The 71,684-nt window shown below is 39.1% G+C and overlaps 5 protein-coding genes across 6 annotated transcripts; 3 read left to right on the top strand and 2 right to left on the bottom strand.

Annotated features, from left to right (window-relative positions):
- Positions 1-1,885: 1,885 nt before the first annotated feature.
- On the bottom strand, positions 1,886-3,807 carry LOC130547367 (uncharacterized). Its single transcript, XM_057323275.1, has 3 exons — positions 3,425-3,807; positions 3,244-3,346; positions 1,886-2,651 (listed from the first exon to the last, which is right to left on the bottom strand). The coding sequence occupies exons 1-3, from the start codon at positions 3,583-3,585 to the stop codon at positions 2,124-2,126; spliced, it is 792 nt and encodes a 263-aa protein (XP_057179258.1). The 5' UTR covers positions 3,586-3,807; the 3' UTR covers positions 1,886-2,123.
- Positions 3,808-15,298: 11,491 nt separating this feature from the next.
- On the top strand, positions 15,299-23,775 carry cfap52 (cilia and flagella associated protein 52). 2 transcript variants are annotated; one of them, XM_057323273.1, is made up of 15 exons: positions 15,299-15,535; positions 17,160-17,285; positions 18,002-18,201; positions 18,350-18,486; positions 18,708-18,836; positions 19,020-19,119; positions 19,230-19,346; positions 19,562-19,662; positions 19,769-19,939; positions 20,068-20,216; positions 20,614-20,759; positions 22,256-22,407; positions 22,585-22,687; positions 22,863-22,974; positions 23,237-23,775. In XM_057323273.1, exons 2-15 carry the CDS (start codon positions 17,222-17,224, stop codon positions 23,410-23,412), a joined length of 1,857 nt encoding a protein of 618 aa, XP_057179256.1. In that variant the 5' UTR covers positions 15,299-15,535; positions 17,160-17,221; the 3' UTR covers positions 23,413-23,775. The 2 variants fall into 2 exon arrangements, with proteins under 2 accessions (XP_057179256.1, XP_057179257.1); XM_057323274.1 differs by having other exon boundaries at positions 17,212-17,285.
- A 45-nt stretch (positions 23,776-23,820) lies between these two features.
- LOC130547364 (threonine synthase-like 1) lies at positions 23,821-26,895 on the bottom strand. The gene is given in 3 exon segments (XM_057323272.1): positions 23,821-24,796; positions 24,799-26,380; positions 26,710-26,895. Coding segments are annotated over 2 exon segments (2,205 nt in total). The 5' UTR covers positions 26,356-26,380; positions 26,710-26,895; the 3' UTR covers positions 23,821-24,148.
- A 42-nt stretch (positions 26,896-26,937) lies between these two features.
- Positions 26,938-30,608, top strand: enkur (enkurin, TRPC channel interacting protein). The gene is made up of 6 exons (XM_057323276.1): positions 26,938-27,061; positions 27,236-27,320; positions 27,833-27,978; positions 28,160-28,389; positions 29,997-30,143; positions 30,260-30,608. Exons 2-6 carry the CDS (start codon positions 27,241-27,243, stop codon positions 30,431-30,433), a joined length of 777 nt encoding a protein of 258 aa, XP_057179259.1. The 5' UTR covers positions 26,938-27,061; positions 27,236-27,240; the 3' UTR covers positions 30,434-30,608.
- An 804-nt stretch (positions 30,609-31,412) lies between these two features.
- On the top strand, positions 31,413-39,118 carry prtfdc1a (phosphoribosyl transferase domain containing 1a). Its single transcript, XM_057323277.1, has 9 exons — positions 31,413-31,460; positions 31,561-31,667; positions 32,213-32,396; positions 33,124-33,189; positions 34,264-34,281; positions 35,053-35,135; positions 35,305-35,351; positions 35,448-35,524; positions 38,488-39,118. The coding sequence occupies exons 1-9, from the start codon at positions 31,413-31,415 to the stop codon at positions 38,533-38,535; spliced, it is 678 nt and encodes a 225-aa protein (XP_057179260.1). The 3' UTR covers positions 38,536-39,118.
- Positions 39,119-71,684: the final 32,566 nt, after the last annotated feature.

Raw genomic sequence — 71,684 nt, forward strand, 5'->3', positions numbered from 1 at the left:
TATGACATTTAATAAACATATTTTTAATGTTACAGTTTTTGCCTAAAAGTAAAACAAAATGAGATGCATTTAAATTGATGTGTTTGTTTATTGGGGTCTTCAAATGTTTTGAATTAGAAATTGCTCTTGGCCAGTCAGCAGCAAAGACGCAACACTCAGGTGACGAGCTTCATGCGTCGCCCTTTAGTTTTGGTTAAAACATTTTAAACTTATGTGGAAAAGGTTAAAAAGTACGGTGGCGTATTGCTGCCACTTACATTTTGTTTTTCCACTCAATTATGTCGTTTTAACGAGATAATATGTGACCCTGGACAACAAAACCAGTCTTATGGGTCAATTTTTCAAAATTGAGATTTTTACATCACTTGAAAGCTGAATAATTAAGCTTTCTATTGATGTATGGGTTGTTAGGATAGGACAATATCAGGTGGAGATACGACAGTTTAAAACTCTGGAATCTGAGGGTGCAAAAAAATCAAAATATTGAGAAAATTGCCTTCGAAGTTGTTAATCGGAGGCACTGTAGCAGGCCATCCACTCACAAAAATAAAGTTTTTATATATTTATGGTAGGAAATTTGCTAAATATCTTCATGGAACATGATCTTTACTTAAATTCCTAATGATTTTTGGCATAAAAGAAAAATAGATAATTTTGACCCACACAATGTATTTTTGGCTTTTACTAAAAATGTTTCTGTGCTACTTAAGACTGGTTTTGTGATCCAGGGTCACATATGTTATAAATTGTTATAAAGGGATAATATGACCTCTCATAATAATTGCACATTAACCTATTACGTGAAAGCGACATGTTTTCTAGATGGACCTAGGTAAAATGTCATGTTTTCGAACCACGGTCCGCTGTACGGTACACTCTAAAAAATCCGTAAAAATAGGGCACAATATAGGCACACTGTATTAATATGAAGGAATTTTCTGTATTCACTTTTACAGTTGTTTAACCTGTATTGTATATTTTGCACTGCATTAAATTGCATTTTAGCATTAACGGAAATGTCCATGAAATAAAGGAAAATGTACTGGTAATTTTCTACTTTAGCCGTTTTTTACGGGATTTCTTTTTTACAGTGTAGCTAAAATCAAGACAGTGATTTCTCTTCTGAGTTGCACTTACGAATCAAGAATATTTAATACATGTTTGACTGACAACAAATCCAGCCTGAATACATTTCAGATGTAGTTTATATCCACGAAGCTTCCCATAACGGTCTAGTTCATCAACAAGGAATAATGCCACTAATGGGTCCGCTCAGCTACAGTGATGACCGGACCATATTCGTTGCCACGGCGTACCAAATAACGTTCCAGCGATTTAACTTTGTGATTCCCATATTCGTCGGGATGATGTAACATTGGACATTGCTAGGACGTGATGATTTCCTCCTGAAGACGTATATGGAACGGACCATCAACCAACAACCAAACAGACTATTAAAATAGTTTTTATAATTGTATTTAAACACATCGTCCCTGGCATGGAGGATTAAATTAATTTGTGATTTAACCTGTGCATTAAAGATTCAATTTTATGCATAATTTAAATAATTTTCTAGTTAAATGTATTATACAAAATATGACGATTATTAAAACGTAGCACAGCACTGTACATCAACATCATACTTCATTCAGATACTGAGGTGAATGACATAAATAACCAAAGACTTCAACACAATGTAGATGATTCAAAGCAGATATTTATTGACGGAAATGAATAAATATTATCTTTAAGCTTAATATTATATTCTTGTCTTACCATAAGTTTAGCAGGATGTCTGTTTTTTAGATACAACTATCAATATCTTCTTCAGTCACACTCGCAAACATCAGGGTCCGTTCATTTAAACGCCAAATCCAGTGGAGGCTGGTGCTAAAAATATTTGGGGGGGCGCAAACAACAACTGTCAGTAATGCAGGACTATAAATAGCCATTAATCAGGTGATGTATCATTATTACAGTCAATGTTAATACATGCAAATAAATGTACTATGAATCAGTGAATTTGAATTGAATGTGGGTTTATTATCAGTAATGAAGTAATCAAGGTAATCATTAAAAAAAAACACAACACACTATAGTTACCTAATCATTGGCCATTAACACTATTTGAAAATAAATTTTGCTCTCCTTTCTTTCTGACTTGCAAATTTCTCAATGACCTTCTGGTTAAAGTCAATGATCTCAGTCACCATTCTCTTCTCCATTGACAGCATGGCCAATGCATTTAGTCTCTCCTGGGTCATGCTATTTCTCAGAAAAGTCTTAACTCTTTTCAAAGTTGAGAAACACCTCTCAGCCTCTGCTGTGGTCATGGGTGTGGTGATGAGGATCTTTAGGAGAGTGACAGTCTCTGAAAAGACTTCTTCAAGATTGTTCTCCTTAAACAGCTGCAGTAGGTCCACAGCACCACAACAGGTTCTGAACTCTTCCTTGCAGTAGATGAGACTAAGCTCTGTCTTTAGCTTACTCCCATTGAGCACTGGATAGGCCTTCAAAGTCCTACTCAGTGCATCTTCAGGAAACGCCACTGTGTACTGTTCAAACCTGTCTGCTTGCAGCAGGGTGGCACTAACGAGGTGGCTTGTGAAGCAGAACCGTTCCATGGTGTGTTGGAGTATGGTGTCACAGACCTACAGAGTGAAGGACAAAAACAAAAATGATGTAGTGATGACAAAATGTCAATTTCAACTGCAACATGATCAGTTGTAAGTCATAGAGAGACGGAGACCAGTTTCAGTGTTTGAATCCCTGATTTATCCAAACTTCATACATATGGACTAGACAAACATGCCAAGTTTCATGAACTTCTGATGCTTAGGGCGCTAATAGCATTTTTTTATTATCAGCCATTTTCATATCAATCAGATAAAAAGGGCACACCACTAGAGGAAACCTAAGAATAACAAATCTATTTAGATCACTATTTAAAGACTATGAAAATGGTTAAATAGATTGACTTGTAGTAAAATATGCATTGCAAATAAATGTAGTATAGTTTCATAAAGTTTAATAAAGCCCAATATCAAAGGATCTACTCTTTGCTACAATATTTAAGCAAAAAAATTATAAACTCAAAGACATGAGAACACATTTAGTACCCAAAGAGGGTAAATGAAACCATGCCGTTTAACTTGTTGTTAATATTTACTTTCTTTTTGATAGCTTCCTTTGATAGCTTTTCTATGAAAAACTGCAGAGTAACAAGGACTACAATAAACTTACCTCTGTTGCAATCCGTTCATGGACGTCTGGACTAAGCAACCGCCGCCTCTTTGGTTGAGAAGCTCCTTCACTGCTTTGGTTAACCAGAGAATGGAGAGAATTTCTGCAAAGGATTAAGAAAATGTATGACTAATAACAATAATAATGATAACAAATTCAAAAGAAGGAATACAGCTGCTACCTGATCTTCTGTATGTCCTGCTGGAACTGCTGGATGCTCCCCTTAATGTGGACTGAATCTATGTCCTTCTTCTGGAGTTTGGCATAGAGGATGTCCACGTGTGGCATGATGTTGTGGAAAAGTTGCAGAAAAAAATTAAAATCCTGATCCTCCAGCAGCATGGCAAAGCCTCCTGCCTCTCTGGTGGTAACAGGGTCAAAGTCACCTGAGTCTCGAATAGTTTCAAAACAGCGAATGAGGCCCTCTCTGTGCTCAAACACTGTATTGATGGCACGGCTGTGGAAGTTCCATCTAACACTGCTTGATGTTGGTAGTCTATGGGCAACTACTTTATCAAGAACATCTGTGCGCTTGGGTGATCTTGAAAAAAAGCTGGCAAATCCTCCAAGGTTAAGAAAAAAAATTCTAACTTTGGGTATGTGAGAAGTGGCCTTTTGCATTATTAGATTGAGCTGATGAGCATAGCAGTGGATGTAATGGGCATTTGGGTACACATCTTGAATCTTCCTTTGAACACCTGCAGTGGCACCTCTCATCACGCTGGCTCCATCATACGCTTGGGAGATGAGTTTACTCTTCTGATCCTCTGGAAGGATGACAGTAAGATGCTCTTTTAGTGCTGTAGCGATGGAATCAGCTGTAGTTGAATGCAGATGAATAAAAGCAAAAAACCTCTCCTGTACGTTGCTTTTGCCATCAATGTAGCGCAGCACAAGCACAAGTTGGCACTGTGTGGCAATATCGGTGGTCTCGTCGGCCTGGATTGATAGAAAATCGCTGTTTTGTGCTTCTTGGATTATGTGTTCCCTCATAACAGACAACATACAGTCCAACAGCTCGTTCTGCACGGTTTTCGAAGTTCCCTTAAACACAGAGGCATTCTCGAGGTGCTCTTTCAAAACTCCATCAAGAGAAGCAACAAAGTCGACCAAGCCACGGAATATCCCGGGGTTATCTGAGCTCTCGCTCTCATTGTGGCCACGCAAAGCCAGCTCAAATGCGCCACAAAATTTTACACAGTCTATTATTCTAGACAGGATGTGTCGATTTTTTGTGACCTCTTCATTGTGCCTTCTAATGCCAATCCTGTAGCCTTCATCTAGCTGTTCAGCAATGCTAAGCTTCCCAAAAAACTGGAGCCTCATAGCGTTGTCAAGATGGCTGCGGCTACTTTCATGTCGCTTGCACTTATCAGAGAGATGTTTTAAATCGCAAACCCCTGTTGTTGTCCACAACGTTTCGGTGCCAAGACTTTGAAACAGCAAACAGGGAAAACAATAAAAGGCATGACTTACATCGCATCCAGCTAGCCAACTCCGTTTTCCATAAGAAGTGCCGGAAAAGCACCGAGTGTAAGATCGACCGCGATCACTTGACTGCTGCTGAATTTGCAAGTTGGGTCGATCTGGTCCAAGCTCCTTGATCCGTTTTTTTTCTTCATCTGAACGCCTTTGGAACGGGTATTCTTGTAAAGATAAAACCGAATTTTCTTTCATCTCGAGATAATTTCGCTTGCTTCCACGTTAATCAGTACCTGTCAGTCAAATGACAATCTGCTGGGCGGTAATGAGAGGCGTTAAGAACGGTCCAATCACATGAGGCCAAAAATATAAAAACAATATTGATTCGCTTACAACAAAAGTGGGAGGGTTTGGGGCGCAGAGTGCTGCGCCCCAAGGACGATTTGAAACAAGCCAATTAGAGCTCAGCCTCAAATCACATGCTTTTCAAAAATGTTCGTGCCTACATACACACTCGTTTGTCCGGCGCCCCGCACACGTATGAACAAAATACAATTTTGATTTTTTGATTTTTTAATAAATGATAATATGACTAACGGTGGAATAGTACGACTAAATTATTTTATTACGTTATTAATTTGCGATATACTGTATATTAAACTTATTGTTGGCATATTAAAGTAGCTTTCTTCTCTGGATAACTTTAAGGGGGCGGCGCCCCAGCTCCCCCTATTGACTGGCCGCCACTGGCCAAATCTATCGAAAATCATTCAAATATATGTTTACTCTCACATCTGTGAGGTATAAAGAAAAGAATATTAATAAACCACTAAAGTAATACCATGCAGTGAGGTAAAACGAAATAACCGTTAATGTTTTAATGATGCCAGAGTGTGGCTCTTTGCAGAACAGAGAACGCGCGTGCTGGCCAAACGCGCGCATCAAATAAATGGAAACAGTTTCAATTGTTTTATCTTATTAAACTCTAGTTTAATAGCTCAGTTAATAGCATCCGTTCAGTTAAAATAACCATCTCGTCAAAAAACTGAATTCATTTACAGAATTCATGCAATTCCGTTTGAAATATCTATTAATGAAAACCTAAGTGAGAAAAATATGTTGTTTAAAATAATACAATATCTAGTTAAATGGGAAAAATATGCCGTTTACACAAGAAAATTATTTCGTTTTAACGACATATTATCTCGTTAAAATGACATATTATCTCGTTCAAAGGACATATCTCGTTTTAATGACATATCATCTCGTTTTAACGACATATCATCTCGTTTTAACGACATAATTGAGTGGAAAAAATAAAATTTATGTGGCAGCAATAGCTACCATAAAAAAGCACCAAGTTACTCTTTTGCTGTGAACGTAATGGAATAACAGCTGACATGCAAAGTAAATAATTATACGTCCTATAATTAATATTTACTGTTTTAATAACACAAAGATACTACTGCTTCAACAAATAATAATAAGTGGTTATTATTATTACATCATTAATGATTATGAATGTGCAATGATAATAATAATAATAATAATAATAATAATGACATCTTGACAATCAACTTCTATTCACATACTTTCAAAGAAACAGAAAAATAATCATGATTAAACAATAATAACAATTTGGATTTAATCAAGTCCTTGGACTGATCGTCCTTGTGTTCATAGGAGGCTTAGTCACACACAGCCACTTGTTATTTTTTTGCTACCCCAAATATTAGATGTCTGTATTCCCTTATTTACTGTCCCAACTTATGTTGAATAAACATTTGACTTATTAGTCTCGTTATTTCTTTAGTATTTATTTACATTATTAAAAATGGCAACATCATTTATCAAATTTATCAAACACATTAATTTACTATGTAAAAAATAATGGATGGTGTCTAATTTTACACTGTTGACAGTCCAAAAAGGCTACAAAGGAATTTAAGAGAGTAAAATCAGTCAGTGGAAGTTTTCATGAAGGAGTGTTTACCCAACACTATATGTTAAATGATGATGGGCTGTCATGTGATGCAGATTTTTCTTGTAAACATGAGATAATTTACAGTGATAACTGTGATCATAAGGTTTATGTAGGCCTAAATGTTAATAAACATATGTAAGTAATAATAAATAATGATATATGATAATAATAATAATAATGGCATAACACATAATAATAAATACACAGTAAGCATATGTACATGTAGTTCTTGTTGTGATCCAGCCTGTGTTCCATGTTCATTGTTAGTTGGATTCTTAGCTTCCTGTTTCATTTTGTAGTCCTAGTCTTTTTGATTATTGGCCTCATGTTGGTTGTCTTCCAGGTGTTTCTTGTCTTCTCGTTTATCCCAGTGTATTTAAGTCCTTGTGTTTTAATTGTCTGTGTCAGTCCTTGAGATGTATGATGTTATTTCATGTTCCCTTTTAACTTGTTTTGTTCCTTTATTCATTTTTAGGTTTCATAGGTCTCCTGCCCCTTTAAAGCCACATCTCACAATAAATTATGAAATTAATAATGAAATGTTTTCACAAATGAAGTTTAGTCTAAAGAGAGTGTTTTTCACCATTTTAGGCCATTTGTTGAGTGGCGATGGCCTGTCCTAACCTGTAAACTGATTTCCTTTAACCTGAAGGACTCAATGAATGTTTTTTGGGCAAATACTGATCTGTGAAATGTTTCACAAATCTAAATAGTCATTTTAAACTCAAAAAGACTTAAGTAAGAGGCCATTATTAAGTTGTGTAGGTGTCCTGTCCCTTTAAAGCCATAGATCACCATTAATATGCAGTTTAAATACACATAAGGCCATGCTCGCTGACATCGTGCCTGATGAATGATTGATGCTGGTTCGCGCCGCGGACGAATCGTTCATTTGAACCGGTTCTTTCTTTTTAGTGAACCGGTGGAACCAGTTCAGCTGAATCGTTCCCGTTTAGCGTCTCCCGTAAACACTTAATATTATCCACAAATTAATTCAGTTATTCACTTTCTGGCGTGCATGACAGTCCCGCGGACTTGAACCAATATACCAGAGTTATTTAGTTACACCAACAGCACACACTGAACTGAACTGCTGTGTGAAAAGAGAACTTATGAGCACGCGCAGCTCTCGTTCTAGAGTCGAGAGTCGGCAACAGTTTTCGGATCATTCGTTTTCGGATCACAAGAATATTGCTCTATCAATGTTTTGTTTTGAAGGAGAAAATAAAACATATATCGCTGGACTCGGACGAGACCGACTAGAAAATTATCGAGACCAATGACCAAGTCCGAGTTCAAATACCAACGAGTCCAAGACAAGTCCGAGACCATTAAAAAACGTCTCGAGTCCGGACTCGAGTACTACAGCACTACTGTCACGACCCTGTCCATAGAGTTAAAGAACTCGAAAAAAGGAAGGACAGAGTCCTGACACATAGATCACCATTAATATGCAGTTTAAATACACATAAGGCCATGCGAAATGGTCAAATCAATTTGTGAAAGTTTTCACAAATGAAGTTTAGTCTAAAGAGAGTGTTTTTCACCATTTTAGGCCATTTGTTGAGTGGCGATGGACTGTCATAACCTGTAAACTGATTTCCTTTAACCTGAAGGACTCAAGGAATGTTCTTTGTGCAAATACTGATCTGTGAAATGTTTCACAAATCTAAATAGTCATTTTAAACTCAAAAAGACTTAAGTAAGAGGCCATTATTAAGTTGTGTAGGTGTCCTGTCCCTTTAAAGCCATAGATCACTATTAGTACTTATATACTATAAGTCAATTTGTGAACATTTTTATGGTGACTTATAAGAGTTATGCAGCTTTTTTTATGAATAAGAACATGACAAAATTGCAATGCCATTTGTGAAACTAACCATATTAAGTAAAGCAACATTGAAACAATGAAAACACTGAAACAATTCACCAATCACAACGGAACCGTTACTTGTATGACTCACTTGTCTTGTTTAATTTATAGGTTTATTATGTATAATATCTTAATATATATAGATTATATAAAAAATACGAAATTTGTTTGTGAAAGTTTTCGTAAATTAGGCTGCGTAAACAAGTAAATTGGCATGAAATTTGGGTGCATGTATACTGAAAGTAGCTGTCATTGGTAAAGATTGTGTATTTGTCACCCTCCTTATCTAACAACTTAACACGATTTGACAGACAAAAACTTTGCTGTGAAAAAATTCACAAATCAAACTGGACAAGATGACGGTCTTTTTAGGTATTTAAGTCTTCAGCTTCGTGAGTTATACGCGTTTAAAAAAAAAAGTCGCAAAAATAAAACGCGGATATCGTGCCGGGGAAACCGCTTCACATGAATTCACAAATCACGATGTGCAAATTAAGATAACGTGTTCATGTATACAGCAGCGCGATGCGGATTCACAACTTAAAAACGTCCGAATGTCAAACCGCTAAACTATCTTTACTGCGGTATGCCCAGGTGGCTTGGAAGACGCGGCCAATGCGGTTTATCTATTTTGCAAAGTGAACTTGAGATAAGCAACAGACCTCACTCTTTGCGTTTTATGTCGAAGAAAGATTACGCGTTTGAATGGATTGTGGCTCATCATAAGATCTTCAAGCTAAATATAATCTGTTCACAGTACATACAATCTTGTATTTTACCCAGACTATCACAAACAGTGATACATACTCTTACCTACTTACAAAAAATACATCATATGTGACCCTGGATCACAAAACCAGTCTTAAGTAGCACGGGAACATTTTTAGTAAAAGACAAAAATACATTGTATGGGTCAAAATTATCGATTTTTCTTTTATGCCAAAAATCATTAGGATATTAAGTAAAGATCATGTTCCATGAAGATATTTTGTAAATTTCCTACCTTAAATATATAAAAACTTTATTTTTGTGAGTGGATGGTCTGCCACAGTGCCCCTGATTAACAACTTCAAAGGCAATTTTCTCAATATTTAGATTTTTTTGCGCTCTCAGATTCCTGAGTTTCCAGATATTGTCCTATTTTAACAACTCGTATATCTATAGAAAGCTTATTTATTCATCTTTCAGATTATGTAAAAATCTCAATTTCGAAAAATTGACCCATAAGACTGGTTTTGTTGTCCAGGGTCACATATTAAAGCTTCGCTTGTATGTTTAAGTCAGCAAACATGTATTTCACTGTTTTCATGAGCTGATATCACTGTGCCATTTCTGGTCTTGAAATGGTGCATGTTTTAATGTAAATGGATGATATGAAGGGCGCGGGACCTTCTTAGAATGTCTGTGGAGGACTTTCATTTCCTCTTTGAGAAAGTGACTCCACACAATAAGACATGACTTTTGCTACCATAATTCGACGAGTTTTGCCTCCATCACTTCTGTCCATTTCACACGCGAAGCGAAGCCATGGTTTGGTTTTCGCGCAGGCGCAGGCGCAGTGAGAGAAAATATAACGAATTTTAAAAAATCGGCTCGTAGCTCGGCTTCAACAGTGCGATACACTCACGAGCGGCGACCAATATTTCTGACATGTCAGATATTCGTCCGACCTTCCGATTGCCGCTCGAGGCTTGCCTTTTAAGGTAGGACGTAAATCAGATGAACGCTATTCGAATGCTGCAAGCACAATAACAGTGTGGCGATCTGTATATCCCTATGATATCGACGTTCTCATAATTTATTATTAATTAATAGTGTTAGTAATTTATAAAATGTTATAGGACAAAATAATTTGTACAAATATTATGATATTTAAAACAGATCACAACATGTCATCTGCGTCTGTGATACATGATTCAATATTACGTGCTTAAAACTGTCACGCCCCGCCCGTAACGAATTATTATGGTTGTTCAGAGCAAATAAGTGAGATGAATTGTTGTTTAAAATCATCAACATACATATTTGGCTTTGTATATTAAGTTTCAAGTTATTTGTATTTGTAATTATTATATGACAAAAACTTTAAACTTTAAAACGTTATGGACGTGACACAGCAGTGAGGAGTTGTGACATCCTAATTATAGCCATTATAAATTCACAAGGCAGTAATAGTAAGACAGAGTGAGTGTATTCATTTTTCAGACATGCCTTCATCTTTCTGCAAAATGCCTTTTTTAAACATATAAAGTACAAAAAAGGGAGCCTTTGATCCAGGGGCGTTGCACCCGTGGGCTTTTCCCGGTAAGAGGGTTCCCTATAGAGAGCGGTCTCTCGACATTGCGGAAGCTTCCGCATATGGGAACTCCTCCCTTCTCACCTCTCCTCTCCCTTCTCATCTCTCCTGAAGTCTTATTGGATAACGCCAGTGAAACTGGCCAATTGTCGCGCTCGCAACCGAATGTAATTACTGGCGACCAGACAGTATAAATACAGTGCACAGCGACAATACCTCAGAATCTTCTCTTTCACGCTGCCATCGTTGATATCATCAGAAGCTTCTTCATCCAATGGCCCCCTTCTGTTGTCTTTGCAGGATACGCACGAGCATTGCATCGCCTAGCGATGCAATGAGAGAGGGCCTAGCCCACGCTGAGGCGGCGTTCGGAGAGTCTGATTGCGCGCACTGTGCTAACCTGCCGGCGCGTGTCTTGAGGACTCGCAGGAACATTGCTCGAGGATTATTCGGGTCGAGGCCCACTGCTGCCAAAGGGCCGCTGGTGGGCCCACTCATGCCACGTGGTGGCGGCGACGACCCGGCTCAGGGCCGCCGTCCTCTGCCGTCGCCATCTTTCCCCGGTCATTTTCACTGAGGAGAGCCTTCGTCCCCCTCCCGCCGTTGCAGATGCCATTTCCTTCGGCCTCGACGAGGAAGACGACGACTCTATGTCCATCTCGGCACCGACTCGGAGAGCACCCCAGACCTCCAGGAGGAGGTCGTGAGGTTGCTGGAAAAGGCCGTTAAGGAGCTTGACCTTAGCTGGAGCGCCCCGGAGGAGCCAGCTAAAAGTAAGCTCGATTCCTGGTACTTTCAAGCGGCCCGCCGCCAGGCTGCACTGAAGAGGAGTGCTCCTTTTTTCCCTGATGTGCAGGAGCACGTGGTTAAGTCGTGGACGGCCCATCAATCGGTGCGAGTCCACGCTGCCACACAGGCTATGTTCGCCCACGTGGACGGGCCGGAGGCCCGCGGTTATACCCGCATGCCGCCCGTGGAGGAGACCCTCGCTGTACATCTGTGCCCCTCCTCCTCTTCGCTGAGCGCGGGACAAGGTCTACCGTCGAAGCCGTGCAGGTTTACCACCAACCTCGCCGACAAGGCGTACACCTCCGCCGGGGAGCCTCCGCGCTGCACTCGATGGCAGTTCTGCAGGTCTTTCAGGCGAAGATTCTGCAGGCGCTGGATGAGGGCGCCTTGGATGCGGACGCTGTGAAGGACCTGAGGGCGACGACGGACTTCGCGCTGATGGTGACGAAGCGCACCGCACAGGCTATCGGCAGGTCGATGGGCTTCATGGTCGTCCTTCACCACCATTTGTGGCTGACGCTGGCGGACCTCAAGGATGCTGACTGGAAGTCGCTGCTCAACGCTCCCATTACTCCCTCTGGTCTCTTCGGGGATGTCGTGGAGTCGGTGTCGGAACGCTTCGTGGAGGTGCAGAAGCGTGCAAAAGCCATGAGCCACGTGCTTCCTCGCCGTGCGTTGCAGCCGGCGCCGAGAGCGAGATCCTCGTCTGCTTCGCGCTCTTCCCACAGGCTTGGCATCCCTGGGGCTGCAGGTGAACGTGCCGAAGAGCAAGCTTCTGCCGAGTCGGTCCATAACATATCTAGGGGTATGTTTCGACTCAGTGGAGATGCGCGCCCGCCTCTCTCAGGAGCGCTTGGAGTCCATCTCCGCCGCACTGCACGCCTTCAGCCTGGACCTGTCCGTTCCGCTGAGGGTATTTCAGAGACTTCTGGGACTGATGGCGTCAGCATCACCAGTCTGCCACCTGGGTCTTTTGCACATGCATCCTCTGCAGCTGTGGCTAAAGACTCAAGTTCTGCGGAGAGCATGGTCCTCGGGTCGTGCGCGCGTGAGGATAACTCACAGATGCCTCAGCGCTTTGGAACCGTGGCGCGACTGGAGCATGTTCAGCCAGGGCTTTCCCTTGGGGCTTGTGACAACGCGCACGGTGGTAACGACGGATGCGTCTTCCTCGAGCTGGGGTGCAGTGTGCGAAGGCAGGCCGGCGTCGGGTCTGTGGTCGCCGTCTCTGAGCAGTTGGTACATAAATCGGCTGGAGCTGATGGCGGTGTTCTTAGCTCTGCAGACTTTTCGGCCTCAGCTGATGCAGCGTCATGTATTGATTCGCACCGACAACACGTCCGTGGTTTCGTACATCAATCGCCAAGGAGGGGTCCACTCCAGAGCCCTTTTCGAGCTGGCTGCGAGGCTGCTGCTGTGGGCAGACCAGCACCTGCTTTCCATCAGGGCAGCGCATATCCCCGGTCATTTGAACTGCGGAGCGGATATGCTCTCGAGGGGAGGTCTTTCCCAAGGGGAATGGAGACTTCACCCCGACTCAGTACGGATGATCTGGGATCGCTTCGGGAAGGCGGAGGTGGATCTGTTTGCGACGAGTGAGAACGCACACTGTCCGCTGTTCTTCTCGCTGCCGCGCTCCCCCAGGGAGACGGACGCTCTGACGACGCGCTGGCCGGACGCCCGGCTTTACGCTTTTCCTCCGGTGAAGATTCTGCCCCTTGTGCTGGGCAAGATCAGAGAGGAGAGAGTGTCTGTGATTCTCGTTGCTCCGTTTTGGCCGAATCAGCCTTGGTTCCTGGACCTGAGAGAGTTACTGGCGTCCTCTCCGTGGCGGTTTCCCCTCAGGGGCGACCTGTTATCTCAGGCGAATGGCTCGATTTGGCACCCCAACCCGGATTTGTGGAGCCTCCATGCCTGGCCGCTTCAGGGTTCTTAGAACCCCTCCCTCAGAGAGTGCTTGACACTATTGCGGAGTCTCGGGCGCCTTCCACTAGACGCTTATATGCTCTGAAATGGGATGTATTTAAGAAGTGGTGTATTGAGTGCGGTATAGACCCAGTGTCATGTCCCGTGTCTGATGTGTTACGCTTTCTACAATACAGGATGGATAATGGTGGCCTCCCATCCATGCTGAAGGTTTATGTGGCTGCTATCGCCTCATTTCGTTCCCCGGTTGACGGGCAATCGATCGGTAGGCATGCATTGGTGGTCAGATTTTTGAGAGGAGCTCGGAGGCTGTTTCCCTCGCGATCTCCTTCAGTACCTCTGTGGGATTTGTCTCTGGTGCTGAGGGCTCTCTCTCTGCCCCCGTTCGAGCCGTTGGAAGCTGTTTCTATGAGGGCGCTCTCTCTTAAAGCCGTTCTCCTTCTCGCTCTTGCTTCGGCAAAACGCATTGGGGATTTATGTGCGCTTTCTATCGGCACGGATTTCATTCGTTTTGGGGCCGGCAACTGCAGCGTTACTCTACGGCCGAAGGCGGGTTATGTGCCTAAGTTCCTGTCTACCCCGTTCAGAGAGCAGGTTATTTCGTTGCCCGCTTTGTCTTCCGAGTCGTCTGCCTCGTGTGATGCTGATGCTCAGAGGGCTGTGTGTCCGGTTAGGGCTTTGAGGGCTTACATTGATCGTACGGCCGGGTTTCGGCTGTCTGATCAGCTCTTCGTGTGCTACGGCGGAGGGACTAAAGGTCGGGCTGTCTCTAAACAGCGGCTCTCTCACTGGGTGGTGGACGCTATCAACCTGGCGTATGAGAGTCAAGGGCAGGCCTGCCCTTTCGGCGTCAGGGCTCACTCAACTAGGGCTGTTGCCTCTTCGTGGGCTTGGGCTAGACGCGTTTCTATTAAGGACATCTGTTGTGCGGCTGGCTGGTCTTCACAGAACACTTTCGCCTGATTCTACTGGCTGGATGTATCCTCATTAGCCTCGCATGTCCTCTCGGTGAGTACGGACAGCTTAATGTTACCTAGTTGCTGATCTCCTATATTGTGCAGTTGTTACCGTGTTACTGTTAACTCTGTGCTTGGTGTTACTGGACTTGCATTATATCTGCCCGGATTTCCGCGCTGACTTTTACTATTGTGGTGTCTGCCCTGTCTCAGTGCAGCCCGCTCATTTCTTTGGCTGAGATATGCAAATTTTGTAGAAGACCGTTCTTGCAGCTCATTGGTCTGTCTCAGCCAATCAGCTGCGGGCTCTTCAAGGCGACTTCGCGATTGGTTCATCTGTGTGCTTAACACTGGTGAGTGTATGCGGTCGGTTACAGCTGTCTTGCTACTCTCACGGCGGGATTGTATACAGTTCCCATATGCGGAAGCTTCCGCAATGTCGAGAGACCGCTCTCGATAGGGAACGTCTCCGGTTACTTTCGTAACCTCGGTTCCCTGAGAAGCGGGAACGAGACATTGCGCTAGCCGCCGTGTTTGTCGCGTGTCAGCCTTGGAGGCGTTCTTTCGCAGATTCTGAGGTATTGTCGCTGTGCACTGTATTTATACTGTCTGGTTGCCAGTAATTACATTCGGTTGAAAGTGCGACAATTGGCCAGTTTCACTGGCGTTATCCAATACGACTTCAGGAGAGGTGAGAAGGGAGGAGTTCCCATATGCGGAAGCTTCCGCAATGTCTCGTTCCCGCTTCTCAGGGAACCGAGGTTACGACAGTAACCGGAGACGTTCAACACCCGCACTTTTTCTGCAGTTTTGCACAAATGCCTTAAGTCACTCCTCCGTTTCTCTGGCCGCTCTGTGTATGCGCTCGCTGCGACTGCCTCCTCTACCCTCCCTCTCAAACAAGACACCGGCTTTGAGTGTGACCGGCTGATGATTGACTGTTCTGCCTTAAGTCCCGCCTCTCTTGGTGTGTTAGATTTATCGGTCAGCTCGTGCTGAGGAGGTGGGAATTTATGGTTATGGTTATTTACATCTCCCTTTTCCAGGTACTTTGAATGAGTGTTTATGCTTTCGAGGTTTTTAAATAAGCTTGATATGTGTTTGGGAAGATGTTCTGTTTATGTTTTGTTGACATGTCGAGTGTTTTCTGTATTATATTTCGTTTTTTAGACTAATGCTAATTGCTAATTGGGATATTGTTCAGCAGCTAGCTAAATTCGGTTATGTGGCATGCATTGTATAAAGTAACTGTGATGAAGAAGGCAGGGAACACGCCCTTTTCACAATGATGTCACTTAACTTCCGCCTTTTTGCAAAGCAGTGTATCATAACATCCGTCTTGCAACAAACAACAACAAGAAGAAGAACTTCCGTTTTGCCGTCGCACTGGAATTTAACAACAGTGAGAAAAAAAACTGACAGAACGCCTATTCAAGTACTTCTCCTAGCACCTTCGCTAACACAAAAAGAAAACAAAACACTTACCTTCATAATCAAACAGGTACTGTTCAACGAAGAATTTGTATCCTTTCTCTAGCTTTGATCTTGTCCTTAGCGAAAATTTGTCTGCAAGACGTTGTACATCATCTAGACGTATTTGTGGCAGATGTGCAAGCCACTTGGTAAACTCCATTCTGAGGCGCTAGCGGAAGTAACTTCTTCTTCTTCTTGAGTTTTACTGGCGGTTGGCAAATAAGCTTATAGGTGCATTACCGCCACCTTATGAACTGGAGTGCTAGCGGAAGTAATGATACACTGCTTCGCGGCAGAACGGAAGATGCGTGATGTCATGTGAAAAGGGCGTATTGACGAGGAGGAGGGACAAATTGTCATTGTTAAGCAGTGTATTTATAGGTTTATTGCCAGTGCAATTGATTTTGATATTTTGAGCATTGTTTGTTGATTAGCTGAATACTTTTGTGGATACTTATGTCATTGTTTGCATACCTGTTGGAGAACTATGAAAGAAAAGTGTATATTATTTTAATGTTTAAAAACAGTAAATTGTTACATTATTTATACCACCAGAGAAAAAGCTTTGTGTGGGCTTTTTTGTTTGTTTGTTTTTTATATCTCCCCTTTTCAAGGCGCAATTAAGCAAAATTTAGCAGTCACAGTCCTGTCAGACCCATATCACTATCAAGCTTACCACCGAGTGTGTTTTTATACTTTTCTAGTATCACTCATTTAAACGGGAAGCTTTTTATATCTTGTATGTTATACCTTTTGTACCCTTCTGTCATTGTATTCGTCGTTTTTATTGTTAACAAACAAACCACTTCCATCCCCCGCACTTTTGAAAAGCTTGCTACGCCCCTGCTTTGATCCCTCTTCAGTAAGCATGAAAAATGGTTGGTGGAAAATGTAATTTTGGCATTGTTGTACACCTGATATGGGTGGGAAATCAAGGATTAATTTTCTTAAATTTTTTATTGAAGTACATTAATACAATATAAAGCAGGCCTAAATGGACAAATTAAAAATGATTTTGTTCTTTTAGTAGAAACTTTATTTTTTCATGGTAAGGTTGACATTTTCATGGAATTGCTCATTTATCAAATGAGCCAGTACTTCTATAAGATGAATCAAATGAATCGATTCGCTGATATGAACTCTGATCAACGCTGCTAAGCAACGAAAGTAAACATGCGACTGTTGCCTGGTTACAAGTGTTTGGCTTTCGACAACCAGCAGCCCTTACGACACATTTGACTCAAAACAGAATTACCACAATGGCCGAAGAAGACACGCAAGAGGTCCCAAAGCTGGAGTTGGAGGCAGTTATTGGTTTCAACGGTAAGTTATGTGGACTTTATCGTATTTTATAGGTGTCTGCACGTTCAGTGTATGCACAGCGCCAATTTCCTTAGGGTCATACGGTCACTCACACCCCCAATGCATGAGCGCTTATCTTATATATAATGTGATATGATTTAAGCGTTTGAAAGCGTAAAACCAGCAAACGACTCTAAATTTCAAGGGTAATTTGCGACTACAAAAATGTAAAATAAGACCATAATCATATTCTTGTATTTTACCTGTCGCCTATGATCACGCGTGGACGTTGCTATAGTAACGTGCGTGCTTTCTCCGGAGGTCCATTTGTCGAGCGCATACGTCATCGAGGTTTATTATTTAAGGTTTTATTTTAGGAAAGCAATCGTTAGCCTACATTCCAAGGTAATAACGAAAATATAATGATTAGGCCTTAAGAGAAATAAATGTTATTTTTAACTGAAAAATGTTATGAAAAATGTTATGTTTTGACTGAAATGAGACAAACTGTATGACGTACGCGGTCCACAAATGCGACTTCCGGAGGACGCAGCCTTCGAATTGAGACTTAGATGGGCGCCCTCTCATGACCACCCATGTTAGTAACTAAATTGGTTAACTTGATTCATGAAGCATATCTGCACAAATGTAACCAGAGATTCAACGTAACCCAAATGTGTGCTCTACTCACAGTAGGCTACTGTCACCAAAACATGCATCATGTGTTGTTCACGCAGGACACGTGTTTTCTGGTCTCAAAGTTCACCCTGACAGAGAGCATCTTATTTACCCTCTGGGCTCCACTGTTATTATTAAAAGTCTAAAGAGTGGAAAGCAAGCTTTCTTCCATGGCCACACCAACAATGTCTCTTGCATCGCTGTGTCCAGAAGTGGACGCTATATTGCATCTGGACAGGTCACTTTTATGGGCTTTAAGGTGAGCTGGTGAAACACTGGTCCTATATTTACACTTGAACTTAATAACATTGTAGACGTGTTTAATTTTATACTGAAAGTCAGTGGTCCCTTTGCTCACACCATACTTAAAGCATTTGTGAAAGGAAAATGCTTCATTCTGTGCTCAGGCTGATGTTATTATCTGGGACTATGAGAAGCAAGAGATTTATGCCCGTCTGGTGCTCCACAAAGCTAAAGTTGAAGATCTCAGCTTTTCACCTAATGAAAAGTACCTGGTGTCTCTGGGTGGGCAGGATGATGCCAGGTAACAATGTTTCTCAGATCATTGATCCAGAGGTGATCGACTTGATCATATCCAAAAAATGCACAAAAATGTACAACTTGAGTGCATGCATAAAATGTAATATTAATGTACCATGTCAGTATTCACTGTTGCCGATATACCGTTTAATGGATGAAAATAATCTAAAGGAAAATATACATGGATCGTTCTTGTAATAGGGCATGTTTACTTTATGGTTGTAGTATTGTGGTGTGGAACATCGAGACTAAGGAGGCAATCTGTGGCAGTCCTGCTTCAGCACAAAGTGCTGGTCACTGTCTCACCATAGAGTACACCAACCTGAGTGATGAAGTCTTTATCTCAGCGGGAAAGTAAGTCTCATTATCTGGTCCTCCTTAGTTTCAATATACTTATATTGACCTCATCTCAAATGATCTTATTTCATACCCTTAGCTTTAATATATCTGGCTGGCATTGAGAAATCAGTTGTTTATGTGTATGTATTTTATTTGATGAAATACTGAATCTGTGTGCTGTCATTGTGTTTGTTAAAGTGGAACTCTGCGTGTATGGGAGCTTGATTTGGCCAACAGAAAGATCAGAGCCACTGAATGTCAAACAGGGCAGCTTAAGAGAATTGTCACATGTATTGAGGTGGGAGGCTTTGCTGGTTTTGGTCGTCTCATTCTTATCTACTAATGCAACATTTTCATTTTTTTATGGATGTAGAATGTCACTAAACATATGCTTTTCTTGCTTTGCAGATTGCAAAAGATGATAGTTATTTCTATTGTGGAACAACTAGTGGAGATATTCTGAAAGTAAACCTAAAGACTAGATTGCTGAACAGCTGTGGTCCTGTTAAACAAAAATTCAGCAAGGTGAATATTCAACTATACATTTTAGGATATTGCTATAATTTACCTCACAATACTGTATTGTTGTTGTCTTCATACCATGAATCAACATTTTATTTTTATTATTATTAACATATTTTTTAATAAAAAGGAGATCAAACTTTATAGTTTCTCTTGAGCATTTCGGAGTGACTCTTTGAGAAAGTATTTTCACAAAGCAGTTCGTCTTGTTATTTCAGGGAGTGAACACTCTTAAAGTCCTGAAGACCGATGATATTTTAGTTGGATCCGGAGATGGCATGTTAACTATGTGTTCAGGAGGGAATTTCAAAACTATAAGGTTAGTAAAAAAACTTATCCTTTCGTGTTTCTCCTCTTTTAAAATATATTCTGCTCTCTTGTCTCATTCCACTAGCACTAACTGAAGTACTTTTCATTTCTGACAGGAGTGTTCAGTTAGAAGGATCAGTGACGTCAGTAGCCCTGCGTGGAGAGGGACAACAGATTTTCATCGCAACAGAAACAGCACAGATCTACACTTTGGGCTACACTGATTTTAAACCAGAGCTTATTGCCACAAATCATAACAGTGCTGTGAAGGATGTGGCCTTTCCCTTGTGAGTAATAAATACATGAATTGAAAGTTTTGTGTTGTCCTCTGTTTAGCCACTAGAGGGAGACATGCCCTTGCATTAGCTAGACTTGGAAAATGTATTTACTATCATCTCTATCAAATTCTCAACAGTGGGACTTCAGAGCTTTTTGCCACATGTTCACAGAATGATATCCGGGTCTGGCATACTGAGTCCTCCAAGGAGCTTCTGCGGATTGTGGTGCCCAACGTGACTTGCAATGCTCTTGGCCTTATGAAGGATGGCAGGAGCATCTTCAGCGGTTAGTATCATACAGGGTGATGGGTTTATCAGCTTGTGCCGAAATGTTCTGATAGCAGTGGTTTCCTTGCTGTGTCGATAAGTTAAAGCTGCCATCCATAATTTTATTTGAGTTAAAAATAAACAAAAATAACTTATTGATCAAATTGAAGACAAATTTAAGACTCCTTACCTTAGACCAATTCAGAAAAGTAAGTTTATAATAATGTTTGGTAATTTCAGTGCTTATGTGGGATGTCAGCTTCATTCATTTTGTTTGAAGTTATTCACACCCAGACTTGCTAGTTGGTTCACTTTTTGTACACGGTTTAGTAACTGGTTCACGTGTTTTTTTTTTTTGCTTGCTTGTTTCTGTTGCAGATGAGAAACTATTCATTATTTGTTTTATTTTTTGTCAGCTTGGAATGATGGGAAGATCCGAGTCTTCTTTCCAGAGAGTGGGAAGCTGAGGTTGATCATTCATAATGCCCACAGTATGGGCGTGACTGCCATAGCAGCAACCAATGACTGCAGGAGGATTGTCAGTGGAGGAGGAGAAGGACAGGTACAGAGACCATCATTCATATCCCATCAATATCATTGCCTAGAAGTCTTTGCTTTGTTTATTTATTTATTTAACAACTATTTCTATTAAAGGAGTCCTATGACACTGCTAAAACGAATATTATCGTTTGTTTTAGATGTAATGCAATGTGTATACACGATTTAAGTATTTTACACATACCGTGCATGTTTGTATCTCCTCTTTGCCCCGCCTCTGAAACGCAAGGATTTTTTACAAAGCTCATCGCTCTGAAAAGCGAGGTTTGCTATGATTGGCCAGTTAACTAGTGCGTAGTGATTGGTCGAATACTGCAAGCGTGTGACGGAAATGTAACGCCTCTTACCATATTTGGAACATCAGGTTCCAAAGCAATTGTACTGACAGTACTGACTAGGGTTGTCACGGTACCATAAACATGTCTTATGATACTATACCAGCTGAAGTATCTCGACACCAAGTAGTATCACGATGCTGTGCAATGTTCATAATTCAAATCTATACAAAAAACACAGATTTAGATGAAACATTTTGTATTTACTATAGTAAACTGTATTGTACTTTGCAGTAGAATATTTTGTTTTATTAACTTTAGTAATTGGATAAATTGTAGCAAATACTGTAGTATACTTAAATATTTACTATGGTAAGACTCAAAAACACTAGTGTCTATGAGTTTTAGTAGTTTACTGTAGTAAATACTAAAGTACACTAGATCATTTTTCACGTGGGGGCTGATTCAAATGTGGGACAAATTTCATTGATACAGCAGTCTTTATAAAGGGAAAAATTAGGCTTACTTTAAATGCAGAACTGAGACGGCCAGTAGGTGGCGTCAATTTTCCACTGAGTTAATGAACCAACGCTAATTTGAATCATCTCGTCCCAGTCATTCAAAACACACGTTCATTTAGGAGATAAACACCACAAAAAGGCAGATGTAAGTGTTCAAATGAATATTAATGCGCATATGCAACATTACCTACAGTACTACGTTTCAAAAATAGAGAGGCATCGTTGGTATTTTGAAGCTTTAGCATCGCGATGCTACCGTAGCACCGGTACACCGTGCAACCCTAGTACTGACTTGCTTATACCACAAACTGATGTGGATTTGTGGGGGTGTGGTTACACGAGGTGTTTCAGGCAGGTCTGGGTGAACATTCGCTTTTAGATAGAATGCATCTTTTGTTCCGACACTTTAATTTTTGCAATTTTACGTGTCTAATACATGCATGGGCAATTTATAACATGCTAAAGACACATAAAAAAAGTGTTCGCGCCATATGACCCCTTTAAACAGGAAGTTTGTTGTGCAGTAAAGATGAGGATTGGCTAGCTCAATGATATTAATATACAGGTAGTACCGCTGTGAAAGGTCATAACTATAGTAGATATATATAGATATGTATCGATTCATTGAAATTCTTTATATGATTGGTTCAGCTGATATTAATGCAATACTGTCTTTGTGGAATATTTCCTTTTCTGTACTGAAGGTGAGACTTTGGGAGTTATTCCAGAACTCATACCGACTTATTGAGACCATGAAGGAGCACAAAGCTGCTGTCAACTGCATTAAGATAAAGAGTAATGATAAAGAGTGTGTGACGGCCAGCTCGGATGGAGCCTGCATCATCTGGGACCTGGTGTAAGTTAATGAGTATCAGATTATAGACTGGTGATATTTCTACAGATAGACACTGCTATTCCTCTCAACACAAGCTTGTGTTCAAGTTAAAACCAGCCACCTTCATATACCCTGCTGGTTTGCTGTGTAAACATACTTGGATTGATTTGTGTTGGGTACTTCTCATTTCTCATTCAGGAGGTTTGTAAGGAATCAAATGGTCTTGGCTAACACTATTTTCAGTGTTGTGTGCTACCACCCTGAAGAATACCAGATCATCACCAGTGGCACTGACAGGAAGGTACAGCACTGCTTATGTGACTGTTGGGTGTTTTGGGAGAAATAAATCTGGTATATTTGAAGGTAGAAGTAACAAATGATAAGAAAGAGATCAGATGCACAAAAATACATTTGTCATGTATTTATACCACCAACTAACATCTAGATCTTATATGCAAACTTTAACTGTTCAACAGATTGGCTACTGGGAGGTGTATGACGGTTCTGCGATCAGAGAACTTGACGGCTCCTTGTCTGGGGCTATAAATGGCATAGACATTTCTGAGGATGGAAAATACTTTGTGACTGGTATGTACCTCGTATTTCACATTCTGTCATATGATGGATCTAACAATACCAATGCAATAAAATAGAAGATTTTGTTCAATATAGTAATAAAACACTGTTTGATAGATGTCATTTAAATATTTGCAAAGTTAATAGTTTGAGTTGAAGTGTGAATCTAATGTTTTGTCGTTGTTGCTATTGTTTTGACTATTCATGTACTTAAGTGCAGATTAACGTGTTTGTGGCTAGAATGAGTTGACAATTAAACATATACGTCTTTTAGGTGGAGATGATAAACTACTGAAGCTCTGGCTCTACACCGATGGTGAAGTGACGCATGTTGGCATCGGACACAGCGGAAGCATCACAAATGTGAGGATCTGTCCCAAGAGCAATTATATCGTGAGCACCAGTGCCGATGGAGCTGTCCTGAGGTGGAGATACCCACAAACTGCATAAAACCCTGATTAAAATAATCTGACACAGTTCTCGATGTTTCTATCCAGATTATATTTCATACAGACACATACACTTGAATTGAATATCTCTGACAAAGAAGAATGTATTGGTTAGGAGTACTGAAGACCATTGATTTGAAAGGAATCCTATTAATAATCATATTAGATATTTACATTGCTGTTACATCTTATTTCCCAAAGATTTGCATGTGGAACGTAAGGCAATTTTGATAGTGTTATATTTACAGTAATTTGGCACTATACTGTAATATTCAGAACAAAATTATTGTATAATAAAGTATTTTACTGTCACAGAACCGAAAGGAACATGGGTACTTTACTTTTAAGTTTTTAAAAATGTTAGAAGAAGTATTTCGATGTTGTACCAATAAGAATGGGACTTAAAACAAGATGTTACAGTTTCAATCATTTATTTTTCAAAATACTGTGCAAGAACTGCATTCTTTTGTTTTGTAAAAAAAATTGAAAACACTTATACAACAATTCTGCACATGTTATTTACCCAATTTGGACTTTGCATTCCATGACACTTCCGTATCCACTGTGGGCAACAGAATATGCAGCATGGACTCTTGGGTATTAGAATATTTTTGAGTCTGCATTACAAAAATGGCAAATGGGACACTCAACAGTCTTGTTGACTTCACCAAATGCCACCATTTTGGGACAGGTCTTACCAATGTTTGGTGTTACTATCTTATGCATTGTGGGTCTTCTTAATGCACTTTCATAAAGGAGTCTTGTATCATCGCTTCTACTTCTTCTGACAGCACATTAAAGTCAGCTGGACATATTTTATATGGATCATCTCTGCTGTTTCTCAGACAATTCAACAGACCTTCATGCATGTGTTCTTGGCCTCCAATGGTACAGAGTTTATCCAGCTGCTCAGTAGGGTCCTTTGGGATATTTCGACACTGGAGGGCTTTTAACACAACTGGGGCAAATTTCCCAGGGTGTGCTGTTGAGCATATCACAAGCGGACAGGTTTTGTCATGTATGCGGCTGGCCACCACTTTGCCAACCGCTGTGTGTGTATCCATTACGTAACCTGTTCTCGTGTGCACCTCATGAATGGCTCTCAAACAGTCGTCTTCAGAGCACCAGCCTGCTTGAACGTCCATTTTTATCTCCTGCAGTAAAGCCTCTGACACTTTAAAAAACTGATCTCTCTCCAGCTTGAAGAACAGGTCTCTCACAAGATTGCCATCCCCACCGGATACATGATGGATAAATCTCTCAAGGTTGGAGGACTTTAGAATATCAATAGCAGGAGAGCTTGAAACAAACAACTTTCTGTCTCGAAGGTCATACTCCCCGTAATTGATAAAGTCAGATATGACACGGTTACCATTAGATGCACATACTGTATAACCTTCCGTATTGGGATTCCCATCTGTTTTGCATATAGGGCTGACATGGCATTGCCAAAATTTCCAGTGGGGATGCAAACATCAATAGGTTCACCAAACGTCAGCACTCCATTTTTAAGCAAGTCCATGTAGGCCGAGCAGTGATACACCACCTGCGGTAGCAATCGTGCCCAGTTGATTGAGTTTGCGGTACTGAGGACCGTAGCATATTCTACAGCTATGTGTCCCGTCAAGCTCGAGTCCCCAAACATACGCTTAATGGTCCTCTGACAGAAGTCAAAGTCAGATAAAACACTGATGGACCTGGCATTGCCCTGTTGAAATCCGGTCATCTGCACTTTTTGGATTTCACTCACACCATTCTCCGGGAAAAAAACAAGGACTCCTATCCTCTCCTGGTCGGTGTCTTTAAGATTACTGAATCCGTTTAGCACAGCGCTGCCGGTATCTCCAGATGTGGCCACCAGAATGAGGTAGTTGCACATGTGCGGAAGGCAGTGAGCAAAGAGTTGTGGCATTAACTGCAGCGCGAGGTCTTTAAAAGAGGCAGTGGGGCCGTGAAAAAGTTCAAGAACATATTGATTCTCTGTAAGGTGTTTCAGAGGTACCACTGATGGACTGGTGAAGTTTTGCCGGTAGGCACGATGCACCATTGTGCTCAGTTCTACAGGGGACAAATCCATAGGATGAATACAGTTTTCCAGTATAGCCACGCCTCTCATGGCATATGACATGTTGGCGATTCTCAACCATTCTGATTGATCTAATTTGGGAAATCCGTTCTTTGGCACGTAAAGCCCTCCGTCTGGCGCAAGACCTTCTACAACAACATCACTGAAGAATTTAGGATCATTTTCACTTGAAGTCTCACTCCTTGTTGAGATAAACGTCTCTGATTCAGAGTCCTCATATCTACTCAGAGTCCTGAGCACTTTTTTTGCCACGTCCTCCACCGAGTCTCCTGGTCCACAAAGTACTCGTGCATCAAGCCATTTCTCATAAAACTGTTTCCGGTACTGTAATATCTCTCGCATAGAAATGCCGGCAACCTGACCCACAATCCTATTCACCTTCATTCTGGAGAGTCTCTGCATGACATCCTCCGTTTCAACATCCAGATACACAACCAGTCCAGAGCGTTTCAGATCCTGCATGGCATCCGGATGCAGAGGATTCGAGCCAGTCAGTGAGATGACACTTCCTGTAGCAGTAAATCCACACACGGCTTTACCTTCTTCTTCAATAAAACGATCTCCACCCACCTCAGAGAGTTTGTCCGCTACACTCATTCCCCATGTCGTTTCCAGAACATCATCATCAATATCAATAACAGGCATTCTTAAACTGCGTCCCACAATCCGGCCCACACTGGTCTTTCCTGCTCCTGGAAGACCCATCAGAAGAATGTTCCTTTTGTGAGTTTTAGAGATTTTATTTGATAGCCATGCTTTACGTATGGTAAAGTATGAAGACCCAAGTGGAAAAAGTGACAGGCGAGCCCTCGGATTTCCTACGTTGACCAACAGCTGAGAGAAATGTGCAGGGTTCATCTTCGACAGTAAAGGATTACAAAATCTGCAAAGTAGAAGTATATTACAATTAAATGTAATAAATATATTATAATTATATCATATAGTAATACAGTAATAGAACTTCGACATGTATTCATTGTACATTTGTCATATGGTATGCAAATTAAATCCTAAATCAATTTATATCTGGACATAATGTTGCAGTTTATTTTGGCTTAACAACACACACACGTTGTTCATTATAACTGTACTGACAATGAACTACAAAACATTAAAAATAAATAAAATAGGGGAAAATAAAAATAAATAAATATAGAAACAGTATTGTATGTAGGCTATAGTATACATAGGCCTACATCTTGAGTATGTTACCTTGGATACGTTAATGCTTTGTATTCACATAACAGTTAACCTACAAAATATGTACATAGACGTTTCGCACATACACCTATTGCGCAATCTTTTGAGTTTAAAAGACATACATTAACTAAAGCAGAACGTTTTTTATCTACACGCTAAGATCGAGATTCCCAGCATGTACTGTGTAAACAAAGCGCGTCAACTCAGTACAGCAACAGCGAAGGGACAATTTCCGATTGCGTTTTTTTTAGCTGCTCTCTCCAACACTGCATTAAAACGATCAAATCTTCGTTTTTTTTTATTTACTTATTTATTGGAATAGACCGTGCGTTATAAAGCATCATTTGACGGAACTGAAAAAAAGGTACATTTAAAGGGAACGTGTTTAATGTTGCTAGACAGGCGGTTGCTATAGAGACGGTTGATAAACAACACGGATTCTTTCGGCCATCGCACAACTCATAAAACACAGTCTAAAAACGACCTGTAGTGTGTATTATCTCTCTGTTTTCTTTTATTGTTTTCTGTTCTGTACCAGTCATCATGAGTGACATTATCTGTCCACCGGAGAGCATCTATAACCTCATTCCCAGAGAGGAAGACAAAATCATCAAATCGCCCAGGTAGAGACGCATTTAACTTCTCTTGTCATCCACTATTTCACCTGTTTCAAGCTTTAAATGGTAGTTTATGGTTTGTGTGATGTTGTTAAGGGTAAGCTGACAGCTTCATGGTCTGATTTGGGTAAAAAAAAACACATAAAGTCAGATTCATTGTCAGGGAACAGACAAACAGTAGCGTACTGATAGAATAATGTATATATAATAAAACCAATGCAGTTGGCTATTAAGAATGATTTTTTTCACATAATGCTAATTTCGTTTATGAAAAGTGCCTTACATGCATGAACATATCAAAACAAAACAAAAACTGATATAAATATCTTATATGACTTTCATTGTCTATTGACTGTTGTCTATAATATCATCTATAAACACTAGCGCCCTTTATCAATTATTTTTCTGTATCTTTACTGACTGATTTTCTGACTTTTGAGTGCTTGAAACTTGTTAAACTGTTTCAATGTAATTTGTCTTTTTTTTCTGCCGACTGTGTATAATGTTCTTGTCTTCAGGTACATGTCAAAGTTCAGAGAGCAAGTGAAGCTGGAGAAAGACACGAACAAAGCCTCCAATAAAACAATGGGACCAGCACAAATGGATATTCCATCTCCAGAGAAATATCTACTTAAACGCTCCAAAGAACCTAAACTCCCTGAGAGTATATCTTGTTTTCCTTGTTTATTTATTAATAAATGAATTGTTATTTGAACTATAGATACATTTTTACATTATATTCTTATTTGTTGAAGTTTTCGTTGCTGAAATCATGCATGGTTATTTTAAATGTAGAGATGTAGAGTCCCATGACACTGAATATTTTTTGTTTGTTATTGTTACAGAGAAATCCTTTCAATATGAAGATGTGACATGTAGTAAACCACCAGTTCCTGCACGAACAGACAAGCCACTCATGGGTATCCACAGCAACAAGAACTTTATTCAAACCAACGCCATTGAGAACATCATGGCAGTCCCTAAGAAACCACGCCCCACTTATGCTGATACCAAGAAAGGAGACAAACAAATCCTGGAAAACTCAGGTCTTGTCCCAAAATACATAAAGAAGAAGGTGAGAGATGTGAAAAAACATGGTGTTCCCACCTGCTGTTATGGCGAACTGTTAATGTACTTTACATTTGTATAATCCTATACCCAAAATGTCAAATTTTACATTTGTTCTCAGAACGTAGATATGTATCTATACACACACTCAAAGCCACTTTATTAGGTACACCTTGCACGTGCCCAGTTGGACCTATTAATGTGGCCGTCACTCAGACAGTTTCTGCATATCTCAGGTTAATCTTGAGCACTTACAGAATAGTATCGCAACCTTAGTTACCAAAACGTAGTCTTTAGTTTGATCACATTTATAAAATACAGATACAGCTGTGTGATTATTTCCGAAAACATACGACGCGTGCGGGGTGATGGGGGGGCGGAACTAAAGCACGTGCACACCCATTGCCAACAAAACACAGACATATGACTCAGTTTCACTCATGTCCGGCATCTTTTAGCGCTGGGACCGCGCCATCTATTAGTTTCAAACTATCTCCAAATCCAGCGTTATATTCACCGTTTATATAACATCCATCACTTAAATGCTGTGAACAAAGAAACACACATCAACTTCTTCCACTATCGCAAGAGTAATGAGCTGCAGCTGCAGGCCCACAGCGCAGCCAATCTTGATGGTAAGCAGGTCTTCCTATCACTCTTCGGTTGACGTGTGGGCGGGCTATCGGGCTATTTCTTTCGCCTTGCCTTGGGCATGCTTTTCTGGGAGGACTAAGAAAAGTTGTTACGAAACTGATTTTCATGTTCGAAAAAACTTTCCGAAACCTATATGAACAGTATAGAGTGTGTATCGAGCACAGAAATACTATGTCAACCGTCCAACTCGTTTTTTGACAAGTTGACCATGTCCAGCATGAGAAGACAGCATGTTTAACATTGTAAAGAAGTCAGAATGCATGAAACAGCGTTAAATCACCCCTTTAACTATATTAATTCCTCTGTGGCGGTCTTCTCTGCATGCTACAGTTGCCCATCTGCTTTACAGTTTGATGTGTTATGCGTTCAGAAAACTGTCACCAACTCCTTTGAACAGGAGTACTTAAAGAGATAGTTATTGCAAAAATACAAATTATTTCATTCTTTTTTTACCCTCATGTCATTCTGTGGAACATGTTATCAGGCCTGTTGTGTCCATGCAATGGAAGTCAATTGGTGGTTTGGTGACCATCGTTCATCAAAATATTTTCTTTTGTGTTCTGCAAAAGAAAGTCATACAGGTTTGAAATGAGATGAGTGCGAATAAATTATGAAAAAAACAAATCCTTTTTAGATGAACTAAAGTAGCTGGTGAGTGTATACTGTATGTATGCATCTTATTTATTGATATTTTGGTGATGTATCATACAAAAATGAACATATATTGGAAGATATATCTGTTTTTAAAATGTTTTGTGACACCTGGGATACTGGAAGGTGTTTGGTATGTGGCATTCAAGCTCGCTTTTGGTGAGGACAATAAAGGATTCTAACATTTCACCTAATTTTGTGGCTTAGCACCAGTATTAGTTGTATTGTACTTTTGTGATATTTTCCCTCATCTGACTGTAACATAAACATACTGTAAATTATAATGCAGATAAATGTCTTTGTTGTCAGGATTATGGTCAAACTCCGGAGTATCTGCTACAGCGCAGAGACGAGGTGAGGAAGGCTCAGGAGGAATACAACAACTATGTGAAAGATCGTATGGGAGATGGAGCTATGAAACAGCTGTCTGACCCCGAACGCCACAAAATCCTTCAGGTAAACTGAAAAATCAAGTCTTGAAGAAACAGAAGGAACTTTGTGCTTGTGGATTATTTTCTGTAAGGAGGCGTAATTGCCAAATGAAAACTTGATACTTAATGACATGTTTACAGGCGCTGAAGAAGAACTGGGATGATCTTCTTCACCAGTATCAAGGCCTCTCTGTTGTCATAGACACGACCCCCAAAAAATACAAAAAAGAGCGCCTCGAGCTGGAAATGAAGCAGCTGGAGAGAGACATTGACCTGATTGAGCGACACAAAACCATCTACATTGCTAAATACTGAGCGTGATGTTGTTTTGGTTGAGAACTACTGTATGTCTGACTGGGAGTCAAAACATGTTAAACTGCCACTGCATTATTCTCATTTTGTCTAAAAAATGGCAATATATCAATCAAAAAGACTCAAGGAAAGCTTTAAAGCCTTACACAACATAATGTTTGGTTTGAATACAATAAAGATCATTCTAGATTAAACCATGAGTGGAAGTCTTTGTTGCAAAAATATATTCATTAGATACATTTAATTATATTCAATGTTATTGTGGTTGTACTATTAGCTGTTTTAAAATGATCTGCCCAAACAGTATAAACAGTTTTCAGTTCAATTAAAAAGAAATTTGATTCATTTTTAAAGTCATTCATGTTGAGTCATTATAATATTGTTTTCATTTATGCTTTATCTTTTTGTCAGTGGTTCTTTGTAAAGCAAACATTACTTCATTCTTAAAACTAAAGGTTCTTTGTCGGACTTTAGGCTGTGGTTCCATACAAACCCTTTAACATCATTCACAAAACCTTTCTTGTGCACAAAAGATTCTTTGTAGTGGGAAACATTTCTACAATTTAGCATTGGCATAGCATAGCACTTTCCTACAGGTCATTTGTTTAGAATATTTGTGTCCAAATTCAGAGGAGCACTATCATGTGCTTATTTATTTAATCTATATTGTGAGATAATTCTCTTGTGTCTGTTGTATGGTAATGACTTCAGTATGACTTCAATTATCTAATCAGCGTACATTACAAAACACAATCTATGAGAAAGGTTTTTAAATTGTTTCCTCGTTCCATGCTACATCTAGTTTGCTCATAGCTGTACACATTTCATTAACATTGATACTGAGAAATTTGTACATATTCCAAAGCTTCATGAAAATATTACAATATTTCAATAATAGAAGAAGAGTTGGAAACATGGGGGCGGAGGCACATACAGTTCCTCCTCTTGCTCAGAAATCACAATTTATTCCCTCTTCACACGTATGAGCACTGACATGGCAGATGAGCAGAGGAACAAACAAGCCGTTGAGGTAAATATATTTCACATTGATTCTATTCATTACAGTTTCAATTGGAATGACAAGACATGATGTTTTGCTTATGTTTATTTGATTCTTGGTAATAATGCAGATTAATGACGACTGGCCAGGTTACAGTGTAGAGTTGTTCAATTATCCTGAGCATTATCAAGGTGACCTGGAGTGTGTGTACATTCCTCATGGAGTCATCATGAACAGGTAGACACTCTTTAAATATTTATTTTCGATTAGGAGCAATAAAATAGACATAAATGAGAGAATTGTTGTACTGTAAAGTCAATGTTGAAATATTTGTCTTTTGATTGCTAACTGTTACACTGACAAATTATCCAAATTTTTTCAGATTTTTATCTGACAGCATTTTGCTTTACGATCCAGTAATTTAATCTGATATCTGATATAATTTTAATATATTTTCTGCATATATATTTTTCTGTGTATATTTATGTATATTTTAATATATGTACAGTTTCTGATATAAATATATGTTATATTTTCGACGTATATTATGTTTTCTTTTCTTTTATTATTTTTAGATTTTTTGTGATATTATTATCAATGATTTGCAAACAGCAGCTGACACTATTAAGTTATTTGTTTGAAAATGTGTTTAGCGTCATGACTTGTGATCAGGTTCTAGACAAATGCGAGCTGCCGCACTGCATATTCAGTTCATATGACCGTTAAACAACATTCACATGACCTTCTCACACAGTTTGTGACATTTTAACTTGATTTGTTAGGATTGAGTGTCTGGCCAGAGACATTCTTGAAGACATTGGACAGGATGACATGATGGTCCTGTGTGTTCTGAAGGGAGGATATAAATTCTGTTGTGATCTGGTGGAGTCCATCAAAGCTCAGAGCCGCAGCACTAACAGTAGTCTGACCACCAGAGTTGAGTTCATCCGCTTAAAGAGCTATCTGGTGAGATGAAACAGAAATCTTTCACATTGATCACACACTAAAACAATAAAACCCAGTCCATGTTTCTCAGTGCATACCTTAACACAAATATGTTTAATATTTTGAAAGATTGTAAATGTTCAAGTGTAGCTGTAAGCTGCAGGGGGCGCTCTAGTGCTGTAAAATAACTACCACAACACTTGTGTTTAAACTTTTAGTTTTTATGAACTTTTTGTGAACTATTTCGTTAATGTAAAGTAAATGTAAAAAAGCATCTTTTAAATCTAGTTAGTATAGACATGGCGCCATTGAATTACTTCTGAAAACAGGCTCTCTCCTTGAACATTAATGTGTCAATGATAAACGTTTATTGCTTTTAACAGTACAACGATTTATGAAGACACAAATGGCAGTCTCCTCAAACATTTACTGTTGAAGGGTAAAATTAAAAAATGCCATAACTAGCCATAAAGCTGGGCAAAGTAGATATTTTCAGTTGTCTCTCCTTTTTGCCTTAAATCTATTTTTATTACTAAACCTTCAAATCTCAAGCATTGAAGAACCACTTCACCCCTTCACAGAGAAATAGCTTGACCCCGAGCAGAGGACGTGACCCATTTATCTCAACAGACAAAGAGTAGCTTGTGTCTTACTGGTGTACAGTGCTCGATTGTGTCCATGTAAAATCATACAGTATGTGCTGACAGACCCATAGCAGAGGACTTTAAACACTTTGTGTGTTTTACAGAATGATCAATCTACTGAAGACATGCAAATTATTGGACCAGAGGACCTCTCTGTGCTGAAAGGAAAGGTATCAGAATGAACCAGTTTACCCTTGAGTCTCAAGAATATATTTTGTGTTGTTTGCTTGTTAATTCTGTTCACATGAGTTGGCATATAAACACATTTATCTTGGCAACAACCCACACAGCAGTGGCGACAAACACCCCTCACACAATTTCTTCAGATAGTCTAGACAACAATGTTATTTTCAGATTCTGTTTCACATTGATTCGGTGAAACATGTTTCATCTTCATCTGTGTGTCATTTGTATAAACTTCCACAGATTCTTAACACACACACATACTGTACGCATGTTTGAAGTGCTCATTCAGACCGATGTGTTATCATTACCCACTACAGAGTCCGATTAATTTATTATGTATCTCTAAGACAAGCGTGTTTCGTGAGAAAAGACAGATTGAATCCAATGAGAGAGAAACCGCATGTACTGTAGGGCCGTCGGTCATATGTCTGAGGTTTTTAACAACAAAACACATCATTGTATTCTGCTCAGAGATACTTTTTGACAAGAAGACCGGGACTTTTCTGTACTACCAGGACTTGTTTGTTGCTAGCTTTTCCATTCTTTTCGCGTTATTTTACAATTTATTGCAATTTGAATATTACAGTTTCATGCATTAGATTATATTAAGGATATGACTCTTGCCCTTTTTATGAGCTAAAGTAAAGATATGAATCCATTTCTATTCTATGTGATTTTTTGTAATTTTAACACTTCACACAATATCTGCTACTGTAAATACTTTAAACATATAACCACTGAAAACATCCAAAGAATTGTATAGCTCTTGAGAATTGAAATTGCAAATGTTTTCGTTTCGCAGAGGCTTTATTCTAAAAAGAAATGATTTCTCATATGTGTAAAATACTGCACTCAAATAATAACACTCGAAAGCTTTTCATAAAAGTTTCCTTTACAAAAGAGAACAGTTCAGTCTTTAGTAGATCATTAGGTGACTGTGCTTTGCCATGGAAACCAGATTCTCGCTAAACATCTCTGCTGTACTTGGATGTTGGTTGAATATCTTTTGCATTTTTTTTTATTCTGACACCTTCTCTCTTTTTCCACATGAATCGCAGAATGTCTTGATTGTGGAGGTAAGAAACAAGTGTTTTCATTTTGGGTGTGGAACGGAGAGGAATGCAGACTAATTAAAAAGTTGTTAAAGTTGTTTATCGTGTAATGTAAAACATGAACATTTGAAAGAATACAAACAACAGTTTTATCTGATTAGGCCTTGCTTAATATTACACTATGAAAACTATTTAAACTAAGAAACGGAAAAGAGAGATCTCAGTATTTTTGTTTTGTCTTGTTGGTTATGTAAAATTCTCATGGCACATGTTCAGGGGTAGTCTGGGATTTGTCTGGAAAACAAAAGAGGGGAAAGGTATTTTCCTTTCAGATCACAGATATTTTCCAGTCTGAAATCACCCTTGTTGATTACTCAATAACATGCGCATGTGTGCTGTTCTATTGAAGAGTGCTGTGAATTTATCATTTCCCCCCATCAACTCTTGCTTAACTCTTAAAGTCTTGCCCAATTTTTTTTGTGTGTACTTTGCAGGAATTTTGTGCAAAACATTCATTTTTGTTCATTTGTTTACATTCTTCTCCGAATAATTAGCTTTGTTTTACCCTAGTGAGCTGCCTGTTTAGAAAGCAAAATTATACGTGTGCCTTGCAGAAAATGTAGATTGCAAGTTGAGAGAATTAAAATAAAAACATTCAAGAGTAAATTTTCAAGTTTCCAACTTCATACTCAGTTTTAGTTGCTTTCTTTGTGAAGTGTAAACGATCAGTCACATACTGTATGTTTCATTGCAGTTTGGATGACATCCTTTAGTGAAATATTGATCTCCTCACAGGCAATAGTGGACACAGGAAAGACCATGAGAGCTCTTCTACAGCACGTGAACTCTTTCCAACCCAAACTGGTTAAAGTTGCAGGGTGAGAGCAGACTGAAGAAAACCCTGCTGACACTCTCATCACCACTACGGTCACATTCTCTCTGTGTGTTAAACCATGCTGTCTGTGTGGTGACAAACAAACATTTTGTAGATGTGAGTGATGTTTTAAATTTGAGTTGGTGTGATGGTATTGTGTTTCTGTGTCTCAGGCTTCTGGTGAAGCGGCTTCCTCAAAGCGCTGCAAGTCTCCCAGACTGTGAGTACTCGAGTTGAATGGGAATGTATCATCAGCAGAACATCTTTCGCTCAGGGTGGAGTGATTCTGAGTGTTGTCATGTGTTTCTCTTCACAGATGTTGGATTTGTCATTCCCAATCGCTTTGTGGTGGGTTACGCTCTGGACTACAATGAATACTTCAGAGACCTCAACGTAAGAGCTCAAATCACACCAGTTCTACTTTCATCAACTGTATTTATACTTTCATGACCTTTTAGAGATTGATAGGATCCAGAGTTCAGAAGATACTAGAATTTTGGACTTTAACACCACTAACAAAATTTGACCTCAGAGTTTGGCCTTACCATGTATTTTGAACATGGTATCATAGTAACACTATATATTTTTCAGAAACTTTTTATGCAAATACCATAGTACTCAAATACTCAGAGTCTGATTGTGTCAGCCCTCCACCTCCACATTTTTGTCAACGGGGGGGTTTGACGTGTCTGTCTCGCTTAACAGCACACTACATTAGCGGCTGACCGGGAAAAGTTCTGATCCACCAGATGGCCAGTCTGCCCCTGGTCGCGGCCGTAGGCCGTCGGTGGGATGGCCGTTCTGGACTATGACCTACTGGTTATTCCCCCCTGCCTGTACTGCTAAATTTCTCTGTGTGTGTAGACAAATACAGTAAATTAAAAAGACAGGCAGTCAATTTTTAACCAGAAAGCACCAACGTTTTCACACACAGCAAACAAATGGGCCTGTCATTCACAAGGACACAATATGAAAATAAACATGGCTAATTTTTTAATACAATGCCAGAGCAAACTAGCAATATTTGTTATTGATAAGCTTTAACTCGTCTGTTCACCTGTAACTACAGAACCCCAATAAATATAAGAACATATTTTAAGTTTCATGAGCTATATAACTGACCCTTCGCAAGCAGTTTGATTGACAGGCGATCTGCCCAATCATAACGCCGATATTATGTGCCCCTGTGATTGACCGCCATTTTGTCTGACAAACAAACCAGTCCGACAAGCTTGGCGTTACGCCAGTGGCGTAGTAGAGCTTTGGTGATTAACATGAAAATATAGCTTTTTAATTATTGTAATAGTAAACAGAGAGATATATACCCAGCTTTAATGGACGTTCACACTATAACGATAACTAACTTGTAACTTTTAAAAATCATTCTAAATGAAGGAGAATAGCGGAGTTCACATCACAACGATACCAATACAGACATGAGACACGATTGTCACGATTTACACGGGGAGAACCCAATTGCAGGCAGTGGGGATTAAGGGGTTAACAAAACAAGATTTATTAAATACAAAACACAAAACAAAGACCCACGATGGGGCAGAACAGAACAAACAGGATAAATAACAGGACGAAGACTAACTAACACTAAACTGGAATAAACAACACTTGACAACTAAACTGAACTAAACACTTACTAAGACGATGAAACAGCACGACAGGAACAGGCAATACTGGGAAACACTGGACGAGCAACAAGACGAACTGAATACTATGACCGAGCAACAAGACAATGAAACATGAGGGTATTATAAAGGCAAGACAAACGAGGGATAATTACACAGGGCAGGTGAGGAACATTAGACACGGCATGGAAGCAATACATGAAATGAGAGGGGCGGGGCCAATGACAAGACACGAGAAAACACATGGAGTGTCAAAAGATAAACACCCCATGGTTTTCTCACACAAAACCAAAGGCTTTGTCATGGCTCTGACCAAGGACCAAGGACCAAGAAAAACATGACTAATTGAGGCAGAGCCATGACACACGATATTGTTGGAATCATTAATGTACGAATTACAGACGGAAGCGTTCTGGAAATGGTGTTTTAAGGTGGAATATAATACTTATTGATATATTACTTACATTTTATTACATGTATGAGCAAGCTGGCAAGATATGCTTTGCGTCCCTGTGATGTGATGAGCGCACCTTCAGCCTTCAGAGAGCAGCATTTGCAGTGACATTTTAAAGGAAAGACGTTTTCAGCAATGAAGTCGTAAAGCAACAGCTGTACTGTGTTTGTTGTATTTACCCCAAACATATATAGATTAAGACACGGCTGGACTGTTATTCTTTTCTGTACAGAACTAATATTTAAAAGTTTACTTGGCCGACCAAAACTCTTTCCGAAGTTACTCTCTCTCTAAAACTGTCACTACTACAAATTCCAGAGTAAATATAAACACTTAATACATCACATTTAGGTTAGCTAGGTCTACATCCATTTGCGTGACAGTAGTAGCCTACTTCATCACGCGAGTTTAGAATTAACGTTACGTTATCGTCTGCTGGTGTGGATGCAAATATAGGTATAATTATTGTTACAGTAATCTCAAATCCTGAATGTATCCCGCGAATGCATATTGCAGACCATTCTGTCTGAAATCAGCGTGTCATTTTTCCAGAAATTCCTCACTATTTCCCCAAGGAGTGCACACATTTACACTGGGAGCTCCAGGCTGATACCGAAAGGTTGTTGGACATAGCAACAGGAACGAAGGGGGGGGGGGAGGTGGAGTTTTGCGAAGGGGCAATTTTAGACCAGTAAATTTATACTAAAAATTACACATTGCAGCTTTAAATGCAAAGACATTCAACAATAATCAAAACTCATTAGTGTATACTGTGCTACATCATTACATAACGGAAGAATCTTGAGTTCATTTGAATCTGCACCATGCACAAGCTTCACTGTAATATATTAAGCAAGGCTTGGTGAACATCCAAATATATCCATTTATCTTTCCTAGAAAACTCTAATCAGTATTTCATATCACGTGTGCAGCTCCTCCTAAAGCATTAAACATGCTAAAAAACATCACACTGGAGACAAGCAGAAGGAAACATATTTCAATGACACACACAATTATTTTAACCTAGTGTTAGGTCAAAAAGGGACAAACCCAACTGTTGGGTTATAAATGCACCTATTCTGGATTGTTTTAACCTAAAATGTTGGGTTGTTTTAGCCCATTATTGGGTCAAATATAAACCATTTTCTGTGTTATCATAACTGGATCGGCCTTTTTTGACCCAACACTGGTTGATTTTTACAGTGTACTTTTAATGTTTTATTTATCATTTGACTCACAAAAGTGACTCTTTCTCTTCACAGCACATCTGCGTCATCAGTGAGATGGGGAAACAGAAATATAAAGTGTGATAAACTCCTCTTTTTTGAGAGGAATTAGCATTTATATGACCGTTACGAATGTATACCTTATTCTAACACAAGAGGATGTGCTTGCATATGAGATGTGATTTCTGGAACAGATGCTGAATTATCTGTGATATATTATATAATGGCTTTTGTACGCAATGGATAGTCATTGCAGTAATGACATGTGACATGATGCAGAAAATAGAATTACTGTTCAGTTTTACACGCTCTACCACTTTCTGGGACCCAGCAATTCAGTTTTGTCATGCCACTGTTTTGTCCTTTTAACACACTAAAATCTAAAGCGAAAGTTCACAAAATAAAACATAAAAATGAAACATTTTCTCACACAAACATTGGTTAGTCACCATTAAATTTCACTGTATGAATTTTCTGACTTTCGTGTTGCTCTAAAGAAAGTCATGCAGATTTGGAACAATGTGAGAAAAATAAAAAGGCATCTAAATAAAGAACATCTGAACAGCCATGAATAAAGAGGATTTATCGGACATTTCTATTGAAATATTGAAATTTGGATCATGCTGTTATTCCAGCGTCTGGTCTGGGGGTTGACCTCTTTCTCAGTGTACAACCAGCAGACAAAAGACATGAGGGTTTGATTTACTTTACAACCTGCTGTGGTTATCTCACATCTCTGACAAGCCATGAACATGCTGGAAATTTACTGTGCTGACTGACAACTCAAAGCTGATGTTCTCTGACAAAAAAAAAATGCTGCTCATCTGCCTTGGATCTGATGTCTCTAACACAACTCAAAGACATTTAAACAAATATTCTCGTATACAATTAAAGCAAACAATAATCAATTAGTAAAACATATTCTCTTTGTGTCTGAGGGAGGTTATGATTCTGCATGGTTAATTTAAAGTGCCGAGTGAAGGTTTGTGCCGTACACAGGGCTTTTCATGACTGAGTCTGGGCGCCAGGCGGGTACAAATGCCAACACTCACCATCTGCCATCAGTTACATGCACCTCATGACTGGAGAATGCAGCGCTGCACTGCATACACAATTACACTTTATTTCATTAAATCAAATAACAATGCTTGACGATAAAGTGCATCATTATTTGTCTTGTGAACGTAGTTTAACCATCACAGACCAAGTTGTACAGTTGTTGAAAGCATTTAATTAAAGGCTATTATTCACTTAATATCAGTTAAAACTCAATGGCCCGGTTTCACAGACAAGGCTTTCAGACAATGCCTTAGTTAAACTAGCATATTTTGTTTGTTTTTATGGAAATACCATTGATAAAAACATTACTGTGCATCTTGAGACAAAACAATGGCAATGACATATTTTAAGATATGTCAGAGCAATTGAATTTCAGTTCAGACAGCTCAAACTTTCATTTTAGTCTGGAACTAGTCTTAAGCCTTGTCTGTGAAATCTGGCAAATATATCAGCTCCTCACACCATGTCTACACCGGACGCGACACACGGCTTGTTCAAATGGGAATGTCGTGTGGACAAAATTTTTAATTATAATGGGTTCTAATGCGTTCTTTTGTCGCGTCGCATCGCGCCGCACCACGTCCGCTGTAGACACGGTGTCACGCTGTGAAATGGATTAAACCAACAGGTTTCATCAGAAGCACGTTTTCTTGTTATTAACCCTTATGCCTCCATCCTTGGTATACAGTATATGATTTCCTTTTTTCAGCTGAACACAATCAGACTTAAATTACTGTATATTCTGGCTCTTCTTAGCTTTATAATGCCATTGAATATCCAGGGTCCAGGGTTTTGAAGCTCCAAAAAGCACATCCATCATAAAAGTAATCAGTATGACTTCAGTAGGTTACTAAAAGTCTTCTGAAGGGAATCGAGAAAATGACTAATATTTTGAGCGATTGTTATGTTGCACCTCTAACTAGACCCCTAAATTATGTTTGAATATGGCGCCATCTTGAATCTCATTGGTTGCCGTGTGTCTAGTATCTAGTTGTCTTGTGTGTTGTGCAAAACATGGTTAAAAATTGAGACATGCAAAATGATGGGATATCATTTCCTATGTCTATTATTCCTTTAACTTAGCCTATACCTTGTCTCACATAAAAGTTTACAAATCCAGTGATTTTACATTTTTGCCCTATTATTTTTCTTCAGTTTCCTGGCAGACTAATAGAAAAGCCCTCTACAGATGTGTCTTTTCTCCAAGATCAGATTATAATTTAGCTCGGGAATGTACTTTCTAAAAACACATTTAAGGGTATTGTTTGGGTATTGAGTTCAAAATGACATTAAATGGCTTGACATATGCAGTTTTGTGGTTAATATTATTATTTATTGGTTTCATTTATTTATTGGTTATATTTTTATTTATCGTTTATTTCTTGTTTCTGCATTGCTGGCATTCACTAAGGTGTTTTGGGTGGTTATGTGATTTCTAGTGGGTTGTGAATGAATGGTGGTTGCAAATCTGGCTCAGATCCCTCCTTCAATCTGCTTTTTGTCTTTTTTGACAAATACATTTCAGAGAAATAGTTGTTTTTGATGAGGGATTAAACAGTTCCCGATGACAGCTTAATGCTCGAGTCAGTAGGAGAACATGGAACCAGAGATGAAAGGAAACCACTTCAGGGAATGAACCACGTCAATGCTGTTACTATATGTGATAGTTACATTGACTGAAACAGTATGTGGCGATCGGTTTTTGTAGTCCTGAAAAAGGTTGAACGTGAAGATTAGCACAGCTACAAAAAAAATAATAGAAAGGAAAGGAAAGACAAATCAACAACGTTTAATGTATCGAGTTGCTGTTATATACAATACGTTCATATAGACCTCGGTGTTATGTGCTAAATACCCCTCATGTAAGTAAAGGGCTATGAAACAGAGGGCTCTTTTAGTTAGAGTATCCAATGTATAGGTAGGGATTACCCAGAAATAAAAACCATCTCTTGTCCTCTGGATAAAGAGGCATTTTGGGTGTATGTGACAGTGGTGACAAAGTCACTCTTTGTTGGTTTGGCTGTGACTCGCTCACTCTTATCAAACATCAGCACTTAGAAACGGTTAACTTCCCTGACAGATAAACTCTGCACACCTCTGTGGGAGTCTGGCACTCTCCCATCAGCCCAAAGCAAGAGAGCTACAAACAAAGACACAGGTGGGTTTCTCATGCTGACCGGGGCCTCTGAGGTACAACATCACCAGAGGAGGCTGGTAGAAAAAAGACATACAAAAGACACAATAAACACTGCACCTTTGAGTGTCTTTGTATGAAGACCGTTGGAAAAGAGGATACAATTTCATATCACAATGGATGCCAATGTCCTGATTGGATGCCAATGCCCTTTAATAGCTGTATTAAAATTATATCTCACTAAAGAATATTAATTATAACTAAATACAGACCATAATAACATTTTTTACACCTTCACACTCTCAATTGTTAATTTCCATATTTATGAGTTAGAAATGTTATGGGTGGATAGTTATTGTTTGTATTCACCTAATGGAAATTTTTCCCTATTGTGTTCCACATATGTAGAAACATGGGTTTAAAACAACACAGATAAACAGTGTTCGTTATTATTTTAAGGCTGTTTGCTGTACCCTGCCCTGCCTACGATGCAGGGTTAGGCTCCCTTCCAGAGGACAAGAAGATTTGCAGAATAGATGTTTAGGATGCAATCCAAATCCAATCCAATAATTGCAATCATTTAACATGCCTGTTGAAAAAAAACAGCATATGCTGGTTAGATATGCTTTGAAGCATGTTAGCTGGTTTGAGCTGGTCATGTACTGGTCCTGATCTGGTCCTGAGCTAGGAGCTAGTTGCTTGGGACCATTTTAGGACCAACACATGACCAGCTTAAACCAGCTCAAACCAGAACTTGCTTCAAAACATACCTAACCAGCATTTGCTGTTTTTTACTTAACAAAAACTCAAAAGAAAAAAATAAAGACCATACTGTGATCATCATTGGTAAGTCATTAAATTGTCAGTCGGGTCACGTGTCACAGTGTGGTATTTAAAGGATAAAAATACTTTACTAATATTCTAGTTCGTATTATAAGTTGTATTCTGTTGGATATCTAACCAAAGTAGTAATAAACCTCACATTGTCTTGGTTAATAGTACACCAGGCCTCGAAACAATAGAAAAAAGCTGCTCTTTGAGATTCAGGAGGCGTTCTTTCAGAAGAGTTGTTCTATTGTTTTCAATGCATTGTGCTGAAAAGAGGCAAACAAAACACTGCTAGCCGATGTCTTTGTCCTAAAGCTGAATGCACCCCTTCATGTTCTTTCAACCCAGAAAGATGCAGTTTGCAGTGCTGATTACTGTTATTAAATTGTATCATTTACTGCTTTTTGCTAGAAAAACTGTGTCAGATTTTGTAAAGGGACATGTGTTTACCATCTTAAATTTCAGAATGAAGAAAATAAATGGCAATAATATCAGGTTAATTCAACCACCAGAGAGCTCAAAAACCTTTGTTTTTAAGAAGTAGACGTGTTTAACTGTGATTATATCAAATGTTTCTGAGAACTCATTGTTTGGTAGAAATTCTTGGGAAAGCATCTGACGTTTTGTCAAACACACAGAAAAATACTCAGACATTTTAATTTTCCGCAGTTTAAATGTTTAAAACAATATCTCATCTTCTGTGAGATAGTGACTCCAGTTGGTCTCATTATAAAGCATCTGATGCAGTTGAATTACACAAATCATCACAATCCGCATTAATAAATATTGACTGGGAGTAATAGAGCAGAAAATACATACGCATGTATTTCTTATGTAAGAAGAAATCCGGTTGGTTGAAATCTTAAATAAATTTGAATATCGCATGTTATTGGTCAACAGACCGGCGGGTAGTCCGCAGGGCGGGATTTGAAGGCCAGTCAATGTAGAAATTCTGTTAAGATTGGGGAGTTCGATTCCTTTTAGGGAATCGATTCAAGGGTTCGCTTCAATTATGTACTTCAAACTAACCGAGTCACTGAGTCATTATTTGACCAGGACATCCCGCATTTTATGTTTTTTTCTTAGTACATTTGAGTTAGACACAGGCTAAAGTTTCGTTTAGGTTATTTCAGTTTATTTCATGTCATTCTTGCAAAAAAAAAAAAACCACTGACTCACAGTAACTAATGTAGTTTTATAAAGTGAAACGGGTTTCGTTGTAATTAGTAAGGGCAACGATTTTCAATGACAAGTTCTACAGTGTAATGATTCACAAATCAAGGAGAGTCGGTTCGAATAAGCGAATCAGTTCACAAGAACGATTCCTTCGCGAATCGGACCTCACTGTAGAGCTGTCGCGCCGCCAGCTGGAAGGAACCAAAATCAATCTGCTCGCGTTTAAATCGATGATACAAACGTGGGCTGCATTTTAAACGATCGTCATTCTTCGCGTCCATATCAGTTTGATGCTGGTACTCCTGTGTTTTTATATTTCAGTATGAAGATTCTCCTTACGTTTTGGAATACTGGAAATAATCTCGGGTCGATAGATAGAAAATCGATCGCAACGCATCTCGTATGTGGATATTAATCGCGTGTTTGGCACCGAAACGATGCATTTTGATTCATGGTCATCTCATACTAAACGGAACAGGTAGGTGTCTTATTGACCCCGTCGCTTTAAAATCTCAGCCAGTCTATTATTGTTAGTACACAGGAATGGGAATGAGAAGGTGTCGTTGCCATGCCATGTCAGAAAGGAAGGGAAAACAGTGGATAGTGATTATGAATATTACGTGAGATGCTGTTGGCAGAGGACATTCAGATTGAACTGACTCGGTCACATTGTTTGTCTGATGTTACGATAACAAACAAAATGATAATACACAACAACACATTCCTGTCACGATCAGACATTCAGCGCGTATTTTAAGCATCTCTACTCGTTTAGACCAAAGTCACTGAAATACACCGAAAGGAATACCCCAGATCGCTTCAGTGCAACACATGGAAATAACCAGAAATGAAATGCTTATGATAGGCAGACAAGCTTTTCATATTATAGTGAATCAGTCACAGCAGAATAGAGCAGATGGTCATACTGCGCTTCGTCACACCAATATAATAATACAGCATTCACAGTACTCTGAATATTATACATATGTTTACTAATGTGAGTGGGGTGATGTTTATTTTCCCCAAATCTTCAGTACATTACACAAATAAGTTATTTTCTACCATGCTTTGCTCTGGTCTGTAGTTAGCCTGCCCTCCTCTCTACATTATACTGTTTTATTGCCGTTTTAATTTGCTCTATTTTGCTAAGTCTAAATGTCATCTTTCTACTTTATTCTGTTGTGCTCCACTTTACTCGTTACCCTGCTGAACTCCTTAACAACTGCACTCTGCACTTTACCATCCTTAAAAGAAATGAACTATGTTTGGTTTTATTTGTTCAAATAGCAAGGTTACCACACATTTACCATGGTCTCACCACAATAGTTTAGCCGTGGTATTTGTTATAAGACTTTTAATACAAACGTTAATCAGTCTGCCACAAAAAATATAGTTACTACACTTTTACTATACTAAAACCATGAGTCATTTTCCTAAAGAATGCTTTGTTAGCTACTGTACTGAAAACACATCTCTTCCGTCAGCACCTGACCGATCAGATCTGACTTCTATCTCTTTTCTACTCTTTCTATCAAAAAATAAAATAAAAACCCTTAGCTTTGTATTGTGTGGTGGGCTATATGAGACCAGTTTTATTGCACTAATGCGTCTTGTTGTCCTTATGTGCTTCCATTGTTAACCTCATTTGTAAGTCGCTTTGGATAAAAGCTTAATGTAATGTACTGTACCCGTATGCCAGCTCCCCTCTGCTTTTATCTGCTGTACTCCACTGGTATCACCGGTGTAATAAAAAGTGTTTGCTAAATGAATATCTGTCCTCTACTGTATCTGTGTGGCTCTTCAATAACTTTTCTTTTGTCGCAGGACTGTGTTGTGGACGGGCATGAAGAGTTCAGACGATGTGGATTAGATCGTTTGGAATATAGGACTTTGATTTCTCTTGTCTCAATGTTGGCCTCCAGAGGACCTTTGCCTTTGTGCTCTGAAATGAAATAATGGCAACGCGTCGGGCTGCGTCAACGCACCACGATGAGAAGACAAATCCAGCCGTGTCGCCAGTTTGCAAGGTAAGTGAAAGTGCAATGAAAGTTAATCAGTTTAAGGGTTTTAATGCATTTCAAGCATTTGTTTTGTAAAACAATTTTATGAAGAAAATCAACATTTGTACAGTATTTGGACCGTGTGAATATTTGTCTCTATCATCAGAATTATCGGAATTCTTCTTTGTCTAATCTCAGTAATGTCTGAAGCATTAATGTAATGTCACTTTCTTGAATACTAGAACAACACTTGCAGTTGTGACTCTACTCTGATGTGCGTCATTACATCATCACTGAGAGCCTGACTGATGAATGCATGTCATATGAGTATAACGCATGGTTTTGGATTAACCTATCAGTTAGAGCGGATCCAGTCTGTGTTTATAATCTCTTTACCGAGTAAAATGGGTGTCATAACTGTATGGGATTAGAGAAACGTGGGGGGTAACAGACAGTAGTCTGATAACATGTGGACAGATCACTTAACATGTGTTCAAAGACCATCAGTCCTTAAAAAGTCAACATTCAAACACAGCAGTGAAAATGCTAAAAAATTATAATAATACTGCATTATTTGAAAAAACTGCATATTTTCATTACTTTGAAGGAACTTTCTTTTAAAGAGCTTTGTTATGTTGAAGTAACAATGTATTGTATGCTTATTTTTCTCTTTGATATAATGGATGTGATCTGAACTGTAAACATTTTACCGTAGACTTGAATAATGTATTCTGAAATCTTGATAGATGTTATAGTCTGGTTTGGTTTTGGGGTCTTGGTTGTCTCAGTCCAGTGTGCATCAGGTCATCCGCTTGCTGTCCACTTATGAGGTTAAACAATAACTGAAGTTCTCAGCAGGTGTCTGAAAATTCCCCCAGCAGACTCATGAAAATGCTTTTATCCACACTGTTAAATAATACACTCTGTTTGTGTACTCGTGGGCTCGAGTAAGCACCGTTACCCTTCCACCAGCGTGATTCACATTTACATTAATATTTCAATATAATAATAGATTATATTTTAAGTGATATTCAGATATGTGTTCTGTTCCAAAGCTTTTGAACTGCCTTGCTGACTACTGCTCATATGGACAACGATCTAACTGACACCAAGGATAAATACCATAAAATTATGAATTTTTGAATACACCAGTCGCGATGGTAATACACGTCAAGCTACAATTATTAATGGTTGTTTTTTAAATGTTGCATGCGTCTGATGTCGACACTGTGTTACAAAAACCTGAAATGCTGTTATTATATCAGTGCAAATATCAAACCAGATATTGTCGGATTTCCTTGTTTATGTGCGTTTGCAGTTCGTCGTGGTTATTGTTGGGGCCGTTTGTGTTCATGCCTGTTATTGCTTGTTTAATTCATTATCACCCTGGAGTCCTCCACTTCATGTCAAACATGAGTTAACCAGCTTTCAACTTCAATAACCCCCCCACACACACTCACACTAAGTGAGATTAGGTTACATATATTATGCAGGAGTGCCTCAATCATAAAGCTTTTTTTGATGTACTTCCTTGTAGGGAACTGGCAGGTGCGGGACTGTACCTGCATCTATCTCCCCTGACACTTATTAGACGTCTCCCAGGGTTTAATGGGCCTGGTGGTCTCAGGTGGACCCAACGTTCTGTTCCATCTAGCCCTCCATGTCTAATGAGGGTGATAGGAGGGCGTCTCTGTCTGTCTGTCTGTCTCTCTCTCTTTGTGTCTCCCTCCCTCGGTCGCCCAGCCCCCTGGATGCGCACCAGTGCCATGGAGGGTAATTAAAGCCCAGCTGCTCTTTGCTGTTACACCTCCCCTCACACACAGTGTGGTGTTCCCCCTGGAGGTCACCTTGTCTGACTTATCTGACTTCCACGTTTGTCTATACACTTCCTAATGGAAGTGTATTTTCTTTGATTTGTAAATTCTTTCTTTTATTCACCTTAAAAAAGGCAGCTATTAGTTAACCATTCATAGGTATCATTATTTTCCTAAGAAGTGTAAACGGTGTGGCTCTTTGGTGCTTTCAAAGCATTGCTCGCTTGTCTGAAATAAAATAGCAACATCGACCAATGAGTTTTGGCAATGGCAAAAAACCTGTTTGTGACTCTGTCTCCTGTGGAACACAAAAGAAGATATCTTGAGAAACGTTGTGGTGGTTTTGTGTCCATACAATGGTAACCAAACAACACGGAACCCCATTGACTTCCAATGTCTTTTGTGTTCTGAAGAATAAAGAATGCCATACAGGTTTAGAATGACATGGGGGGAATAAATTAATTTGAATTGACCTATGCCTTTAAAATACAACTCACTTTATCTGTGAATGGTTTGCTGAAATAAGTAAGGGTTTGCAGGGCTTTACAGTGGGACATATAGGTCGCACATGGTACGAAAAAATCGGTCTGTGCTAAGAATAAATGTAATAGTGTAGCACGTGTGCGATACAGTTTGCCAGGTGCATTAGACAGAGCTGCTTGTTTGTGTGTGAAGTGCGTTTATCGTTGTGCTTGTTCGTGTGTGAGGTTAACTAATGACGCACCACTATTTATTTTCATTTTTATTTAGTTTTTGCAATTAAAACTTGTTTTCCGGCTGCATCAAGTCCATTGATCTAGAGCCCTATGTTCTACGCGATGTGGGAAACATGTAAGGAATCATGAAAACGGAATTCTACTATTTAAATATGACCTCTGCTTATTCTGCCAGTCTATAAGTTAATGAGTTGCAAACTTTAACATGTTACAAGCGTGACACTCGTGGATTTGTCTGTAGCTTACTATACGAGGACATGAACACATGAACTTCATCCACAGAGTTGTTCCAAGTTTATTTTACGAGCATTTCACTGTTTGAGTGAAGCTACTGTCAAACACACTGAAACTCAAGCGTCTTTGCGACGACCCGCCAAAATAAAAGTCTGCTTAATTTGAACCAGATGATAAAATAATTAACTTGTGGCAAATTTATAACCTGTAGTAAACACTATAGTGTACTTTAATATTTACTATAGTAAAGCTCACATTTACTATGGTACACAAGAGTTTCACTGCAGTTTACTGTAGTAAATACTATAATATATTACAGTATTTTTATGGACAAATGTATTTACTACTGTATAGTAAAGCATTTAAAATACAGAACGTATTTAGTTTAAAATGAATTTGGTAAAAACAAAAAATCATATGTTCCTAATTTATCCATTTGTATAACGTTAATGTCCTTTTTCCGTTACCTGTCTATTTATGTGATGACCTGCATTTTTTTAAAAAGATGATAATAAACGTATACTTGTGCTACACAACTGTTTGGCCTGTGCTACAAAACTGTAAACCTTTGTAGCACCGGTGCAAAAAAAGTTAACGTACAGCCCTAATGCTTTTGCAGATCATGTTGATACACCCTTTATACAGTAAACAGCCCTTTTAAATCTGACCACTGTCCTATTGAATCAAACAGGTCAAACCATAAACCAGTGTTGACGTGGGACGTTTGTGTGTCCAACCCTCCATCCGCCGATGCTGTTTTCAGTGCATTGATTTCTGTTGTCTTTTCAGATAAACAGAGGGTGATAGTGAGTTAGCTGCTGGATTTCTGTATGTATGTGGATTCACCTCTGCACTGACTGCACTGACCGATATACTGTATACAGTCTTGAAAATTCACCCAGTAGCGAAAGTCAACCAAAATGTGAAATACTCTTCATCACTGAATCCTAAACCTCTTTGATTCAATCTGTGGCGTAACATAGTGATGACGGGCCCCGGTGCAGGCTTTTACGACGGGCATCCTGGGCTGCAAGGTTATGAAGCACATGCACACACAAAGCGCTCGTCTATAGAAGGGAACCATTATAAGTGAATGTGTGTGTCTTATCAACTTAATTAAAACAAACTAAAATCAATATCTTTTCAATTAATTGAAGTAGGTCTAAGACATGTATTCAAGAAATTTATTAAAAACAGAACGACGTATTGTTTCATCCTTACTCAGAGGCTGTTGTGACATGGTTTGTTCGTTTGTTACGCACTTCAATCAATTCCACACCGACGTTCTTGGTTTTCTTCCCATGTATTAAAACTATACAATTGGTTGATGCAACATTGATTCATATTAAGACAAATTTTATTGAAAATGAAATTCACTTTAAAGAAAGGCTTTCTACAAAACAAAACATAATATCATTGTCTGACCCACTCCATGTCTCCCGACATATTGCGCATTTTATGAGCCTATCTTAGTCGTGCTGTCCAATTTCCTTAAAATACTCCGTCATTTTTGGCCATAAAGATTAGTACAAGACATCATTGTAAACTGTAAATGGTCTACTTTTATTTGTGTACACAATAAAAATAAAAACCTTGTGCTTTTGTAAAATAAAAAAATAAACGGAGTGCGCTTAACTGTCTCTGTCTCTGCTAGAATATTTCTGAAGTATACTTTTCAAAGATGTACTGGCAGGGGTGTAGCCTACCTTAAAGAAAGAAACATCTCCGTCTGTGTTAAATAACAGGCGATTTATCGCTGGAATGTGTTTTTTTTTTTATCATGGCGAGTGCTCGTTGCTGCTGTTATTAGTTCTCTCTTCGCGCTCGTGCACAATGCGCAGTCTTCACACAGACGATCGAGCGCTTCGTTCTGGTAAAAGCACAAAACAAAACGCACACAAACGTGTTCTTGCTCTTGTTATACAATCGCGGATGAACACCTTTGGTTTTAATGAGAGAAAAAAAGTACGAGGGTGGATAAGAACCCTCAACCTTAGGCACACAAGAAATTATTGCAAATTTATCAATAATCTCAGCACTACATACTACAGTATATTGTGTACACTACAATATAGTGACTTCGTCGCCAGGGGCCTGCTTGCGATGTGGGCAGTACCCGCGTTCACTGCAGGCCGCACGGGCCCCAGTGCGGCTGCCTGCCTGCACTTTACTGCCTGTCCGTAAATAAGCTCAATGTGCCAGGCCCTGACCTGAATCCACTCTGGAGACAGACATTTCTCTCTGTAAGCCTGTCAGAGATTCAGGCTTCCTCTGGGAAACATCAGGAGCGTCTCATTTAAAGACTTCCCCTGTGTAAACAAAACAGCCACTTATCCCATTCTCAATTAGTATAATTCAGCCAAGCCTTTCAGACGCTCATGTGTCTCATCTGGATAGAAAAACTTTCAATCAAAAAGCGATTGTTGCCATTTAGATTATAATGTGTATTTAATAATTTGTTTAACATTTATGTATTTAGAATTCATAAATAAATGATGAAAAATGCTAAAAAATAATAATTCATTGTGTTTTCCACAGTGGTTTTCACTGAAGGATCACATTAAGCGTATTTAGTCATTGAGGTATATGACACATCTGTGTCGCTGCCACCTGCGCTGATGTACAGCGGATAAAACACGGCTGCAGCTCATTACCTGATGATGCAGAGATGTTAGCTGAGACCAAAAGTCCATAAGAATGAAGAGATGCTTGTTAGACATTCATTCACATCTAATCTAATCGCTTTAACAATGAGATTTCCTGTGCTTTTCCTATTATCAGCAAATACACACCTCATTCCTCTCTAACTCTTTCCATTTTCATGGAAAATTTCCATTTTTCAGTTTTTATCCGGCCTGCTGGTCGTGATAAAGTGAGTGTTTTGTATAACTTTAGCATGTGATGCGGACCACAGCCATAAAGCTATGTTTTAGTTGTTTGCCTGTCACACATATATTTTTGTTGTGTTTATCATTAGATTATTTCACCCATGTGTATACGAATCAGTGTTTTGTGATCGTATCGAGATCTGCATCTCGGAGATCATGGCAGGAAATCTCTTTCCAGTTAGGTTTTAGTATTGGCACTATGAAGCCTGTTTAATTAATGAATTCTGAATGAAATTCTGTCATCATTTACTCACCCTCTTGTTATTTCAAACCTGTATGACCTTCTTTCTTCCACAGAACACAAAAGAAGATATTTTGAAGAAAGTTGGTAACCGAACAGCACTGGCCCCCATTCACTTCTATTTTATGGACACAAAAGCAATGCAAGTGAATGGGTGCCAGTTAACATCATTCTTCACAAAAATATTCTTTTTTGTTCTCCGGAAGAACGAAAGTTGAGTAAATTAAGAATTTTCATTTTTGGGTGAACTATCACTGTAAGATTTGGTTTGGGACTGACAATTGGTGCTTGACAAAATAGTTAAGAACTTATTTGCCATGTGTGGTTTATCTTTGGCTAGTGTCAGCCTCCATAGTCCCATCACGTACTGCATGATGACTATTGCTCACACGTGGCAAGAGCTGCTTTAAATATCAGATTATATTGGCCCATTTTTGCGCAACTTCTGAGAATCAGGTGCACATGTCTGCCTGGAAATGAAGTCTTGTTGCAGCACAAAACCTTGTAAACAAGTCCTTTTTTTCAAATTTGGACTTGCCAGGTTCATGGTATGTCATAAAAAATGGTGTATATAGACCGTTTCATCAGACGCGCGCGCACCTGACCCCCAGTTAACTTCCGGTATGTTTTCCGGTATGTTTGACTATAACTATATATATTTAATTTAATTTATGTTAATATTAATTGATATGATTATTTTATTGTATAATAATTGTATTGAAGAAACGATTTGTTGAAGTTTGTTGTATGTTCATTTTTTCAATAAACAATTTGTTGAATGGGTCCTGTAGTTTTGACGCATTTAAGCAAACCGTATGGTACATCTAGCGGCTAAGTTGGGTATCACAGTCTAAATTCAAAATATTGGAAAGACAAGTTTAGCCAAGAAACAGTTCTTCTCGGTTTCTTTTGCATGTTATCAGAAAGAATCTGCAAGCATTCTATTGTTTGTGAATAACTGTGCACCGGAAACTGTGTACCGGAAGTCAAGGTGATGCGCAATTGCGCAAGCGCAAAAGTGATTCGCATGCGTTTCGCAATTTTTGCGCATGCGCAGTAACGTTTGTTTATGTTGTTAAGATGAAACCATCTATATTGTAGATTCAAATTTTGCTCCTATATACAAATTTAGCCCCTATAGGACACACACAAAAAAAACAAGACTGGAAAAAACTTACCTCAAGGGGTTTTTGGCTAAAATAAGATGCTATGTGTTTATGCTAGTAGTCGTTGGACCAACAACAAAATATGAAAATATGAAAAAACCTGAATTGCGACGTAGTGTTTGTAGACCGAGCTGCTCTCAAACACAGCATTAATATTCTTTCTTGATACATTAATAGCCTCATCTCATCGGCTGAGTTATTTTCAAGCTTAGAGACTCATGTGAATTTGTGTCACATTGAACACAAAGGAGTATGAATGGGTAACCCCATGTGTCATGTGTGTGTTTTCAGCTCTCTGTTGATTGTCCTGTTGATGTGAGCAGTGAGAGAGTTAGGACTTCACCACCAGTATTGATTTCATCTGATTGTCCCCTGGGCTGCTTAGAAAAGATCATTAATATGAGGTTGTGAATGCCAGATTGATCCATTTTGTGGTCTCTGTTGGGCTGAGATTCACACAATGCTTCATTTCTGTGACAACAACATGTAATAAACATAATAACCCACAACAAAACCCACCACTACAGTAAAGGTCTTTGTTAAGTGGCTTGCTGAGGTGTTGTGTGTAGTTTTTGGTATGATTTTTATTTTATTTTACTCTGATAGCATATTCACTGTTGCCAGGTCTGTGTAAATTTCACAATTTCTTTTTGCAGTTCAGCATAAATGTCACACAGCACCAAGCATAACCCAACACAGTTGTCGTCCTCTGGTGCATTGCTCTGGTTTATCGTGCTCAGGTTTGACCTATATCCCAAAGCCTCCATAAAAACCATCTCTACGGTATAGTGTGGATCTCTCCAAACAGCTTGTATTCAACCCTCTCCCAGCTTTTCATTTAGCTTCTGATTCTGATGTGGTTCTGGTTGCCAGTTCCCTTTGCCTGACTGACAGTTGGCATTTGGATGTTATTAAAAATGCATGTGTGGAACCAATCCGCTGACAGCTGGATTCCCTTGGTGATTGATGCATTTTTGTGCCAAGTCCTGCCGGATCACCTTGGCACTGTTTTGCTACAGCACTGCTTGAGATATCACGAATCTGATGCTTACAGTATCATAACACGTCTGTCATAACACAGATGGGTAGTTGACCCCTTGTACATAGCTTTTCACTTTGTGTTAGCTTTTTGAAATTGTAAATTACAATGGCGCTTGAATAATAAGAGACGAATGGAGGTATATACATACCACGAGACGCAAAGAATATCATTTCTGGGTCCAAGCCTCCATTTGGTTCATCTAACCATCTAAACATCTTAACATGTGACAAAGAATCAACGAAGCTCATAAACGGCTACGTTTTTTAACCATTCACCTTATTTGTTAATAGTGTTCCAAATAGTGTGCGGTATGCAGAACACATTTCAGCCAACTCTCATGTTTGGTTTCAGCTCTATTCTTATGTTTCTGCGCTGCGTGAGAAGACGATGAGTGTTTTCTTTAAAGCAGTGGGGTGTTTAGTGGTCCCGGGGATGTGATTTGTCTTGTGCAGTCCTGTATCACTCTTGCAGGGGTTAAGCCTGCTGCGGCACTGCTACCTGACTCAGCACTGCGAGAAGAGAAGCAGATGGACCGATTGAGTCGCAGAGCGAACGTGAGGAAGAGAGATTACTGAGCACTTTTTAACACCATAGGGGATACAAGCCTCCGTGTTGGTGTCATCACCTTCCTTTTATTTGGGGATTATCTGGACACTTCTCAGAGTGTTGTAGGAGTAGATTTTGGTGCTCGAATGCATTATTAATCCAGCGCTAATGCGCTGTGGAAAAGATGCGTTTGGCTGAAAGCGTGCCTGCTGGGCACACAGCGTCCTCATGCCCCCATCAACTCTGTGCCAGACGCAGGATCCGAGGGAGCGACCGGAGAGCCGGGCGATAACAGATCTCACGGGCACAACTGGATGCAGGGGTGCCGTCTGAGTCATGGCTCACTTAAGAGTCCTGGATTGCATGATCAGCCACAAATGGAGCCGGATATGTGACCTCTACTGTGCTTTTAACAGTCAGGTGTGTGCAGCCTTCAATGCAGTATGTGACTCTGGGTGCATGAGGCTTGTTTAAGCATGCATGCAATTTTAAAATGCACAGTATTTCCAGTAAAAAAGATGCACTTTTCAGCAGATATTCAGAATTCCTCGTTCTCATCCTGGCAGCACTTCTTATGGTTTGTCTCTTGGAAGTACTCATCTGAAACAAAGAGTTATGCAGTGTACTGTATATCTGCCGCATGGGTATGCAGCAAAAACAAACAAAACATAATCACGCAGTGGCGTCTAGTTTTACAGAGCACTGTGAATGTGGATGTTTTACAATCATGTTGTATTTAGTAACAATAAATGCTTCAGCTAACATGAACTAACAATGAGCGATACTTTTATAGCATCTATTAATCGTAGTCTATGATCATTCTAGCATTTATATTATATATATTACTAAACAATTTAGTTTACAGATCATGTGAGTGTGCAACACTCAATATCAATATTTTTGATAAGGTATCAAAAATACCTTTATGTAAGTTTAAAAATACCTTATGTAGCTTTAACTTTTTATGTAACTTTAGCATAAGATAATAAAGAGTTTTAATATCATGACTGACTGAATAGGATAGTTCACCCAAAAATGAAAATTCTGTCATCATTTACTCACTCTCAAGTTGTTCCAAATCTGTATACATTTCTTTGTTCTGTTGAACACAAAGAAAGATATTTGTAAGAATGTTAGCAATCTTCAGTTCTGTGACATCATCCGCTACCATAGTAGGATTTTTTTTAAATATTTTTTTGTTCTGTTGAACACAACGTGAGATATTTTGAAGAATTTAGGAACACAAACAGTTCTGGGACACCTTTGACTACCATTTCATTTTTCCTACTATGGCAGTCCATGATGTCACAGAATTGAAAATGGCTAACATTCTTCCAAATATCTTTCTCTGTGTTCATTTTTTTATAATTTATACAGGTATGAAATGACACGAGGGCGAGCGAATGATGACAGAATTTTCATTTTTGGGTGAACTTTAATGCAAACCAAACACAGACAGACAGTTTGTAGAATGTTACTCGTTGGAACAACTTGGCGGCAAGCAATGGGTGCCTTTTTCTAAGTATATTATGTTCTGAATCTATTGAACGTTTGTTAAACATTGCTTCTGTTGTTATACTATAACTGCTATAACAATGTCCTCCAACATCACAAAATAAATGTATAATTTTGTTTTAGATTTGTGTTAGTGCTGTTCCTCTCCAGTATACTGTATAACCTCAGCACACAGATAGTTGGTACATGCTTGTCATGTGTTTTGTGTGTGCGTTCATTTGCCTCTGGCTTCTTTTCAAAGTTCATTTGGCACGCAGCTCGTAGACAGAATAGTGAGAGACTGCAATCATTGTCCAGCTTCTGTCTTTCCGTGTGATCTGAGATGCGGGTCGTGCTGTGTCGGCTCTAGCTCCCCAGTGCCCGCCTGCTTTACCCCTTCAACTAATTTAATTTTAGCTCTGCTGAAAAAGTTTGCGAGCATGCAGAACTGACGGGCCTCTGTTAAAGACTGTGAAACCAGTCTTTGTGCTCTGTCTGTAGTGTAATATTCAGTATTCACACTCCAGCACCTGGTCAGAGTGTTAGAAAACCGACTGCCCCATGCTGGGTATATCCTTAACCCCTGCGGAAGGGCCAAATGCTGTTTGAAGAACGTCTTATTGTGTCCTGTTGTCTTAACTCGGTTCATTTTGGTTAAATGTGCATGTCTGCTAGTCTCATTGTCACGGCACTCTCCATCCAATCCTTCAAAAAGTGTGTTAATAATTCATAGTGGCCCAACAGTGAAGATCCCAATTATATTGGTGTTTGGGAGCATCTGTGGTGGCCCTGGGGACTCTAATTGGCCCACCTGCTCCGCTGAGGGTGAGGGGCACCGGCTCTCGCTCACATCACGCCCTCCAGAACACCGCCCTGACAATACACCGTAGAGAAGTGTATAGAATGTGTAAATGGCTGTATGAGAGAGAACAGGATCTGAAGGAAAGTAAAGAATTAGAGAGACACCAGATTGAGCTGTTTTACTTTTGGGCTGCAGTAATGATACCACCTGTGGACTTTACCTTCTGTGCCACTGTGTGAGTGATTCTGATTCCTTAATGATTTTATTAACATTTGATTTAGTAATTTAAACCAATTTTGTATGCCAACTTAATCCTAAACAAAAATATGAAAGTGTGCGTTCTACTCATTTACCATGTTTAAAGAGTACATTCCTCAATATTTTTAAGGGCTTATTTTGGTTTATGGAGTGTCCGACAACAAGTTTATGTACATACATGATGTAAAAATACTATTATTTCGTAATAATAAGCAGTTTTTATTACCTTACTTCTTGACTGACTCTCAAATGATTCGTTCCGCGATTCATCTGTGTAATCTCCGCCTTTCCGCCAGCGTAGTCTGATCTGATTGGTCAGATAGTGTAGTCTGCTGTGATTGGTCAGATGGTCTAGTCTGCTGTGATTGGTCAAATGGTCTAGTCTGCTGTGATTGGTCAAACGCGTTCAGCATGTGTCGCAAATGGACCGCCTATCATTACTGCTGTATTACGGTTTGCAGGTGGTTGGATATTAACAGTGTATAGAGAGAGATGGCGTCGATTTTACCTTACCAGTTCGAGCCCGAGTCTGACGAATCATTCTTTAATCCTTATACAGATGCCAGTAAGAAAAAGGACTGTTTTAGACACTTCTCTTGTAACAGTTAGTTATCACGGCATACAGTGTACGGTGTTCGTATCTTCAGATGTTATTATAACTATAGTACACCACGCAGTTCTTGAAATAAAGACTTTGCGAGTTAATATGGTTGAACACTTACATTAGCGCAACGAGTTTATAGCTAACGTTAGGTAAACAAACAGTAACAACCCCAAAAATAACGGTAACGTTAGCTAAACACAGACATGAGATAACGTCACACAAATTTAATTTTAAGTAAAGACAAAAATAAAGAGTCACACTTACAGGTTGTGATTCGGTGGAGCTTACAGGTCCAAATAAAGTTGGTATTGCAACATCTTTTAAGGAAAGACGTTTAATGTATCCTGCAGTAAAGGCGCCAAGATTGATGAAGCAATCTTCGGTAAAATGACGCGTGCAAAGTAAAACGTTCGGTTTATATTCCTTTGGTGTCGTTTGAAAAATAAATAGTAACCATTTTTTCCTCAGAAGTTCTTCCTTTGGTAGTGAAAATAAGACTGACTTAGTTTCACTACATAGAACACAGCTTCTCTTAGACATGATGCACACGTCACGAACGAGCTAGTACAGTGTTTGGGGAGGAGAGAGTTAAGTTTTCGCAGTCAGTAGGCGTGGATTTTTCTAGTGACGTAGGTACATTGTGGTTAAAGATTCGGACAGGTCATGGCTTGTTCGCGTGATTCAGAGTCGATTACCTTTTTTATAAGCTAATAACTTTGTTATTCGTTCACCTTCGGATTTACAACTTGGCAGATTGCTTACATTCAAACACGGCAAAATTAAACACTTCATGAAATGTATTTTTTATGATCTCGAGGAATGTACTCTTTAAAGGATTTTTTGAGTCATCTAAACCAACACTTTCTACAATAAATCATGATACCTAACAATCTGTCCTGGATAGGATTCCAGTAAGAAGCAATTTGTGTGTCCTCGCTAGACACAACGCAACTATGAGATGTGACAAAATCGGTCATAAATTACAGCCAATCAGACGGCGGAGACAGTCAAGTAGGCGGAGTTTTCTCTGCAATGAAAATGGGAAAATATGTCAAATAAATAATAAATGGAACAAATCACGATTTTTCATCATTAATCGCGATTTATCGCACTTAACATTTTATGTTTTTAAATATACTTTTACATTCTAATAATTTCACATTTAATCTCCAAATGAATGTAGAAACAACAGATTTCATTAACAACATCATTTTATGAATGAAACGTTCTGATATTAGTACTGCAACTGATGTCTCCATTAAATTGATTATTTTTACTTAATTTTAACATTAATTATAGCCATTCAACATTGAAGTACAGTATAATTGAGAGCTATAATGTCTAACAGGTAGGAAATATACAGAAATTAAATTAAGTTCTCAAACACTTAAATACAGAATTAAAGCTACAAAACACATTGAATTGCTCTTTTCTTTTGTTCTTTGATTAACATTAGTGACAGGAGTCACAGCAGCAGGTTTAAGAATGCAGCCCATTTTAGAGCTGCCGCTCTACGCAGATCTGACGCCCTTCCCCATTTTCACAACTCTTTGCATTCATTTAGGATTTTATTTAACACGTTGAAATCTGGGTTTATGAACATACTTGACTAAACGGGCTTTCTGGCATAATCTTGTGAGTTTTTGTTCATTCAAGCACGAAAGAGAAGTTAACACTGGTGCGCTGTCTGACTGACGCAGCCTTTAGCCTGTGACTGTATATACACCAGACTGGACCGCTGTCGTGTTGCCGCATCCCACAGCTAGAAGCTGTCTATCTATACTGAACGTGTCAAAGCAACTGTTTCAAATCGCGCTTAAAGGGGTCATATGACACGGCTAAAGTTAATATTATTGTTTGTTTTAGATGTAATGCAATATGTATACACGGTTTAAGGTTAAAAAATGCTGTATTTTCCCCATACCGTGCATGTTTGTATCTCCTCTTTGCCCCGCCTCTCTGAAATGCACAGATTTTTACAAAGCTCATCGCTCTGAAAAGCGAGGTGTGCTATGATTGGCCAGGTAACCAGTGCGTAGTGATTGGTCGAATACTGCAAGCGTGTGACAGAAATGTAACGCCTCTTACCATATTTGGAATATCAGGTTCCAAAGCAATTGTATATTGTATATACCTTACTGGGTATACATTTGGGCGGTCTTAGTCAAATCATTCCACGAACTGATGTAGATTTCAGGGTGAGCATTCGCTTTTAGATAGAATGCATCTTTTGTTCCGACACTTTAATTTTTGCAATTTTACGTGTCTAATACATGCATGGGCAACTTATAAAACACCAAAGACACAGAAAAACACAGAATTTAGAATTTTAAAGTTTTACTTAATTAATATTGCATATAGGAATTTATAGTCTGTTATAGTTGACCTGTGCTTCTCTCTCCTTGTGTGCTCTCACTGAGCATGTGTGTGTGCGCGCGTACTTGTCTGTGTACGTGTGTGTGTGTCTGCGCGTCCGTGTGTGTGTGTCTATGTCTATGTGTGTTAGTACGTGTGCATATTGTGTGTGTGGAGTGTTTTGTATGTGGGTATGTCTGTCTTCTGTGTTTTCAATTTTTTCTTGTTTTTGCAGGTACAACTTTAATTGTTTTGCTTATAGTCAATATGTCTCATGTACAGCTGCTTTGTAACAATGAAAATTGTAAAAAGCGCTATATAAATAAAGTTGAGTTGAGTTTAAATGGTTTAAAGGCCTTTACGTGAATAAGAGCGGGATTATATAATGTAACGCTAGACAAAGGATGACAAAATAAACGAATGCTGCGTTAATTGCGTCAAATATTTTAAAGCGTTAATCTGAAAAAAATTAATCGGATGCGTTAACGCGTTAACGTTGACAGCCCTAATTAAAATACATAGTTAGAGACTGATTCCCAATGTTGTTTTATGAAATGCAGTTGTTTGTTCTTATAATTTACAGTTTGCATATCGCTGCTGTTCTTCTAAATCCTTGTTTCTCCATATTTTGTGATTTTTGTCATAAATCATTATTAGTGACTCACCCTTTATGTTTGTTATTGGGATTTGGAAATATCTAACTAATAAAAAGTATTTAAAAGTGCTCGTCATCCCTGACAACACCATATTTAAAAGGTACAGTGTTTTTTTCCATTTCCCGAAAAACAGCAAATTTGGACATTTGAGGTTTTGGATGTTCTTGTTTCCTATACCTCCTGTAAGATCTGATGAAAATTCCATGTTTGATTAATGTTCATGAAATAGAAACAGTTTCTGAAATAGAATCCATTGTTGCTTGGCGCGTATTACCGTCAAGGCTGGTTAGGACACACACTCTGATTTACATTGAAACGGTAGCTTTTATTGTTCATGTCTGTTAGGACACTGTAAATGTGAATCGGAGCATTCTAGTTGAGTGCATTTAGTATCAAATAAACTTTTTTTGGGATGTACTTGAGCACAACTGCATGTTCCACTTTGATTCAAAACTAATTTCTAACATTAAGGAGTAACATGCTCCTTAATGTCCTTGAAAAATCTTCACATCAGATCAGTCAGATGGTCTTTTCTTGTCTGAGTGGACATTTCTTTACCAAAACGCTAATGGAAATGTGGATGAGAGTAGTAGTATTTGAAACTTTGGCTCTGGGAAGCAAACTCTCACAGGGCACCTTCACATGATCCGTGACGGGAAATAAGGAAACGCCTTCTAGCAGTGTCCACTTAGAGAGAGTTGATAGGAATCTGAGAATGTGGAGGAAGAGACATGAGAGGGATTACACTATGAAAGACAGATTGAACATTGATAACCACACACATCATTTCACTCCACCCGCTCCCGAGAGAACCCGCTGTCTGTTTAATTCATGGGAAGATGCATAGAGACGGCAGCATCTCCGATTTCCTCTGTTCTCACTGTTTTATAAAGAAGAACTTGGGCCACATATGCAATCACCTTCAATGAGGAAATAAACAGGACTTAACAGAAAGAGAGATAGAGATGTAGAACTACGAGATTGTTGCAGTGCAGAGGTGCAGTTTTTGGCTAACGTGTGTTCTGGTTTGCAATGTTTGACCTTGTACACAAGTCACTTCAGATCTGATCTGTGAATGGCAAGTGTCCTCACCATTTTTTTGTTTCGTTTCCTGTACGATGGCTTGAAAACGTGAGCTGTGTACTTATGATACTGGTTCTCATACAGAGCAAACTTTAAAAAGTAAATTATCTGCCAATGTAAAGTTTTTGTAGTTTTGGAATCCTGTAAAAATGGATCGAAAATATATCATGTTGAGAGGCATATAGACAGTTTCATCGGACACACGCTCCTGGCCCGAAGTTTACTTCTGGGCTGTTTTTGTTGATCGGTAATATAACTATTTATATTTTATTTAATTTATATTACTTTAGATCAATATTTTATTGTATAGTAATTGTATTAAATAAGCAGTTTGTTGATATTTATTGTATATACATTTTTTGGTAACACTTCAGTATAGGGGGCAATTCTCACTATTGCCTAGTTGTTATACTGTATATCTTAAATGTGTGCTCTCACTGTGCATGTTTGTCTGTGTGTGTGTGTGTGCGCGCGCGTGTCTGTGTGTGTGTCTGTGTGTGTGCGTACTTGTCTGTGTACGTGTGTACTTGTCTGTGTACGTGTGTGTGTCTGCGTGCGCGTCCGTGTGTGTGTGTCTGTGTGTTAGTACGTGTGCATATTGTGTGTGTGGAGTGTTTTGTATGTGGGTATGTCTGTCTTCTGTGTTTTCACCTTTTTCTTGTTTTTACAGGGACAACTTTAATTGTTTTGCTTATAGTCAATATGTCTCTAGTACAGCTGCTTTGTAACAATGAAAATTGTAAAAAGCGCTATATAAATAAAGTTGAGTTGAGTTATTAGCATGCCTATTATTGGCATATTGGCTGTTTATTACTACTTATAAAGCACATATTCTGCATGACCATACTCTACATCCCTACTCCTACCCAATATCTAACAACTACATTACTAACTATTAATAAGCAACAAATTAAGACTTTATTGGGGGGAAAAGTCGTAGTACATGGTTTGTTAATAGCGAGAATTGCCCCCATCCTGAAGTGTGACACATTTTTTTTAATAAACAATTTGCTGAATGGGTTGTGTAACTTTTTCACAATTAAGTTTAGCCAAGTAACGATTCTTCGCTCACACTTTATTTTAAGGTCCAATTCTCGCTATTAACAAACCATTAACTACAATTTTGGCCTCAATAAACTCCTAATTTGTTGCTTATTAATAGTTAGTAATGTAGTTGTTAAGTTTAGGTATTGGGTAGGATTAGGGATGTAGAATATGGCCATGCAGAATATGTGCTTTATAAGTACTGATAAACAGCCAATATGCTAATAGTAGGCATGCTAATAAGCAACTAGTTGCTATAGTGAGAATGGGTCCCTATACTAAAGTGTTACTGTTATTTCTTTTGCTTGTTTTCCGAAATTACTGTTTTTGACTTTATTCTATGTGGATGTGTACCGGAAGTTAAGTTTGGGCCACAAAAGCGTGCGTGCAGTAACGTTTATAATGTTGGGCTGAAACTGTCTATACATGTTGTCATGAAAGAAAAAGACTATATTCAGTTCAGTGCAAAAATCTACAGAATATTGTGATGGGGTAATGGATTTAGATATGGTTTGTTAGTACTATTATTGTGTGCTCATGTATTATTTATTCATTCATTTATTTTTGCTAAGTTGATAATGCCAGCTATAGAAATGATATTTTGTGGAGTTGTGCAGGTGCAGATATCCAGTAGCAATGTATGGTTTTGCCGAGTTTGCAGACTGTTGCCTGTTGAATGTCCTTATCAACATATGAAACTGTGTTAATTTTATTTGATAATACACAGACTGTGGACTAAGACATGAACATGATCAGGTGAGGTGTATCAGAATGATTTTTGCTGTATAAAACACTGAACTGTTTGTGCAGTTACTTGGCTCTGATGTTCACGTTGACACAGCACATCACACAACCATACGCTGTGAAAATCAATCTGTGTTTATGCAGCAGAAATCTTCTTTTCATATTTACTAATAATAATGCTAAAATGATTCAACTGCTGGCCTTACATAAGCATTGTGGTGGTAAGATGGTACAGTGCTAAAAGCAGGAAATGGTGATACTATGATATTGACATGTATGTTGATTTATAGGACAGCGCTTTATAAAGATACAGGTTTTATTTGTGTAACGCTGCCTCAACAAATACAGACAAAAATTGCAGCAATGTCTTAGAGACACACATTATTCTGTGAAATTCAATCTGTATCTTTCTTTTCTGGTTAACGTGTAAGTGACATTAACAGAGAAAACGCATGCATTGATTCTCTGTTGTGTGCTGTTATAAGGGGTGTAACGTGCTCTGAATGTGAAGCAGAAGAGAGGCAGAGCATGTGAGGCGTCTCATGTGAAACGACACAGGTCTTTTGGTGCAATGCAGGCAGGAGGGGGTGGGGCTAGACGAGGAGTGGGGTGGGAGGAGTTGTGTTTTATGACTATGCTTCTCTGTCACACCCACACTCACATATAGAACGCAATTCACACGCACAGTACTTTTCCTCAAAATGATTCTTTCTTAACATGCATATCACAAACGCAGGTCAAAGAAGAGGCGGTTGCCACGGCAACAGTGTGTGGTACCATAGTCACACGCAGCATGAAGGCCAAAGAAGTAGAGCAGCGGTGATGCACAGCCATAACTCTACCGGCTCCACCTGCAGTGAGAGATGGTCCTCATGCAGCTACAGAAATGACAGAACTCACACACACACACACACACACACACACACACACGCACGCACACACACACACACACACACACACACACACACACCGTGTACTGCAGCCATGCATACACTTTGTTTTTTTACAAAAATGTTGCAATACAATTATTTGAAATATGGTTTTGTGTTCATACAATGGAAGTCAATGGAGGTCAGTGTTTGGTTATCAGTGCTCTTCAGAATATCTTCTTTTATGTTCTGCAGAAGAAAGTCATCCAGGTTTGAAATGACAAAGATAAAAGAATTTCTATTTTTTGGTGAACGGACCATTCGGAATTCGTTCGGAATTCAGCAACTGCAGTGACTGATTCAGTGAATGATTCATTCAAATGATTCAACCACATAGTGTGTGGTCCTTTATAACTGATTCTTTAAAAATGACTCAGAGTGGTTTATTCTCAAATTACTTGAATTAGAGCTGCACTTTATGTTTGTTTTTGCATGCAGCGAGCACAACACAATAGACAGACATGCTAATTTAATTTAATTTAACACTTCACATTTAGTTACGTAAAATAGGATTCTTTGCCATGCCGCTGTAGATGCTGCAGGAAACTTTTTCTTTTCAGTTGTTTCATCGTTGCATGTTTTGCAAGTGTCTGTTTTGCTCAAAGCGAATTTCTTGGCACTAAAGCAGTTGTTAATGAAACATCTGCTCAGTGAAGTTTTTTCAACACATCAAAGATGAGCACCACGCGAGATATGAAGCCGGTTTAATTTCAAGCGTGCACTTTATAGCTCATTGAAAACATGTCAGTTGCTCTGTGATAAATGAAACTTATCTAAAGTTCATTTGAGACTGGTTGACGGTGTGTTTTTGGTTAGTCTGGGTAGCAGACCGCATTCAAATGAGACTGCGTGATCTGTGCTGCTGTGGTTGAAGAGAGTGCATGCATGCCAGAGATGAGCTCTCAGTGCTGGTGTATTTCCTCTCTGTGAGCCGCTTGACCCTGTCTAACACACAGATACAATGAACAACACAATGATGGAGAGAATGCAACAGAAATGAAAAGTATTATGTGTGAGAGATAACCATATAAAGATTGAATAGAGCAGTATATAATACGCTCTTTATTGGGTCCAGCTGGTCCGGGGTGTGGTCATTGGCCGAGAGACCTGCAGAGAGCTTACTGTCAGAGTTTCTGAGCACGCTGCCAAATGGACCCGTCTCACACGAGTGTGTGGGTGTGTGTGTTGGCTTGGCTGCATATGAGGGCAGAAATTGCAGTGGCATCTAGTCTCAAAGCCAGCTGACTGTCCCATCATGCCCGGGTCTGTGATGCCACCTCGATCATGTCTGAATGAGTTGCTCGTTCATAATCAGCTGGTTGAAGTTTTCTCTTGGGTTTGTGACATGTTCTGAGCAGACAGGTCAGCTGTCATGCAGCACGTCCTGTTCTGTTATTTGCCTGGAATGGGACTGAAGTGTATCCCACCCAATCCACTGTATTTAAGTAAAATGCTACTTACACACTTGTTTATTTTGTACTATTACCATTGTTCAACCAGTTCATGCTGTGTGTATCTGTGTTGTTTGTAATATGTTAGTTGCTAGGGTTTTGCTCTTGGTTACTAGGGTATTGCAGTAGGTGGCTGTTATGGTATTGTTGTAGGTGGCTGCTAGGGTATTGCATTAGGTGGTTACTAGGGTATTGTTGAAGGTGGTTGCTAGGGTATTTCTGTTGGTGGTCGCCAGGGTATTGCTGTATACAGCAAAATGATCAGTGTTAATTCAACTCTAATAGAGTTTAAATCAACTCCAAACGAGTGTACATATTGTCCCAATATTTACATAGTTTAAACAACACTCTTGAAAGTGTTACTTGTTTAACACTATCACAGAGTTCTAACAACACTATGTGGAGTTGAAAAACAACACTGGTCAACACCACAAAGTGTTATTTTTCTTCAACACTAGTAAAGAGTGACAATTCAACACCAATTAGATCTATTTTAACTCTAGATATTTTTAACACTAGTGTATAGAGTTGACACTAAAAAAAAGTGTTGACTGCCACTCCTACGAGAAAATCTGTACCTTTTGCAGAGTTACTACAACACAAGTTTAAAAATACACACCCTCAAAAAACAGTATAGTATTCGCTAGTGTATATAAAAAGACATGTTAAAACATCTGACGCAATGTTTAGTGTATTAAAAAGTAAATTACACAGTTGATTTGGCAAACAAGTGGTGTTATTAAACATCTCACAATTAACACATGGAACAATATAAAGTCAGTAAACTTTTTAAAATAAGTGACACATTGGCACAATATAGGCATTTCTATCATCAGTATTGTATGAATACTGTTTGTCAAATGGTCTGTGGTAAGACAATTCATGGAGTAAAAACATTGAATAAGGACTCATTGTATCATGGTACTCTGTGCCATAACTTTTTACCCAGGTGGTTATGTGTACATCAGAATAAATTGATAGGTTTAGTTTTCTGCTTAAAACATCTCCAAATTAAAATTTTCCCAATTTAATGCCATATGAGTTTGGTGCATTTTTACCAATGTTTTAGTAAGACTTTTAAAATTTCGTACTGACTGTTTAAAAAAAATTATGTTTCGCTTCAAATCTCATGCGCCAGACATGTAAAAGGGGACGAATTTTACAAATGCACCTGGGGTAATGTATCATAAAATGGTGTTTTGGTAACAGATTCTTATCCGGCAACAGGATTTTAAATAAAGTGTGGTGATCAAAAATCAAATGTTTTAGATAGTATGTCATACCATGAGTCACTCTTGGAGAGAATCAAATTCTATGCCATCAAATACAATTTCATTTACTAACTCTTCCACAGAAACAACTACAGACTGAACTGTACTGTTAGCTACTCTTGATGCCTGTAATTGTGCGACAACGGAGCCACATATTTCTTGCAACTGTTTTTTATCTGCAGAAATTTGTGTTGACTCAGGCACCACTGTGTCGTGTTGAGAAGTCGAAGGCGTTGGTTCATTAATATATAATATATATTAATAAAGTTCGTTAATATTCGACTCAAAAGTTGTTTGATCATCTTCACTGTAGGCCTCACCCACACCTGCCCACACATTTTGGACTGCCCTATCACCATGAACAGTTTTTAAATGTTTCTTGAAACCAGAATACGTGCCAAACACTGAAGAACGTTCAACCTCTGCACATCGTAGCCACAACAGTTTTCCAGGGTAAAGTCCATAAAGTAACTTTAAATGACGACAAAGGGGAGTAGAACTCTGATGAAGCGATTTACATATAAAACAAGTAAACATGCATCAACCATACCTTCACAAGACAATCAATTCTTTCCACAGAGAAACCTTGCTCTCATCTCTCTGACTCTTGGCCGTTCTTCGGAGGTTCCAGCATCAGTGTTGTAAATGGCAGTTTGGATGAAAATGTAGAAGCTTGACAAACTTTCGCTGTATGATGTGCCTAACGCAAAGTGCGCCTTAAAAAGTTCGTCAAAAGCACCCACAGATGTCTGAGCCTTGCATGGAATTGCTTTCATGTCCACAATAACGAAGTACCTCTGAATACTCTTCCTATTTTCTCCAACACACAACAGGAAAGGCTGCGCTGCTCCAAACTTCTCCAAAAACAATGGAATGCTGGTTCCCGTCTGGAAAAATCAAATAAAACCAGAAAAATATAACTTTTATGAATAGGTTATGCAAAATACATCCTTTCTTAGCCAATACATTTGAGATCTCAAAGGTGATATGAACCTTCAAATTAGTGTAATTCTGAAATGCTTTGGTTTATATGGCTAATCCTTCTCACATTTTAAAGACATTTTGAACTTTATTAAGTTTACTTGAGTTGGAAAAACTTTATTAGGGTTGGAGCTAAACTCTGCAGTAGAGCTGAAGATCTTTGCCCGGACCTGACGGTTTCGGTCGGGTTCGGGCTTAATTTCTATCATTTTACACGGGCTCGGGCCGGGCTCGGGCTTGCGCGGTAAATGAGCGGTGATGTGATGCATTCCGATTAGCGCGAGAAAGAAAATAAAAAAATGGGAAATGCGAAAATGGATGCTGAGGAGGTGAAACGGAGGCTTGCCTCTGGCAATTACGTTTTGGTTGCACCAGCAACTAAAGCAAAGTCTGAGGTGAGGAAAAGTTTTGACCATGTGCATAATGAGAATAATGAGCCAGTGGGATATGTGAGATGTTATGATGTTACAGAGGACTTATTTTATTTCTTTGTTCCAACTTCCAAGTGGCCTATAGCCTACGTTAGTCATTAATAAATTATGTTAAAACATGTATAAATGACGCATTCTTGACAAAAGCTGTGTGCGTGCGCACATTTGAATAGCCTAATGTCGGGCTGTAAACGGGTTCGGGCTTTTAAAAAGCTGTCAATCAAAATGTACTTGTCGGGCTCGGGCCGAATTCTGTCGGGCTCGGACCCTGTCGGGCCTAACTTTTAAGGCCCGATTACAGCTCTACTCTGCAGGGCATTGACCATCCAGGGTAAAAGTTGAGGAACCCTAACTTAAGCAAAAGCAATATTTTTTAATGAAGTTTTATTTTAATAAAAATCAAAACCATAGGTCTTTAACATGTTTTCTTTCAATATGTTTGTCCTATCATAAACCCTAAATTCCCACTGTGAACTTAAAAACTTGAGACAGAGCTTTTCAATGATATATAGGTTGTCAAGATTTTGTTTCAACTAGGATATTAGCAGTTAAATACTACTGTCCCACCCGTGGGATGCTTATAATTAGGGAAAGATACCTTTAGAAATCTCGCTAAATGGTCAGCTGCTTGAAGAGGACTAATTCTTGCTGCCTTTTTGTGGCCTTTTGATGTTGGGGGTAGGAGATGAAGTAGCAACAGCAGGCCTGAGATGTCGCTGTCCCAACCAGTTGAGTCTATTGTTATTTGTTAAAGATGAAGTAAACATTTGTCCACCAAACCAAATGTTAATTTAACATGTAAACAATATTGTTTGGTTCATAGAGTGTAAATCAAGTTAATCATAAAAACAGAAATAAAAAAATCTGCTTCTACTTTGCCAGAAAGTTTCCCGCAATCTCTTCTCCAAACAGCAGTGAAAAATCTTGTTCAATCTTGAGAAATAAATTGACAAAAAATGAACAACAGCACCATAAACAGAGGGTAAAATGTATGATAGACTAAGTTTTAGACTTACAAGACCAGGTGTGTCTAGGAATCTAGGGAACAGCCCCAAGACATCTCTGGACTTCTCAGGATTACGAACCATTGACTGTCTGTATTGGAAAGTTGCCTTCATTTTTCCTTTAACTACGTTCTCATCTGAAGAGTGTTTCATTACCGATATTTCCTCTCTGCACTCATCACCAGTCAGCTGTTCTGTGGTTGAAAATGGTTCCCTCTCTGACAATGGGCCACTGCTGGTTTCAGGCAATACAGGTCTGCCCTTTTCACCAATGAAAGTATTTCTCTGCACCGTCTTTAAACGCCAGGCTAGGTAACCAGTTCCACTTGAAGCATCATAGAATATGAAATATGAAATATTTAACATATCCAGAAACAACTCGCATATCCATTTTTGGAGTATGGGTCCTCCAAGTAAGGAATAAAGCAACGATTCCAAGTGCATACTTGGTTTGCACATTTTGTGGAGGTGTCCTTCTGTTTTACGTTACTTAGCAGAGACATTAGGTTGAGAAAAAGACAGCAAAAACAACATATTTAGTGGATTAATCAGTTATTCTCTTTTTTCGACCACGACACTATTATTGACACTATTCTAGTCAATCATTTATATTTACCCATGTACTTCAATCATGTTGGCGACAAGCATGTTAACTAACTGTCTGCGGGTGCTGTTTGACAGGGTTTTGGTTTTATCATACTCGTACATTATTTTGTCTCCACCACGTTTTGATTTGAGTACCGTATGCACCATCTGTAAAATGAAACAGACAAATTTATACAAGAGTTTCTTTCTGGGTCTCAAATCTAAATGCCATGCAGCATCACCGTTTGATCACTCTGAACTGAAAGAAAAAAACATGCACATTTGGAAGTTTCTCTTAGATCAATTCACATCGCTTAGATATGGTTAAAATAATTACAGCACGTTAATGCGTGAGTCTCGAGATGTGCATTACATAACAGAAATTGCAATGTCAACTTGCTACTGTAAACAAGCAAATTAAAAAATGCAATATCGCTCTCAAAGTCATGTGATATGGCTCTATATCAGCATGGCTGTAATTCCCTCCAGCACTCGGCTTTTGGCTGATATTGCATTAGTATTACTATTAACAAAATACTAAAACAATAACAGCCGAACAATGAAGAGTGTATTTTAGAAAAACTTACATTTTTTTGCTGCTTGTTTATCAGTACAGCTGTCAGCTGTCAGTCTTGCTTGCTTTGTTGGTGGATCATCAATAATCATTGTTGATGCATTAGAAGAAGTCAATGTGTCAGATGTTTCGGTGTCTTCTGATACGTCTAGAGAGAGAAGTGCAAAACACAAATACATAGGAGTTTAAATTGCTTAATTTACACACTTTACTAGCAATTAAAAATAAGTCTCTCAATTACACATACTAAACAGGACTTACAACAAAATACCAAGGCCCTGCATTTCTTTAACCCTTTTTAAAAAAATAAACTAAAGATCAACTATAATAAAAAAAATCACACCATGTTCTAAACAGGCATGATATAAAAAGTAATGTCTCTCCACACACAAAAAAATTCTAAGCTGGACATTACTTAAATATTCAAATGTTTACAGAACTGTGGAAGAGTAACATTGTGTACATGAACACACCATCATCGAAACTGGCTGTGAGAGTAACATTGCCTTGTTGCAAGAGTTCATTGAATATGTCAGCATCAACCTCAGTCCCCGTTGAATCCTTGTAGGTCACGTCTACATCAACTAGCAGGCCAAATTTTTTAAATGCTGTACAAGGAAAATATTTGTTTCAGATATTTATGTAGTCAACAATGGGATCACCTTTGGCACCAATTACAGCCTCAAGTCTTTTTGAGTATGATGCTACAAGCTTGTCACACCTATTTTTGGGCAGTTTCTCCCATTCTTCTTTGCAGGACCTCTCAAGCTCCATCAGGTTGGATGGGGACCGTCGGTGCACAGCCATTTTCAGATCTCTCCAGAGATGTTCAATCGGGTTCAAGTCTGGGCTCTGGCTGGGCCACTCAAGGACATTCACAGAGTTGTCCTGTAGCCACTCCTTTGTTATCTTGGCTGTGTGCTTAGGGTCATTGTCCTGTTGGAAGATGAACCTTCGCCCCAGTCTGAGGTCCAGAGCACTCTGTAGCAGGTTTTCATCGAGGATGTCTCTGTACATTGCTGCATTCATCTTTCCCTCGATCCTGACTAGTCTCCCAGTTCCTGCCGCTGAAAAACATCCCCACAGCATGATGCTGCCACCACCATGCTTCACTGTAGGGATA

This window comes from Triplophysa rosa, linkage group LG23, assembly GCF_024868665.1.
Source record: "Triplophysa rosa linkage group LG23, Trosa_1v2, whole genome shotgun sequence".
NCBI lineage: Eukaryota > Metazoa > Chordata > Actinopteri > Cypriniformes > Nemacheilidae > Triplophysa > Triplophysa rosa.

What these genes read in the sequence shown, in the direction of transcription:
- cfap52 (XM_057323273.1), top strand. Translation starts at nt 17,222, where the DNA reads ATGGCCGAAGAAGACACGCAAGAGGTCCCAAAGCTGGAGTTGGAGGCA. An exon ending in AAGGATGTGGCCTTTCCCTT is followed by an intron (nt 19,940 to 20,067) that starts GTGAGTAATAAA and finishes AATTCTCAACAG; the next exon opens with TGGGACTTCAGAGCTTTTTG. An exon ending in TGGAAAATACTTTGTGACTG is followed by an intron (nt 22,975 to 23,236) that starts GTATGTACCTCG and finishes TACGTCTTTTAG; the next exon opens with GTGGAGATGATAAACTACTG.
- LOC130547367 (XM_057323275.1), bottom strand. Translation starts at nt 3,585, where the DNA reads ATGCTGCTGGAGGATCAGGATTTTAATTTTTTTCTGCAACTTTTCCAC. An exon ending in CAGGACATACAGAAGATCAG is followed by an intron (nt 3,347 to 3,424) that starts GTAGCAGCTGTA and finishes AATCCTTTGCAG; the next exon opens with AAATTCTCTCCATTCTCTGG. An exon ending in ATGAACGGATTGCAACAGAG is followed by an intron (nt 2,652 to 3,243) that starts GTAAGTTTATTG and finishes TTCACTCTGTAG; the next exon opens with GTCTGTGACACCATACTCCA.
- enkur (XM_057323276.1), top strand. Translation starts at nt 27,241, where the DNA reads ATGAGTGACATTATCTGTCCACCGGAGAGCATCTATAACCTCATTCCC. An exon ending in CAAAATACATAAAGAAGAAG is followed by an intron (nt 28,390 to 29,996) that starts GTGAGAGATGTG and finishes CTTTGTTGTCAG; the next exon opens with GATTATGGTCAAACTCCGGA. An exon ending in AACGCCACAAAATCCTTCAG is followed by an intron (nt 30,144 to 30,259) that starts GTAAACTGAAAA and finishes ACATGTTTACAG; the next exon opens with GCGCTGAAGAAGAACTGGGA.
- prtfdc1a (XM_057323277.1), top strand. Translation starts at nt 31,413, where the DNA reads ATGAGCACTGACATGGCAGATGAGCAGAGGAACAAACAAGCCGTTGAG. An exon ending in GGAACAAACAAGCCGTTGAG is followed by an intron (nt 31,461 to 31,560) that starts GTAAATATATTT and finishes GTAATAATGCAG; the next exon opens with ATTAATGACGACTGGCCAGG. An exon ending in AAACTGGTTAAAGTTGCAGG is followed by an intron (nt 35,136 to 35,304) that starts GTGAGAGCAGAC and finishes TCTGTGTCTCAG; the next exon opens with GCTTCTGGTGAAGCGGCTTC.